This window comes from Rosa rugosa, chromosome 6 (genome assembly GCF_958449725.1).
Source record: "Rosa rugosa chromosome 6, drRosRugo1.1, whole genome shotgun sequence".
NCBI lineage: Eukaryota > Viridiplantae > Streptophyta > Magnoliopsida > Rosales > Rosaceae > Rosa > Rosa rugosa.
The window spans coordinates 25,667,229-25,737,498 of NC_084825.1; the positions used below are offsets into that span (position 1 = coordinate 25,667,229).

The following is a 70,270-nucleotide window of genomic DNA, read 5'->3' on the forward strand; positions in this document are numbered from 1 at the left end:
GCCGTAACGCGTATGTTAATTTGACTCTTTTTATATATTTATTATTTTATTTATTTATATATTTATATTATTTTTAGATTTTGTTTAAACAAAGAATTTCTTCCTCAAATTGGAATTAGGAGTTGTAGATAAAAGGAATATACTTATACGTATATGAATTCATGTTTATTAAGGATTACAAGGATTTTTTTTTCTATAGTTGTTTTTTTTTTTAAATTTTATTTTATTTTTTTATCAAATACAATTAAAAAAGTTGTTTGTCTATTCAACTCGCTGTGCTAGGGTTTTCGAAGAAAGAGTGTAGCATCCATCCGACGGCGCGTCCATGGACGTTGTCGTCAGACGAGATCTATTGTTGGGTGAGCGCGGCTCTCTTGATGGGAGTGGTTTCACTCTTGATCGATGGCGTCAATGTCTGGTGGTTGGTGAGATCGGAGTCTCTGGGAGGTTGTGGCTCCATTTTTGCAGGCTGAAGTCTCAAGTCAGAGGGGAGTCAGAGAGCCTGGTTGTCGTTGCTAGTTTGGGAGGTAAGGGGGAGGCGGGACCAGTGGTAGTCGTTCGAAACTTGTTTGGCCAGGTTTGGTGTTTGCGGGTCAGGTTGTCTTGGATTGGGGCTGTGGGTATTGTCCCCGGATTTGGTTTGGATAGGGTGGCCGGAATAGCTTGGCCTTGGGACAATCAGGTTGGAGGAGTGCTGACAGTGGTGACCGTCGGCTGGTAGGAGAATGATGCAGGCGAGGGCAATATGAGGCAGGTTGTGGAGTTCTGATGCTGGAGGCGGTCTATTGCAGGGGTGCCCTGTGGCTGGCGTTGGCTTTTGCAGGTGGTTGTGACTTAAGGCAGTTGATGGCAAAGTTGGGCTGGGCTTGACTGGTTGGTTGTGGTCTCATTGCCACTTGGGCTTGGGCATGGGCTCACTTTTGGGCCCTACCCAATGTGTTATTTTAATTCATATTTTTATTTTGGATAAATTTCAGTTTAGTACCCTGTGGTTTGGGGGTAACATCATGTCAGTCCCTGCTCTTTCAATTTGATCAACAACACCCCTGTGCTTTCAATTTCAATCAGCCGTGCCCAAATTTTATTGTTCCGTCCAATTTGAACGTTAACTTTGACTGGATTGACAAAGTAAAATTTGGACGGAACAGTAAAATTTGGGCACGGCTGATTGAAATTGAAAGCACAGGGGTGTTGCTGATCAAATTGAAAGAGCAGGGACTGACATGATGTTACCCCCAAACCACAGGGTACTAAACTGAAATTAATCCTTTTATTTTTTTATGTTGATTAGTTTTACTGTGCTTTTTGCTAGCAATAAGTCCATACATTTATCGTGTAGGGCTAGTCGGGCTATATGCATGTGTCTGCTCTAGATAGTCGCTATCACCTAGTGGCAGGGTGAAGCTAAATGTTGTCAGATTTATTCTCCAGCGGCAACATAGTGAGTAAGCTGTGCATTTGTAATTATGCTATGGTGTAATCGAGTTACATATCGAGTTATTTTTCCGTTATGTTACCGCTATGTCAAAGCAAATAGAATAGCCAATAGAGCACTCTTTGCTAGTTGATGCCTAGTTGAATACACTTATTTAAGTAGAGACTCTTGATATCATTTCAGGATGTTCTCTAGATGCTTATTGTAATCAGGGGTTTAGGCTCAATGTCCCCTCCTTGTATTCAATAGTTTTATTAATCAAGATTTTTTTTTTTTTGAATCAATCAATCAATGATTGTTATATTCATCACAAGCCAGAATAAGCCGTTACATATCCTTCCGCTGCCATTTAAGGGCATAGGCAGACAATAAGATAGTGGTAGTACCCACAGTGGTACATAGAAATAGACCTACTCATTATACAATTAAATACGTAGAGATAGCGGGAATCCTCCTTTGGTACTACTCCAGAGGCGCTAGAGGTACATAGAGTGCACAACGGTGCTTAGCTTCCTAACTACAAGGAATTTATTGTAATTTAGACTTAACTAAAATACATAGAAAATGACTTAGGGTTAAAACAACCCCAGCCTAAATTAGAAGGCCCAATAAGGCAGGCCCAAAGAGAAGAGCCCAACTCAAGACCCAGCAAAACCGGGTTGACCCAAGCCCAGTCCACCATTCCATCACGTCTACAGCTGCATGTGCAGCGCTGCCCATGAGTACCACCCCGAAACCAGCAGCGCCGCCCATAAGTCCCGCCGCAAAAACTAGCCTCGATCACTAAGAGCCGCATCGCCAATCTCTTCCACAAGCCAGCACCGCCCCGAGCCCCCCGAGCCACTGCCAATGCACTAGCCCCGAGACCCACAAGCCACCCCGTAGTCCAGATGCTCCCAGATCCTTGTCGCCGCCGGATCGCGCCATCCCTGCACAGAAACCACCACAGACATCCAGAAAAGCCTTCCAAACCTGCCATCAAAACCAACCTGCCAAACCCTAAGCCAAACAAACATCTCTCGACCTCAGCCCAGGGCGTTGAAGTGCCCGTCCGGCAGCCAGCATAGAGACAACGCAGCAGAGCCGGCGCTATCCATGGCCGCCGCCGGACAGGGAACGAGTTGGCTGCGTTTGTGCTCTCTCGCGGCGCTAGGGCTAGAGAGAGTTTTTTAAAAGGAATTATGTATTTAGACTTTATTAATCAAGACTTGAGGTCAGCCGCACAGCCCTTTATTCAAAATAAATAAATAAATAAATTCAAAGAACTAGTTTTAGTTTCAGCGTGGACAGTTAACTCACATTCCTCATCCACATTTCTTTTCTTTTGTTTTTATTTTTCCTTTTGGTCTTTTACTCTTTTTACCAAATTGTCCAAGGAATATGATTTTTTTTTCTCTTGAAGCTATTTAATAAATCAAGGGCAATTGTAGGGTTTTTGAAAATTTAACTTTAACAGTTGTTTGCTTAATTAATGCTGATAGTCAGGTGAGACTATTTCCACCATATAGTTTTCTTAGTTCACCTTATATCTAACTTTTGTTATCAAAATTTCCGATATTACTCTTGTTTGTTAAATAAATAAAAAAAGAAAACAAAAACCAGAATGTTCTCGTCTGCCGTTGCAAAGAAACCATATCGAACCTCTGTCAAACCAAGCAGCGCCGCTTCTTCTTCTTCTAAATAGATCTCTATTTAGTGTTATGTGATAGCTAACAAAGAACTCTAGTAGCTTTATGACATTCTTAACAAAATTTTCAGTAGCCTCTCTCATCCAAACAACCAAATCTTTAGCATCTACTTCTTTCTCCACATTTTTCTTTCTGCAAATCTTGTGCGTAAATCAACAATATCTCATTTAGCTACTTTAATAGAGATAATTTTGACTTTTAGAAAGCTTAATTAAGAGTAAATTCATAATGGTTTTTTAGCTGAGGTTGAAAAAGTGTTGCATCAAATGAAAAGATCTCCTCTTCTCGCTGTGCATGTCAATCAGGCTCGTCATAGTTGGATTCACCATGCTTGCAGGACACTAAATTGATGGACCAAAAGAAGAGAGAGAGCGAGAAGAAAAAAAGAAAGAAAAAAAAGAAAAAAAGAAGAAGAAGAAGAATGGGATAGAGGCTAGTTTGCCATAAAGGCAGAGGTGCTAGTCATAGCAAGGGGCCGGTGGTTGTTGCAATTTTTCATTTTTTTTTATTTGTAAGGTTAAAATTGAAATATTTCAGTGATATTTATTTATTTATTTATTTATTTTTGTAGGGTGAACAAAGTAGACTGTAGGATGCATGGTAATACCTGCACTCTTTATAATACCTGCACTCTTTATAGTCCAAACTTCGAACTCTTCTGCTTATTATTCAAGACAAAAAAGAATTTTAAAATGGTCTACCTAACTTCACTTTGGTGTTTCAAAAAAAAAAAGAAAAAAAAAGACAATTTAAACGTAGAATTTGTGTATATTCCCAACATTTTTATACTTAAAATTCTCATCTATGATCTATCTATCTGTTATCTGTACTATAAAAGTGAAGCGCTCAAACTTCAGCAAAATATCGATTGCAAGAAGTACCCTTTAGTCTAGAAAATAAATACTCATAACAAAAGAGTAGTTCTAAATATAAGTTTTTTTTTTAATTGAGATCTCCATATTTGCTCACTTAACCTCTTATGCTCTTTACATCCTATATTTACTTTTTGAAAAGTAAAATTTGCTAAATAAACATCTTCTAAATACCTAACTTAATCCTACTCATATAAAGAAATTTCAAAAAAAAAAAAAAAAAAGTTCTCGAGCATTAAAGAGCTTTTTTTTTTTTTGAGAGAAAGGAGGTCATAACTTTATTGAACTTTTGAAAATTACATGGAAATAGCTTCAGCTGCTAATGCAGCTAGTAAAAAAGAAGGAGAAGAAAAATAAAAGAACTCGTGCAACTCAGTGCAAGCTCTTGTTGCCATAAGGTGTGCAACCTTATTTGCACTTCTGTTAATATGAATCAACTGCATATTGGATTGACTTTCCAACACCAGTCCAAGATCCTCATATAGCCTACCCAAGACAGAGGTATTAATTCCAACCCTCATAGACAATTGCCTCTGCATGATTTGACAATCTGTTTCCAAGAAAGCTGGAACGAAATTATTATCAACTGCAAATTGGACTGCCATAGAACAAGCTAACACTTCTGCATGTTCAGGAGACAAAAGGCCAAACAGCGGTCGACCTCCCCCAGCAAGCATCAAACCCTGATGATCCCTAATAACAAAACCAATGCCTCCATTCTTTGTTATGTGATTAAAAGACCCGTCGATATTGATCTTACACCATCCCTCAGGTGGAGCAGACCAACGCTCGACCCTTACTGTACGTACAACCCCCACCTTCATGTTGTAAAATCTGAAGGCACTCAACCTAGTCAAGCACTTGATTAGCACATCACTAGCAGGCAGACTGTTATTTTCCCAAACTCTACAATTTCGTTCCTTCCATACTCCCCAAAGCAGATAGACCAAGTCGCCCAAGTCCTTCAAAGCTAGCTCAAAAACGCAATAACTGAACCAATCTAATAATGTGGAATTGGCAATACGAGGACTAAAACACACCTGAGTCAAAACTCCATTAGATTGCACCAGTTGCTTAGTGTAAGGGCAATCTCTACAGATATGCAATGTTGTCTCCAAAGCAGAAGAGCACAGTACACAAACTTGGGAGTCCAGTTCTACCCTTTTCGATGCTAGCCTCTCCATTGAGGGTAGTATATTATGACAAACTCTCCAGATATGCACCTTGGCAGAGTTAGGTATAGTAATTTTCCATAACTTTTTCCAAAAATTCACACCAACAGACAATTGGAATGGGCTTCTAGAATTAGAAGACGAGAAATCAAACCTGTAAGCTGTTTTCACAGTAAACTTGCCATCTTTCTCCAACCGCCACACAACTCTATCTGGAACAACCCTTCTGCGAAAAGGGAGACGCAAAATAGCTTCTGCCTCAGCTAAAGGAAATAGACGTCTAATCAAGGGAACATTCCATAGCCTTGTATTAGTAATGAGATCTCGGACCTGTCCAACCTCTTCAATTGCACCATTGTTCCCCAAAGGTTTAAACTCTGGCACCCCTGGCAGCCAACAGTCAGCCCATATATTAGTGGTATTTCCATCACCAATCTGCCAATAAGAACCTTGCCGTAACAGTTCTCTTGTGGAAAATAAGCTTCTCCATGAAAAGGAAGGGGTCGCATGAGGAGTAGCTAACCAAAAAGAAGTATCCGGAAAATATTTGGCCTTGAAAATTCGAGCAACCAAACAATTAGGATTGTTCACCACCCGCCAAGCCTGTTTGGCCAGCATTGCAGAATTAAAATTGGACAAACTTCGGAAGCCTAACCCTCCTTCCTCCTTAGGATTACACAGTGCCTTCCAAGTTTTCCAATGAATCTTCCTCTTATCAAGAGAGCTTCCCCACCAAAACCGAGCACACATCTGTTCTAAGTCATCACAAAAATTCTTGGTTAATTGAAAAACACTCATCGCATGAGTAGGCAGCGCCTGAGCCACAACCTTGATGAGTATATCCTTTCTAGCTCCACTCAACAATTTACCTTGCCAATTAGCTAGTCTTTTTGCCAAGTTATCCTTAATATATTGAAAAGTAGAGGTTTTCTTCCTCCCAACATAAGTTGGCAGCCCCAAGTACTTCTCGTGAGACTCCACCTCCTCAACCCCCAGAAGGCTAGATATCTCTTCCTTCATGTAGTCAGAAACGTTCTTACTAAAAACCACCGAACTCTTGTCAAAATTAACCAGCTGACCAGAAGCCCTGCCATAAGTCTCAATGACATCTTGAATTTGATAACAATCATCTAAGGATGCATTTGCATAGAGCATGCTATCATCCGCAAAAAGTAAATGATTAACAGCAGGAGCACCATCACATACCTCAATCCCAGGCAGAAAACCGAGCTCCTGTTTTTGTTGAAGCAAAGCGGAAAAACCTTCAGCCCCAAGCAAAAATAAGTAAGGTGATAAAGGATCACCCTGCCTCAACCCTCTACTAGGAACAAGAAGTCCCCGAGGTTTACCTCTCACCAAAAAAGAATATCTCACAGAGCATACACACTGCATCACCATGTCAATCCAACTGGAAGTGAATCCAAATCTCTCCATGACCTTTCTAAGGAAAAGCCATTCCATTCGATCATATGCCTTGCTAAGATCGAGCTTCAAAGCCATAACACCCTCACTGCCTCCCCTCTTGTTGTGCACATAATGGGCCACTTCATTAGCCACAAGGATATTATCTGTGATCAATCGCCCCGGTACAAAGGCACTTTGGAAAGGAGAAATTAAAGTTGGCAAAATCACCTTCAATCTGTTAGCAATAACTTTCGAACAAATCTTGTAAATAACGTTGCATAAGGCAATAGGCCTCAATTCTGACACATATTCCGGATGAGGCACCTTGGGGATGAGACATATATGAGTAAAATTAATTTGCTTCAGTAGCTGACCTGAATGCACAAAATTTTGAACTGCTTCAGTAACTTCCAGTCCAATCGTTTCCCAATAGTGCTGGAAAAATAGAGGAGGCATCCCATCAGGACCCGGAGACTTGGTAGGATACATTTGGAATAGAGCAGATTTTACTTCCTCATAAGAGTATTGAGCACACAATTGCTCATTCATTGTTGGAGTAACACATGGTTGAATAGCATTTAGAGTTGTCTCCATAGCTTCCACATCTATATCCGAGGCAGTAAACATAGAGTCAAAGTAATCTGTTATCACTTTCTCCATCCCCTCGTCATCTTCACACCACTCACCGTCTGCATTATACAGACCACAGATGGTATTCTTCCTTCTTCTGTTGGCCGTTTTCCGGTGAAAAAAACCGGTATTCCGGTCCCCTTCTTTTAGCCAAGCCACTTTAGATCTCTGCTGCCAAAAACTCTCTTCATGGGCAAGGAGAGTTTGTAGCCGTGTGAACAACTGCTTTTTCTCCAACTGTACCGCTTCAGATAGCTGTACATCAAGCAGCTCTTTGAGTCTTGCTCTAATCCCGAGCATTTGTTGCTGCCTTCCTTTGAAGGCCTGTTTTTGCCATTTATCCAACTCCAAACGTGTTCGTGTGAGCTTCTTAGTAATTTGAAACATCGATGAGCCAACAATGTCAGTGCACCAAGCCTCTTTTACCACCCCATCACACTCTCCATGCTGTAGCCAGTAAGCCTCAAACTTAAAGCGACGGTGATGTCGCTGTTTTGGCAAAGGAGCTGTACTGGCTTGTAACAGAATCGGAACATGGTCCGAGTCGCTTGGTGGTAAATGCTTTAGACGAGCATCACTGAAAATGTCACACCAAGAAGGCGTGCAGACTACTCTGTCCAATCTAAGCTGCGTCTCCGAATTCCACCAAGTAGATTGAGGGCCAGAAAACCCTAAGTCCAACAAGTCACCATAGCCTAGGGCATCCCGGAACCCGCGCATTTGCTGTTCTGATCGGACTGGCCCCTCTATTTTCTCACTGCTGTTGAGGATTTCATTAAAGTCCCCAATGACAGCCTAAGGTAATGAGTCAAGGTCCCTTAAGTCCCTTAGCAATTGCCATGATCGATCCCTATCTGCAGTGCGCGAATAGCCGTAGAAACCCGTCAACCTCCAATTAGGGTTTCCGGCTCCACGTCAATGATAAGGTCAATATGATGTGCAGAAGACGTACCAGCAGTCGCCTTCACTTCGTCACTCCAGAACATTTCCAGTCCTCCCGACTGTCCATCACTTAACACCTCACAAGAATTAGGAAACCCTAATGCGGCTTGAAGTGCCTTGAAGTCATTCAAACGATTGATCTTGGTTTCACAAAGGAAAATAATTTGGGGACGATTCTGATTGATCAGATCCTTCAGCGCCCTTGTTGTCGTGTCATTGTAGATCCCTCTGCAATTCCAACTAAGAATCTCCACATCCATGGCAGGAGAGAATTTTGCTTCCTAGAAATCTAGAAAGTAAACCCTAGCAGAGCAATACTAGGTCGGTTGATTCTGCAATTCAATTGTTCTGAGCATTAAAGAGCTTTAATAAGCCAATAATTTTAAAGTTACCAAAAAAAAATTGAGATAATTATTGAAAAATGATTGAAGCCTCTAAATAATTAATAAAAAAAATCATAAATAATGTTTCATGCTTAACTAAGCGTTTTCTCTAGTCATTTTTTTGACTTTGTCAAGGGGAACCCAAAGGCTTCCTAGGCCCAAGATAAACCCCTTCAGCGCATGTGAAATGCTCCAACTGTGCATTGCAGCACAGTGCCTGGCCACTTTGACAGCTTCGAGATTCGAACCTAGGTTGGGGAGCACACCCAACTAGGCAAGAACCACTAGGCCACTTGCAGTGGTTACGTTTTCTCTAGTCATATAACTCGATAAAAAAATACTCTAGCCTTTTGGCGGGTGGCTCGCTGCTTCTCCCTTCTGGAGAGGTCGCATCTCCACTTCTGGAGAGGTCGCATCTCCACTTCTGGTGGGATATGCCAGTTCACTCATAATTTATTTCTCTCGGCCTCACTCATACACCTCTAGGGTTGGTCGATTCGAGTGCCATCACTCAAATGTTGGGGAACAGCCCCGAGACCCTTAAATCCCATCGAGACAAGCTCGGGACCACAATCTCTGCGTTTAGCCATGTCCAATCATATCTCCTAAAGCAGCCTGTTAGTATTGGCTGAGAAAATCCTATAAGTCTCACTTGAGGAACTTGGTATCGAGTTCACCTTCTCCTCGCTAGAGATAATGATCAGATCTATAGGTTGATCTGGCTTTGGATATGCCATGATACATAACACTACACTAAGGTTAGTATCAGTACTAAACTCCGACATCTATCCTAACTGATTTGGTGTCAAAATGCAACTTACGCATGACAAGGACACGGTCATCAAAGTGTTGGGAAATATTTAAACCTGAAAATTTCGTACCACTGAGATCTTGGGCCAACTCAAATCCAATGGTTTATGGGTCACAAAAGTCGATCACTTGCTAAACTAAAAATAAAATTGGAAAATGGCTAAGTGAGACACCAAGTCTCACACATACATGGCTTAGGTCTCTCTAAGCCTGAAAAATAGCCAAGAACATACCAAAATAAATTGGTAGGCTCAAGGCTTTATGGTACTTATAATGAAAAATTTAAGCAAATATTTGAGGGAATCGGTTTTTAATTTTGTAAATTAAAAATTAGGAAATTAAAATTTGTAAAAAGTAAAATGCTAGAAATTTAAAGGTTTGGAAAACAATTGTCATGCCCCTGATTTTTAAACACAAATAAAAATCGATATATAATCCCATAATTATACATGCATGATCGTTCGGTCATCAATATCAATTACCTTGAAACTTTTTCCCTTTAAACTAAATGCATATTAATGCCCTGAACCCACTATGTCAATTAGGCCTGGGATCTGGAACCGTAAAACCGGCTAAACCGCACCGAACCGCACCGAAAAATCCGGTTCGGTTCGGTTCTTCAAAATATTAACATGCGTGTTTTTCGGTTCGGTTCTTTATATGACAATAACGGTTCGGTTCCGGTTTTCATTTTTCATACTTGTGCGGAACCGAACTACTAATAGGTTTATATTATTATGATATTATCCACTAGCTCACTACTCAATATCCTATCTTTTTATCCACTCAGGACCTTCTTCTGTTTTGTCTGCTTCACTCAGTCTTGTCCCCTCCAAATAATCTATTAAAAAAATGAATCCACTTCTGTTTTGTCTGCTCCACTCTCTCTCTCTCTCTCCTCCCTCTCCTTTCTCGATGAAAACCCACATATTCACCTATTGTTTATTAATCTCTTCTTTTCCTCTCCACTTTTTGAGAAAACTATTCGTTTTCTCTCTCTCTTCTTCGTTCTCTACAAAGAACTGCAGCTTCTTCTTCAACTCTCTTCTTCAAATCCAATGGCGCCGCCGGTGGTTCTCCTTGGCAACAGGCGATTCGGCATCTGAGGTCCGAGCTGCAGTGGTTCCAAGGTTCAAGCTGCAGTTCGGTCTGGGTCGAAGGAGGATCTGAGGGTCGAAGTTGCAGTTCGGTCACTGATAGGATCTCTAATTCTTCAATCTCCTCTCTCAATCTCAAGCTTCTTTTGGCTTGATTTCTAATTCTGATTATGTTTGGGTTTGCTTGATCTCTTTCAGATAAGCATCAAAGGGTTAGCGCTGGGAAATTGTGGCCTACCGGCCTAGAAAAGAGACGGTTCCCAACAAGTATTAGATTGTTTTAGGAACCGAGAAAAAGGCACAAACCGAACCGATTAGAAACGGTTCGGTTCTAGTTCGGTTTTGAAAATTTTTCTTTAAACCCGAACCGTTTTTGGTATGTAGTTTTCGGTGTCGGTTTCTAAGTTTTTTAACAGGAACCGACCCGGTCCCAGGCCTAATGTCAATATTGACCCGCTCCGTAGAGTCATATATTACATAAGCTTACGAATTAAATTGTCAACAACAAAATAAAACGTAAATGCTCCTCAGAGCTAACTACACAACGGAAGTCTTTATCAACGGTAGAGTCACAAAAATGGCTTCCTACTGAAAAGCTGCAAAAGCGCTACCTCAGCTTCAACCACGATTATCCTAAACTACACAACGGAAGTCTTTATCAACGGTAGAGTCACAAAAATGGCTTCCTATCGAAAAGCTGCAAAGGCGCTACCTCAGCTTCAACCACGATTATCCTAAACTGTAGGATTAACCCCTACACCGTTTGAATGGTGCGCTGGGTTGGCACACAACAAACCTGGTAAGCTTTTGCAAGCCCGTATGAGTAACTCAAAACCACCACAAATCAACTCACACCAAAACGAAGGAAAACAACTCACTCCTTGATTCCTTAAACACCACCTAAAGAAAGCAACTCACGCCTTGTTTTCTTTCAATTCACGAAATAAGGAAAGCAACTCACACCTTGATTTCCCATTCAAATCACGAAATAAGGAAAACAACTCACAACTTGATTTCCCATTCAAATCACAAAATAAGGAAAGCAACTCACACATTGATTTCCTTAAAAGCACGTAACATAGAAAGCAACTCACTCCTTGATTTCTATCAAATCGTTAATAAGGAAAACAACTCACACCTTGTCCCCTTAAAAACCGTTAATAAGGAAGCAACTCACACCTTGTTCCCTAAAACACGTAACATATAGAAAGCAACTCTAATCCTCCGCCACCAATGGCATCCTCCCCCAACCACACCCTCAGCGGTGATTCAAACACCCACGCCTCCAAAACGCCCAAACTCTCCTTCATCACCCCCTCCGAAATCGCAGCCGAATTCTCCCAACATAGTCTGGATCAACAACGGTAACTTCGGGTCCTGCCCCGACTCTATCATCCAGGCCCAGCGCCGCTGGCAGCTCAAGTACCTCTCCCAGCCCGATCACTTCTACTTCAATGACCTAAAAAAATGACATCCTCCACTCCCGAACCATCATCAAGGACCTCATCTACGAGGTCTCCATCGTCGACAAAGCCACCACTGCCGCTGCCATCGTCCTTCAATAGGCCGCTTGGGGCTTCTCCAAGAGAAAATTTGAGAAGGGCGACGCTGTCATCATGCTCCATTACGCTTACCACGCCGTCAAGAAGTCCATTGAGGCATATATCACTCGCACCGACGGGTATGTCATTGAGGTACCCTTGCCATTTCCTTTGAATTCTAATGATGAGATTGTAACCGAGTTTAAGGAAGCTTTGGAAAAAGGGAAGGCGAATGGGACGAGGGTTAGGCTAGTTGTGATTGATCATATTACTATTGGCCTTGTGTGGTTATACCTGTTAAGGAGTTGGTTAAGATTTGTAGGGAGGAGGGGGTTGATTAGGTTTTCATCGATGCAGCTCACAACATTGGGTATATAGGTATTGTGGGATTTTCCCTGTGAGAAGGTCCCACAAAATTGCCAAATCGAACCTCAGCTGGCTACGTCAGCACCTTAACAGAGGAAATTGATGGAATGGATCGATTTGCTGAAATTGGAGAGTGCGAGAACTTTTATGATTAAATTAGAAGTGCAGAGACTGAACTGATGAGCCCTTGAAAGTCCGGGGTAATAAGCAGAATTTAATCCTATCCGAAACTAGCTAATGCAAAATAAAGGTAGTCGTTTGACTTCTTTCGGTAACTCCAAAATAAATATGACCAGGTAAGTAGATAGCTGTCGGTGGAGCAAAGCTCGCTTAAGTACCACTTATCTCAAAACTTCAGACATAATACTTGCTTTGAATGAGCCTAGTTGAAGAAAAACTAAATCAATGGCATTAAGTACAAAATACATGGCAATTGCTTATTACATCTTTGGAAAATAAAGACTTTATTCAAAATCACTAGTCTCTTGATCTTGGCCTGATTTGAAGTGTTTAACCCTTAGTTCGAGATCATCTTCCTAATCTTATTGTTTCGCATAGTGAGCTTCTCTTGCTTCACAATATGCTTTGTAGGCGGTGACAATACTCTCACGAGCTCTACAAATATGTGCCAAAGGACCGAATGCTCCACATTGAAAACAAATATCTCTATGGTCAGGCTCCCTTGATCGAGGTGCTTTGAAAGCATCATTAGGATGGCTCTTAGTGTTGGTGGTGCCACCAACATGGCCAGAGGCATTGCCTCCCTCTCTCTTTCCAATTTGACCTCTTCGGTTCGGTGTCCCCCTATTTTGCCGGTTACCTTCTTTATTAGAGCAAGAATATAGACCAGAATGTCCAGAATTGTCCCTAAATTTAGGGTTTGCTCTGTCGCACCCTCCCTTAAGGGCGCGACAATAATTGGACTCTAGAATAGACTTGGTTCCCACGGGTCTCGAATTATAGTTTTTCACAAGGATGTTGTCGTGCTTCTCAGCTACGTTCATGGCTCCAATTAGCTCATGAAACCTTGTGATACATCCTACAATTACATCAATACGATAGTTCTTAGCAACCATCAATGCAGAAATGGGGAAGGTAGAGAAAGTCCTCTCGATCATCATCGCATATGTGATCTCTTTGCTACAAAATTCCATTAAGCATTTAATGCGAAGTGCTTCTGAGTTGCAATCAAGAATTGTCTTAAAATTACAGAAGTGGAGGTTATGCCATCTCACTTCTAGGTCAGGAAGTAAGGAGTGAGTAAGGAGTCACGGACGTTGCCAAAGCTTTCTTTGAGTGAGACCCATAGCCTTCTGGGATCTTCTTCATTCAGATACTCGTATTGGAGCGAATCATCCATATGACGAGTCATTAAGATGATGGTTTTCGCCTTATTTGCCTCCAAGGCTGCTCTATTTGCTTCCAAAGCTTGAGCTTGCTTAACAGTTAGCACGACCTGACTAGGCTCAAGAATTGTTTCCAGGATTCCTCGGCTCCTCGGCCTTGAGATGCTGGCGGTCATCACAAACCCATTTGTGATATCCAGAGCTAGTTGTCTCCAATGGAGCAAATCCAATTTGCTCAGGTTATTCATCCTGAAAAGGAACAAGAAAATGGGTTAGTTTCTAACCAAAAAGGCTATTAAGAAAACAAAAGAAATTTCTGAGCGTAATTGCTCCTAAGAAATTAGAAATTTTTTAGCGTAATCGCTCCCAAGAAATTCGATTCCAAGAGATATTAGATTAGATCAAAACAATGATGTGTATGTGGTCAATCGTGTCTTCTCAACAAACTCTAAGTTTGGGGGTCTCAACAAACTCAAAGCTTGGAGATAGCACAAACCCCCACAGTTCTACTTAGGTCTCCCCATAAAAGAAGAAGTGGTGTTAGGGGGGTGTGGGGGGTGCCAGAACAAGAGAAGTTGACCAGGAGAAAAGAAAAGAATTGAAAGCAGGAACTTTTATAAAAATTTACCTCTTTTTAAGATCGCTGTAAACTTGGCTGAAAAAAAAGGTCACCGGTGGTGTCTGATACTTGCTGGGAGCGAGGCTCACCGAAGGGTCTGCAGGCGAGGGTGCGCGCTGGCGAGGCTAACAGAGTGGTCTGTAGGTGCGGGCACATGCGAGGTTGTGCGAGCTTTGTGGAGGTGAGGTTAACAGAGGGGCCAGCGAGGGGCGCGCGCGGAGGCAGGCATATGGGTGCTCTGGAGAGGCTATCCAAGGGAAGCTAACATGGCCGGTTCACGATTTCTAATGACCGGTTCGGGGATTTTCTGACCAGTGTCGGTGGTTCCACCGCCAATTCTGGACTCTTAGGATCGAGGGCTTCAAGGTGTGTGGCAGAAGAAGCTAGGGTTTGAAGGTTACGATTTTAGAATTTCAGAGTGAGAGATTCGTACTGATAATGTGTTTTAGAAAATTAGAAATTCGGGGAGAATGAGTTGTGCTTTCATTGATAATAGGGGGCTTCTTTATATAGATGATTATAATCAGAGAATATGAGTCTTACATGGAAATTAGATGTTCTTAAACAAAAATATTTTAATTTTTAATCATAAAATTCCAGTAACAACCACTGTCCGGTCTGAAAGGCCCATCAACATTGATCTTCACCCTTGGAATTTGCCATTTAGTTAATGGTCCAAGTCGTCGTTTAATAAGTAATTAACAGACAAAGACCGAAGGAAGAAAAGAAGTCTTTCTTATCTATTTAATATTTATTTCCTTACTGATAGAAAATAAATTAATATCCATCAATGTATCAGATCGGAACTGCAGTAAATATTTCATAGAATGATCGAGCATGGAAGCTACAGTTGCCCCAAGTGCAATCGTTCTCAGCGAAGATAACTACGAAGAATGGAGTGTTTGGGTTAAAACCTACTTGGTGGCTCATGATCTTTGGGACATTGTCGAAACCGGCGGTGACCTCCCTGAACCAAGTCAACCCGAATCTAAGGATCTGAGGAAGAAGAACGCCCAAGCTCTGCACGCAATTCACATTTCTTGCGGACTGGACGCTTTTTCTCTGATCAAGAATGTCACCACCGCCAAAGATGCTTGGGACACCTTGTTGACTGCAAAGCAACAGCAAAATTCATCAAGATATCAAGGTTTTCTATATGATACAGGTACCGCCGTACATATCGATCTGTTTGTCGAAATAAGTTCCAATTTTTATCGTATTTTCCCTCAAATTTACATCTAACCCGCTCTATTGATTACTAATTATTTTTAAAAAATAGACCATCAAATTGATCGGACCATCATGCATAGTTTTATTTATTTTTTGACTGATTTAATCTTGCATAGAAACTTAAAAACACATGCTGCATGAACTTTTTGAGTTTTACTTTGATTACATTTCATTCCTAGAGAAAACTATTCTACATATCAGAAACACAATATAAAGAATCACCCATACAACTTTAACAGCACAAAATTGCAGAAAGATACATAACTTGGAACAGAAACTCGTTAAAACTATTAATATATTTTAGATTTTAAATGACTACAATGATTTTTGAAGATTTCTCAGTTTTATGCTTATTGGAAATAAACCTGTGCATGATATAATAGATCAGTAACAGAAACTGTAAGAACCCTATCAGTATTTTTAGTTAGTTGTCCAGAAATTTTTATATGGTGTAATATAGAACTAGTTCCCTCCCAAATTTATTTATAAATCTGAGTTTGATGCCAACAAGATTATTTCATAAAGGTCACCTTGACAGGATTTGGGTCTGATACCAGCAACTTCAATGAGTATAAACCTTTCTTTAAAGCTGTGGAGGAAGGTCGTTGGGAAGCAGCGCAAGAGTCACTTAAAATGCATCCTGATGCAATCAGAGCAAGAATTCCATATTCAGGCAGGACAGCTCTTCACATTGCAACTGATGCTGGACACCCGCATATAGTGGAACAGTTGGTGCACTTGATGCCAGAAGAGTACTTGGAAATAAGAGGAGATGATGGCATGACAGCTCTAGCTGCAGCTGCAAATAAAGGATTCACTCGGATGGCTAAATGCATGGTTTGGAAGAACAAGAGAATTCTCAGCATTGGCGACGCTTCAAATAGAATTCCACTTGTCCTAGCTTATCGCATGGGCCATCTGAATATGGCTCGCTATCTATATTGTGTCACTCCACGGGAAGATTTAATGCCAGAGACAGGACCAAATGGCGCTACAATTGTTTCCGAATGTTTCATTGAAAAAAAATATGGTAAGAGTGAGTCATAGCAGAGTTTTAAACGGTTTTATTTTATAATATGTTACATATATGCACAACTTTTGTTTTGTTTTCACTATGATCCAGATATTGCCTGGGCTTTAATTCAGCGTTTCCCTCGCTTGGCCATATCTAGAGACCATTATGATATAACCCCTTTATATGCATTGTCCGGTGTGCCATCAGCATTCCTGAGTGGAATGCAGCTCAGATTCTGGCAGCGATGGATCTATGACTGTGAGTACCACAATCTTTTTTCTCTGCTATCACGTAGCAAGTTTTGTAGTATAATTTTGTCTCAGATCTTATGGATTGATCTATACTTATGCTACAAATTTTTTTTGATTGTCAGTCAGTCGTACTACGTATTACAGTAAAGTATCTATAGAGAATATATTGTTTGAGTAAACTTACAAGTACCATGCATATGTGGTTTCGAGTAACCCTAGCTGGAAAAGCGTAGCTTGGCTTGTCTTTCATTTTTAATACCTGAGCTTCTTAGCATGCACCAATACTTGTTGCAACTTGCAAAATGTTTTAAGCCCTATAATTCTTAGATGCATGGTCTCTAAAGTGTTGATTGATCTTCCTAACAAACCGATTGCTAAAGTTGCAAGATAAATTGTTGACTGAGCTCCTTTTCTCCTCTGCATACATAGGTATAAAGATACAACCTGCTCCTTTGGCAGCCAATGATATTTATATGAATGTTGGTAATATGGAAAATAACGAAGGTAATCGAAGAGATTTCCGATCAGGTATGCGCTTCCTAACCTATTCACACAAAAACTTTATTGTTTGGGTTCTGGGTGTCAACATAAAATAAAAGTACTTTTACACGATACAAGACTGCAATTGCTTCTTATGTTTTTTAGACTACAGAAAAGAGTACTGATTCTCATTTGTTTTTTTTTTCTTTGTTTTCCTTTTACTCAACTTAAAACGGTAGCAAACTTTATCACTGATCAAATATAACCAATATTACAATTTGACGGCACTACTTGCCCCTTGTAATAGTCCATTCCCGGTTAGAGTGGGTATCCAATACTGCTACATATAGTACCATCTAATCACAAGAAAGGAAAACAAAAATAACAAGATCACCATGGGGATACACAATAGGGATCTATGGGCCTATAATAACGAGATCAAATGTTTGGAATTGAGGCACTCCCCACCTGAAAAAACAGAGTGTGATCTGGTGGATTGAAGACCAGCGTGGAAGATGACACTAACTCTGTAAGAGCAGAAAAAACACTGAGATTAACTAACATTGGGGAGCTAATCTCAACTAATCATCTTTTAATATACTAAATTCTTCATTCATCTTACAATTACCAATGGAGAATCCAATATGCTTGAGGGATATATGTCTTCTACTGGTTATCTAGCTCAGGCACAAGAAGAAATTATAAACTAATTTTTGATAAAAGAACAGAACAGAAAAGAAAAGAAAAAAATTGAAACTCTATGTTAACGCTGGGTGTCACATGAAATGGTTACAAGGTAGCTCGTATATATATCATCTATTTATCTTACTCGTAATGAACTGTTGCCAACTTATGCACTAAGTTGATTGCTATTGCGGTTTCAGGTATCTGTCATATCCTACTTAAGAATCTTCTCAGGATATTGGGTACGTAATCTTGTTTCTCTCATTTGTTATAACTATCAAATCTACCAGACCATATTTACCATTATATTTTTCTCACTGTATTCTTAGGAATAAGCCACCTACGGAAAATGAAACTGATTCATAAACGATCTAGCGAGTTTCTGGTTCACATGTGCAAGACGATAGAACATTTAGATAGGAGTGAAATGCAAACTGCCGGTGTAAATAAAGCTATTTTCCAAGCCGTTGAACGAGGGATTTCTGAGTTCATTACTCATATATTGATGACAAAACCAGAACTTCTGCGGAGCACTAATGAAAAGAACAGGAGCATATTTCATGTGGCAGTTGAGTATCGCCAAGAAAAAATTTATAACCTTATACATGGACTCCGTACGAAAGATGTATTTGCAACTCATGTGGATACATCGAACAATAATATGCTACATATGGCAGCAATGTTGTCCCCTTTTGAGCAGCTTAATGGTATCACGGGTGCAGCTCTGAAAATGCAGAGAGAACTCCAATGGTTCAAGGTTAGAATCTTTAAAACTGCATGAAAGAGACTCTTTTTTAAGTATGTGGCATATACTAGTATGGTCAAATTTACATGTATTCCCAATACTTGGTTTCAAAATTCTATATATTATCTTAATTCAGTTTCTATAAAATCTAGATTGCAAGGAAATTACAAATAATTTTCTGTTCATTTTTTAAAGAACAAGAAAAAAGAAACTGGATTTTGGTGGTCTACTTCAAAATGTGTGTCAATTTCTGGAAACACGTGTGTTGGTTTAACAGACATGTTGCTATGAATTATAGATATTTTTGAGAAATGTGTGTTAATTTTGTCTTTATGAAATGCAGGAGGTGGAGAGGATTGTACCTTCCCAATATCGGGAAAAACTGAATCACACTGATTGTAAGAGACCACGCGATCTATTTACCATCCACCACAAGAAGTTAGTGGAGGAGGGAGAAAAGTGGATGAAAGATACCGCACGGTCTTGTTCTGTCGTTGGTGCTCTTATTGTAACCATTATGTTTGCTGCAGCGTTCACAGTTCCGGGAGGCAATAATCAAGATTCAGGCATTCCCATATTCATCGATGACAAGATATTTAGTCTTTTTATAATCTCAGATGCTATATCACTCTTTTCTTCCACGACTGCATCATTGATGTTCTTGGAGATCATGACATCACGCTATGCAGAAGAAGATTTCCTCAAGTCTTTGCCAACAAAGATGTTAATAGGCCTTTTCAGCCTATTTCTCTCTATCGCTACCATGATGCTAGCATTTTGTGCTGCGCTTCTCATTATGCTTAAAGGAAAGCCGTGGACTGTCTTTCCAGTTATTTCTCTTGCTAGTGTTCCGGTCAGCTTATTTGTTTGCATGAAATTTCCCCTCTTTGTTGAGATCTTCAATAATACGTATCGATCAAGATCAAGAGTATTCAATAGGGATGTCAAACCTTGGTTATGAAATAGTTCTTGATGATGTGGAGGGGAATATATATCATCGGTTTTTCTTCTAAGATGTATGTGCTCATCAATTCATCTAGTCCAAAAAATTTAAAGATGTGAAACTGTTTCACTTTTTTTCTTCCATCTTTCTTTCATGAAAAAAATGGTGTTTTCAAGAGCTTCATGGTTATGTACTTGTGAAGTAGTAATTTAGCCATTAATCTTTTGGCCAAATTGATCATACTTTTTTTCTATTCACAAAATGTAAGATTTAGATGGAAGGAAGAATATCAAAGAGAGCAAAGAGAAGGAGGGACATAATGCCAAAACTCTTTTAGCAAAATGGGAAGGCAAGAAGCCAAATGAAAAAACAACAGTCCTAGCAAAGGATGGAGTAGGCCTAAATCAAAGGTTCAGCTTCACTGTAGGCATCTTATTCCAGAGTGTAACAGACCTGTTTCTCGGTAAACATGTATGAGAAGAATGGAATTTTAGTTCTTGGTCTGGTGTGTTTAACATGCAAGTCTCCTCCTTTAACCGAAACTCTGGAGAAGTTTTTATTACCTCATTTTGAATACAAAAGCTGGAGAGTGCCTGCAGTAGTCTATTCCGATTCTTACTCTCGTTCTTTGATCAATTGGCCGGATCACATTTGAAATCACATTAGCCGAAGTCAATGCTTTGGAGAGTGCTTGTAAACTAGGTATCTGCCAATTGGAGATTGAAAGTAGAAAACTGAGTGTAGTTGATGGTAAGGATGAAAATATGGGACTAGGATCGGAAATTTATGACTGAGAAAGAACAAGTGGTTTTAGTGGCCGGGTATCAGGAGTTTGATAGTAACAGGGAGTATTATTGGACTCACGTACGTTACCACAGTAACAACAAATTTGTTATCACATTTGTAAATGTGTGTATGACATACTAGTATGTATTTTAGAACTTCCCGAAATAATCTTGAATGATTAGAAAAGCATTACTGTCTGGCATGCACAAGGCACATAAGCTCCCAAACAAAAGCCAACAAACACCGGATACAATTTTCTTCTTAAATAATGTTTAGTATCGTATATATATACTATAAAATCCGGCTGCTGCAGCATGATTAATTTGACACTCGATCAACTCCTCAAGTCTAACCAAAACCATATAGTTCGTAACGCCATCATCTTCTCCATGAAATCTAACGCCCCTCCTAGTTCTTTTCACCGGCCACCTTATCTTACATCAAAAGATTCACAACACATCACCATCAACTTTCCAAATCCCCATCTTTGATCTCATCCATGATATTCACAACCCTTTGCAAGCAGTAGAAGTTGCAGACTCCCCTCTGCAGATCAATATATGCAATGCCAAGCCCTTCAATCCCACGTTCTTCCTATATATCCCCAACTCTGCCACACTGATATGCTCCCTCCTCCGGCTCGCTCTGTGTGTTCAGCTCCCATATCGAAAGTACTAACTTCGAAGCTCTCGTGGGGGCAAAAAATACAAAGATTTATCGGGAGGAGGAGTGACTTGGACTTGACACAAGAGAGTCTGGAGCACCACAACCGGAGACAGGAGACTCTCGATCGTGAGCTTCAAAAGAGGGTACAGGAAATTAGTTTTCATGAGGCCTTCAATTCCGAGCTTGAGACCAGATATAGTCCATACTACATTCGAGGACTCACATATCCGGCAGCTCTTGTAACTCCTAGTACTGGACCAGGCGAAAGCCAACCATGGCTAAATGCATGGTTTGGAAGAACAAGAAACTACTAAGCATTGGTGATGCTTCCAATAGAATTCCAGTAGTCTTGGCTTATCGCAATGGTTGTTTGGATATGACTCGCTATCTATATAGTGTCACTCCAAGGGAAGATCTAATGCCGGAGACGGGCCCAAATGGCTCTACAATCATTTCGCAATGTTTTATTGATCAAAAATATGGTAATTAAGTGTTTCAAATATAACAATTATAGCAGGAATTTGAACTCTTTTTTGCCCATACAGGTCATAACTCTTCTTCTGTTTTCACTCTGGTACAGATATTGCATGGGGTTTAATACAGCGTTTCCCACGTTTGATCATTTCTAGAGACCACTATGGGGTAACACCTTTATATGCATTGTCTGGTGTGCCATCGCTCAATTTCTGGCAACGATGGATCTATGAGTGTGAGTACCAGAGCTCTTTTCTCCATCTTGCTATCAAGTCGTACTTAATAGGGTAAATAGACAGTCATGTCTTTTACTTTGAGCTTCTTGCATTGTTGCAAATAGTTCAAGTTGGGACTCTATAATTTTTAGATGGCCTCCTAGGAGGCTATGAGGAGCTGTTTTCTAAACATTCTAGCTCCCTTATAAGTGTTGATTAAGCCTCTTTTCTTATTTTCATAGGTATAAAGATACAACCTGCTCCTTTGGCTGGCAATGATATTTATATAAATGTTGTTAATATGGAAAATGATGAAGGTATTCAAAGAGATTTTCACTCAGGTATGCTCCCTCTGTATCTTTTTTCTTTCTTTACTGGTAATGAAGCAGAAAGTAATCTATAAGTAGATCGATTACAGCATACTCCTTAAGGCGATGGAGAATATATTTGAACGCGACAAATTTAAGTTCATCTTCTCGGTATACATGAAATATTTCGTTTTTCAAACAATAGATTTCTAGTTAGAAAACTTGTATACCAGCAATAAAAGAGTGTAGACATCCTTATTGAGTCATCTTTAGTGTGCTTCTGAGGAACTGGGGAAGAGCTTTCGGGCGAAGGAGTAATCTCACAGGACACTGTTTTCTAGCTATCAGCTGAAGCTGCTCTATATTTTTACTATATATTGTCTGCTTCACATAGTTTTAATTTGAAGATCTTCTGCTAACATTTTGTTGATTTGCATTGCAGTTTCAGGTGTTTTTCATATGCTACTTACAAATTTTCTCAGGATATTTGGTAATGCTACATGCACGTTTCTTTGTTTTGTTATAACCATTAACTCTACTAAACCATATTTCACATTGTTTTGAATGTCTTCTTAGGAATAAATTACCACATACACAAAATGAAACTGAGTCATGTCCGATCTTCTGTGTTTTTGGATCTCATGTGCGACATGATAACAGATTTAGATAGGACTAAAATGCAAAAGGCCTGTGTATATGAAGCTATTTTCCAAGCAGTCGAACAAGGGATTCCCGAGTTCCTTATTCGTATATTCAAGACAAAACCAGAACTTGTGTGGAGCACAAATGAAAAAGGAAGGAGTATTTTTCATTATTCCATTGAACGTCGTCAAGAAAAAATTTATAGCCTTATATATGGGCTTCCTATGAAAGATGCATTTGCAACTCTTGTAGATACCTCCAACAATAACATGCTACAAATGGCAGCAATGTCTTCACCTTTTGGGCAGCTTACTCGTATCACTGGTGCAGCTCTGAAAATGCAGAGGGAACTCCAATGGTTCAAGGTCAGAATTACTACATTAAAATAATTGATCCTATTATTGGCATATGTACTTGTATGGTCAGATTTACTACATATACCCCTAAGTTTGTTGTGTTCAAACTTGTCATGTTTAGTCTTTTTTATTTCCCTTTCTTTTCCCCCTTGAGTTTCTATAAAATCATGTTACTTAGGAAAGGATATACACTTTTCGGTTGGTTAAAATACTTGTTAGTTCCAAAAATTACTGGAATTCAGTGGTCTACATCATGATGACGGTGTATATTATTTGCAACCTTGTATCAAACATTCTACCCAAATTTGTTTACCAGATGAAGTCAAAATGTTTTATATAGTTTCATTTGGGACTTTGAACCTCGGTAAGCATTTTATTTATGAATGTTGGTAGGACAAAATGAAGTGGCCAATGACTTTCTGGAGACATGTCTCTTAATTTTGTATTTATGAAATGCAGGAGGTAGAAACTACTGTGCCACCCCAATATCTGGAAAGTACAAATCTGACAGATTACAAGAGACCACGCAATTTATTTTTCGTGCACCACAAGAAGTCGGTGGAGGAGGGAGAAAAGTGGACGAAAGACACTGCAGGTTCTTGTTCTGTTGTAGGTGCACTTATTGTAACCATAATGTTTGCCGCCGCTTTCACAGTTCCTGGAGGAAATAATGGAGTTACAGGCTTTCCCATATTCGTTGAAGACAAGTTATTTAGTCTATTTATAATTTCAGATGCTGTATCACTGTTTTCTTCTACAACTTCGTCATTGTTGTTTTTGGAAATCCTTAGATCACGGTATGCAGAAGAGGACTTCATCGTATCCTTGCCAAGAAAGATTTTAATAGGCCTTATGGCACTGTTTCTCTCTATTGCAATTTGCAACCATGATGCTAGCATTTTGCGCTGCCCTTATCGTTGTGCTTCGAGGAAAACCGTGGACTGTGTTTCCAGTTATTTCTCTTGCTATTGTTCCAGTGAGCTTATTTTCTTACATGAAAGTTCCACTCTTTGTTGAGATTTTCAATAATACATATGGCTCAAGAGTATTCAATAGGAAAGTCCAACCCTGGTATGAAATTAAATGACGATGATGTGAGATGAACAGATGAACATGCATCACATTAATTGTCTTTTCGCTTCTAACATGTATAGGATTTAAACCTTTTTTATCTGTCATTCTTGTGTAAGGTCTTGTTATTATTCTTCTTATGACATGGATGGAGCAGCGTATATGCTGTCATTTTCTTCAACTTTTCCTTTATGCAGAGGAAAGTTTCCTGAGCTTATATTAGCTATTTGTTCCTATTGATTCTTGGTTTTCTTGATTGCCTTTGGTTTCTCAACTGCATTTTGGAGGCCATGTTGGACTCGGTATAATCTTATAGTTTAGATTCTCGGGTTTATAAGCTATGCCTTGAGCTTGGTATTAGGCATCTCGACAGCCTAAGCTCATGATGCATCTTGACAGCATATGATCTGGCCAGCCCCTCCCCATGAGCAAATCAACCCCTGAAGTTGATACCTGACTCTGTTATATTGCAATTACAGTGGTAGTATCAAGTGAATGCTTACTCTTGAACATGAAGAACAGCAGATAATCTTGGCCTAGGAAATGACGACCCCAGCATTTCCATATTAGCATCTTCATTTTACGCGGCATGATATTGTAGAAAGTCCTAACAGGGCTGTTACAATAATTCAAAGAAAGATTAGTCCCAGCAGGGTTTTCATGAGAACGTACCATGGCAGTATTAATTTTTCTAACAGGGAAGATTAAGCAAAACCAAAAGGAAAACCTACCCGCTGGAATTGATGATAGTACACCTTAGATGGCACCAGGAGGAGTTTTTTGAAATCTTGCATGATTAAAAAAGCATTACTGTCTGGCATGTACAAGGCACATAAGCTCCCAAACAAAAGCCAACAAACACCAGATACAATTTTCTTCTTTAATAATGTTTAGCATCGTATATACTATAAAATCCGGCTGCTGCAGCATGATTAATGCAAACACTCGATCAACTCCCCAAGTCTAACCAAAACCCTATAGTTCATAACGCCATCATCTTCTCCATGAAATCTAACGCCCTCCTAGTTCCTTTCACCACCTTATCTTACATCAAAAGATTCACAACACATCACTATCAACTTACCAAATCCCCATCTTTGATCTCATCCATGATATTCACAACCCTTTGCAAGCTGTAGAAGTTGCAGACTCCCCTCTGCAGATCCATATATGCAATGCCAAACCCTTCAATCCCACGTTCTTCTTCCTATCCCCAACTCTCCCACACTGATATGCTCCCTCCTGCGGCTCGCACTGTGTGTTCAGCTCCCATTTCGAAGGCACTAACTTCGAAGCTCTCATGGGGGCAGAAGATACAAAGATTTATCGGGAGGAGGAGTGACTCGGACTTGACACAAGAGAGTCTGGAGCACCACAACCGGAGACAGGAGAGTTTTGATCGTGAGCTTCAGAACAGCGTACAGGAAATTAGTCTTCATGAGGCCTTCAATGCCGAGCTTGAGACCAGATATAGTCCATACTACATTCGAGGACTCACATATCCGGCAGCTCTTGTACCTCCTAGTCCTGGACCAGGCGAAAGCCAACCATCTTCTGGTGCTACTTGGACCTCTATCTCAACTTTCTTGTTTAAAATGAGGGAGTGGAGCTCTTGCCGTGTCAGCTCTAAGAAAGGTCAGCTTTACAGCAAGAAGCTTAAGGCTCAAGCAACCTACACTGCAGTGAAATCTAGGCGTCCTCAACCAATAACACCTAATGAACTGTCAGCTAATTCAGAAACATCGAATATGGTGGTAACCGAAGACATCATCAGCACTGTTGAAAACAAAGAGAAGCCATTGAGGGAGAGAGTACTTGAAGCAGCAGCTACAGCTGCTACACCAACAAATACCGAAAGGGAGTACATATGGGCAGACAAGTACCAGCCCCAGTGCTTAGAAGATTTCATATGTAATAGAGACAAAGCAACTCAGCTACAGGTTTTGGTATGCATCAACACCCTTCTTGATCAATTGATTGATTCATCTTGTTTGTTTATTTATACTCCTAAAACTGGTCGAGATTCAGTCTAACAATATAGCATGCATGTTACATATCATATGTTTTTTCTTGTTCTTTTTTGTCTGATTACATATGATATATATGGTAGATAAATACTTGATGATTGTATCACAGGCCAGAGGTGGAGGGTGTGGGCATTTCATATTCGAAGGACCTCCAGGCGTGGGGAAGAGAACTATGATCTGGGCTATGCTGAGAGAGGCTTTTGGACGTGACACTATACATGTATGTTATGACAGTTCTTTTGAAGATCAACTACATATATTCTGTTTATCAAACAGACAGTTTTTTTTTGTTGATATCAGTTCTTCTGTTCCCTTTGAAATTATCAGGCTAGAGAGGAATCCAAGGCATTCGACTTGAAGGTAGTTCTCAAATTACTTTGGAATCATCTCACCCCATGCTCAAAAGTTCCTCTTGTTAATTACAACAAATGAAATCAAACTTTTCAACATGTCATCAGTACTTGTACCCAAAAAAAACAAACATATCAGTACTAAAGACAAATCATATGAACCAGTGTGTGTAGGGACCTTCTAGTGAGGGATTCCTTTTTTTAGTCTTTTCTAGGGCATTAGACCAACTTTTCAATCACATTTCGGCATCTCAACCGTTCAGTTTTTAGGTCCTAATGTGTAGATCACTTTTGAAAATTTTCAGCCAAATTGATTATCGTTAAGGCATTCAAAATGACGATTTAAAATTATAAGTATGAACGGTTCAAGTTTGACAGATTTGGTTCGTCCATTGATTTAATCTAGTTTGATATCTTAACGATCACCGAATTGGCTGAAAATTTGCAGTTCTGATCTACACATTAGAATCTAAAAACTGAACGGTTGAGATGTCGAAATGTGATAGAAAAGTTGGTCTAATATCCTATCCCTAGAAAAGACCAAAAGAAGGGATCCCTTAGTGGAATGGCCCTCTACACACACACACACAGATACATAGAGGGCCATTCCACTAAGGGATCTCTTTTTTTGGCAATTTTAAGGGATACCTTGTGGACCCACTTTTCTATCGTATTTCAATATCTCGACCGTTCAGTTTTTAGGTCATAATGTATAGATCATTTCTGCAAATTTTCATCCAAATTGATGATCGTTAAGGTATCGAAGTAGATTAAATCGATGGACAAACCAAATTTGTCTAATCTAAACTATTCATGTTTATAATTGTAAATCGCAGTTACGAATGCCTTACGATAATCAATTTGGCTGAAAATTTACAAAAGTGATCTACTTATATAGACCTAAGAATTGAACGGTCGAGATCCCAATATGTGATCGAAAAATTGGTCTTATAAGCGATCCTTTAAAATAACCAAACAAAGAGATCTTTCAGTAGAATGGTCCTATATATCTATACACACACACACATAGAGAGAGAGAGATTAGGGAAAAAAAAAACTACAAAAGCAGAAACAACTAGAGACACCAATTAATTATACATAATTTATCCTCGGCACAAAAAGTATACATGATTGTTCCTTAATCGGACTATGTCCATAACAGACTAGGATAGGAATGTAGTAAGTAGGATACGAACATAACAACTGAGGAATATTTTGGATTCATCATTTCCTCTAAAAAAAATAATCTCTTTTTTTCTCTGAACCTCGTTTTCAATAGAACAGAACTCCAAATACAAAATGACTTCACAAGCACTCAAAATCTTTCAAAACTTAATTTCAACTCTCAGAAATGTACCTTTAGCTAGTCTAGTGTGCCACAAAACTAGAGAGAAAATACCAAAAAGGGATCAAATTAATAATAACTAATTTGAACCAAATGTAGCTCACAACTATGACCAAGAATTGCGGAAGAAAAAATAGTGCTGGATCTTTGACATATGCAACCACATCACCATTCTTGCAAATTTCTGCGTGATTCCGTTTAAGTTAGACACATTAACAATTTGTGTCATCCTAGTTTGCTGGTATCTCTTTCAGTCGGAGTATTTATGAAAAATCTCTCTGAAAATGGTTGCCATGACAAAACGCCCCTCCAACCTGAAATGGCATCGTGTTCTTGCTTTTGGCCGACGTTGGTATAAGTTCTGGAACTATATAAATAGAAAAGAGATGATTGTACTTTTCTATTTACATTTAGGAATGATTGCTGCTGTTCTTATTGTTGTTTAATCTTACTTGAAAAAGCATAAGTTCTCCACACCAATTTGTATCCCCTAGTGATTATGATCTAGCATTCAACCCTCCATTTGAGCACCAGATTTACCTGAGCTAAGTGTACAACAAGCTGCAACCTCGTACTTTTTAGCCACAGTGTCATCATGCATAACGTTCAATACACTGACCTTCTTTTCTGGAATAATTTTTATAGGGTGAAGTGGTAGGTAGTATTAATGTACAAGTGAAGCAATCCCCTCAACATGTAGAAGTAAATCTCTCTGAACTGAAAGGTTATGAGAAGCATGTGATTGTTGAACTCATGAAGGAAACACAGTACAACATATCTAACAAATCAGCTTTGCCGTGCAGCCTTGACAACTGCCGAGGTATATATTCGAATTAAATTTGGATCAATTGTACAAAGCACACAAATTAGTTTACTTATTAGGATGACAAAGTTTCATTTGTGTTTCTACAGCACTGATCTTATATGAGGCAGACAAGCTATCCACAGATGCCCTACTTTATATTAAGTGGCTATTAGAAAGGTATAAAGGGTGTAATAAGGTCTTCTTCTGCTGTTCTGATGTGGCAAAGCTTCAGGCCATCAAGACAATTTGTACTGTCGTTGAGCTTTTGCCGCCTTCAAAGAATGAGGTGGGGACTTGTACTAGTACTAATCCTAAGAATTGAAGTGTGTACAAAATGGCATAATACAAGTTTCACTTTAAGTCCTCTAAGTAATAGTTTGTTTCTAAGCATTTTCTCCGCATTTTCAGATTGTTGAAGTTTTAAAATTTATAGCCAAAAAAGAAGGCATAGATTTGCCACATCAACTGGCTGAAAGGTTCGCTGAAAATTCCAAAAACAGTCTCCGTCTAGCAATTCGTTCATTCGAGGCCACTTGGAAAAAAGGGTGAGAGATTACTAATTATGTAAATTTTACATACATATGCAACTTGATCTTTGAAGTTGTTTAGTTTTACTATATATCCCCTTCTTACTCACTTATTTGTGATTTGATGTGCTCTTGAATGACGTATGTGCAGTTCTTATCCCTTCAAAGAAGATCAAGTAATTTTGACAGGATGGGAGGATGAAATTGCAGATATTGGCAAGAATATGATCGAAGAGCAAAGCCCAAAACAGTATGTTCATCTGAAATTTTGAAATTGTGTTTGTTTAATTTTAAGTGGAACTAAACCCTCTGCCAAATTACCCACAGACTAGGGAACTGGTGAAGTAGTAGTGGTGCAATGTGTGCCGATAAATTATATAGAACTTTCCTCTCATTAATATACATGTAGCTATCAGTTATGTGATGAATAGGGGATGAAGTTCTATAAAATTGCCACACATTAAAATTCTTCGTGTTGGATTCGGTCAAATAAACTATTTTAATTTCAAACAGGGATTCAATTTGTTAAGAAGAAAACTGAAATGAAATCGATCCATGTCCCTTGACAGGCTATACTTTATCCGTGGAAAGCTTCAAAATCTGATATCACATGGTGTATCTCCTGAATTCATTTTCAAAGTAAGCTTTTATTTGGCTCTTCTGAGGAGCAAACTGGCAATAAATACCAAAATTTTCTTACCCAAAAAACAATGGTGACTACATTGTGCAGTCCCTAGTAGCAGAGCTGAAGAAGTATTTGGACGAGAACATGCAGGTTCAAGTTGAAAGCATGTATGATGAATACAGTGTATGAAAACCAAATTACTCCAAACTTTGTTTTGGTAAATTTTAATTTTTCGTTCTAAATGAATTATGCATGTCATGCTGATGATGTTATCAAATTCTGTTCTATACATCCAGAGGAATGACGAAACTATGTTTGAGAGTGACAAAGCACTGACACTTACTCGACATCAAGAAATGGGTAAAAGGCTCAATGATCCATCCAGGAAGAATATACAACGGTTCTTGAGGATTGAAGGTAAAACACCTGCACATGAGTCTGAGAAAATTAACATAGATTCTGAAACTCAAACACTGATGTGCTTTGGTCCATGTCAAATTCGTCATCGAGATATGAGTTGAGATGTGATACAGTCCTAACCCACATCTTGACTTGCATATCAATCTTATCTAAGTCAGAATCTTTTCTGCACGAATCGTCTTTGATGTTTCTGATCTTCTGGTTTAACACAAGTTTATTCTCATTTTCTGCAGAGTTTATAGCCAAATTTATGAGCTGCTACAAGGGTTGTACGAATACCAGGACTTATCATCATGATACTCCACCATAGGGAGACACTTCTTGTTGGCCAGCTAGCCAACGACAACTCCCCATTGAACTATTATGTCTTAATACTTCCTTGGGGAGAATGCTCTCTTCTTTTTGTATACTGTTTCTGCTGCTGAGAACTATTGGTTTTTTTGTTGCAAACTTGTGTGCTAATGGCTTGAACTACGTACACGAGTACTGCTATGGAACTTAATAAGGTGTGGTACCATGAGTAAAATGTTTATCTGAACATTTCGACTGTAAAAATGGTGTCCTACTTTGCCCATGATGTAAAAAGAACGACAGGCAAACTTAATATTAAGCGATGTAAATTACCAAATACTGGTACCTCTATATAGTATTACGCATTTCTTGTTTTCAGAGGAAAGTCTGACACAACTCTGTGGAACTTGCAGCTCAAGGTAACCCATGAAGTCTAAATTTCTTAACCAAGATATATCACTGGCAAAATTGGCCACTGAATGTGTGTTTGATACGATTCTTGTGTATATAAACACTAAATGGGACAGGTTTAACAGATATTCCGAGGTATCATAGTTTTTTTAGTAGCCATTAGCAACAACAATTATGGGATCACCTCAATTTGAATGTATGAATAATAATTAATATTGAGAGGCAATATATCTCGAAACAAGAAGGTCCATTTTCACAAACCTGAAAGCATTTTTTTGACGCTCTAGCTGCATCAGAAGCTTTAAATCTCTTTGTAGTTTGGAGGCCTTTGTATCAGTGTCCTCCTGCTCTTTCTGTTCTCTATCTTCTCTTTCTTGTTTTGCATAATGCAAAATGCAAAAGTCACAGCAAGTCAAATAAATATAATTCAAATACAAATTGCGAGCAGGACTTGAGGCCATGAGAAATTATGAGATTTGAGAGATTTGGAGTGAATAATAGAGACAGATGAGATAGTTGGGTGACTTGGAAACAGAATTCACTGATGAGAGTTAAAAGGGTACAAAAGATCACTTATAATAATGGGTTGGGGATTCTTTCTTGATCCAAACACACTTTGCTAGTTTATTACTTTGGGTTTCTTACTTCACCGCACGACTAGGCCTTCAGTAGAGACAGCTGAAGAAGGGGACGTTTTGACTTGTCGCTTTGGTTCCTACACAAATAAAATTTGAGCATAGAGATTGACCATTACTTGATGTTTTGTACTCTAATTATTTACGTCCATTCGGCCTTAGGTGTTGCAACTGTAATGCACACAAAACATCTATACTAAAAACCAAGTTGAACATTGTGTTGAACATTATTGTATTGCAACAACTACCAAATTCAGATATACCAACGTTTTAACGATGTTTTGACATTGTCAAAGATCAAAGTCGAATGTCTTGTATGGGTGCTCTATCACTCCTGCTAGAAGTCTCTTAACGTTCCAATTTGATCAGTTCATATGATTTTATTTCCAAAATAGAGCATAACAAACTTTCGTATACTATAGAGCCCAAACAAAATCAAAATTTGAATTGAATTCATATGCGATAACTGTACAAGGAATTGAGACAAATGATACAAAACTGCTGCATAACCTCTTGTACATTATTGAACTGCTAATCTCTGGAGATGGTCCAAGAAGACTTCAAAACTAACATCGTCTGTAAAGATAACATCCCCTCCCGGAAGTGGACCTTCATTGTTATAAGTAGCTGAAGGATTCAACTTTGCCAAGAGAAAACGGGCCTGCACAAGGACAAAATGGAAGTGCGTGAGTTATAACAAACTATACTTCTAAATGCATGTATGAGCTATAGTTATAATTATCACTTCAACAACCCAGCATGGCAGCATCAAACCAGAAACCTATTACTATTAATCATCAAGTGATCACAAGTATTGCAAAATGAATAGATAGGTCTCTTATTGTCAATCCAAAAATCGAATTAATGTCAATTTATAAAGAATTACTGAAATCCCGCAAGATACATGGTCGAAAAAGATGATGCAATGCAATATAGTGGGACACTCATTTATTACAAACGAGTGGCCATGCAGCAATGGCAAGTCTGCAAGCGAGATCTAACTTCCAGCATTAACTGACACCCAACCTAAGCATCAATTGTACAACAGAAGTATAGCTGTTCGTAGGCATCAAACAGACTGAGATAAGAGACAGCATCACGTTTACCTGTGAACCATGCTGATCACAAACCACAAGGCGAGGTACTGGAAATCTCTCCTTGATTATTGTATCTGAATCATCACGAGGAGCTTGTAACAACTGAGCAAATGCCTGCAAGCACAAATTTGTTTTAGCGGGGCTGGTATGTTTTTCAAGAAAGAGGTTAACTAGTATCAACATTCTACTATAGCCAGAACCTAAAAGCAGCAAATTCTCGTCAATGGTCCTGACATAATTGATTTAAAAATAAATAAACAAAATAAAAAACTGAATTTTGCTCACATGCAAACCATCATGCCATAATTTAAGACAAGACCAGCAAAATATACTACCCTGCAAAATGAGACCTTATTTACAGGAGGAGTTTAGAAAGAAAGGATCACCAGGAATAGGATGCTAAACCAAAAATCCTAGAGCGAAAAGAAAACTTCAGTCTAAGAATGGGTATAGTCCTGTGCACATATACGTTGCTAATGAAAAACAAGTGACAGTAGGTCACATTTCACAAATTTTGGTAGGCAGTGATGGGGTTTTGGTTTCTTTCACCCAGGTAAAACTAGAAGAGTGATAGATACTAGGATGCTGAAACAAAACTTAAAACTCTGGAGCGAAAAGAAAAATCAATTTAGTCCTGTGCACATGTTACTGATGAAAACATGTAACAAGTAGGCAACATTTATAAATTTTAATAGACAGTGATGGGGTTTTGTTTCTTTCACTCCAGAAAGCACCAAAGTATCGTTATAGAATTTAAATGGTTATATGTCAAAGTTAAACATTGTTACAGAAACACCTACAGGAATTTTCTTTTGGCAGGAAAATAATAAACCTGTCTATATACAGTTTTGTCTAGTATCTAAAGGCAGGGCCATGTCTAAAATCAGAGTAGATTCAGTACCAGCTGTAAACACATACTCTGTCAATTTTCTATCCAGCATATTTCTAATTCTTTGTATAAAATAAGCGAACAAATGGTTCTGACGTGAAATAGAAAAGAAAATAAAGCATTTTTTTTTTAATTCTTCCGATAAAATTATTATAAAAAGATGGTTACGAAAGTTTCAAGACAAAAGAAAACAAAGCAAACGAGTCTTTCAGCTGCTGAATACGTAGCATTCCACACATTGCAATAATTGTAAAGTCTATCCATCATTTAGATTTGCAACATATATCCAAGATAAAGAAATGCATTTGCTGTTCTGATCAAATTTACTTCAATGGGTTCACTGGAAAAAGATTACCTGATGTTCAGGCAAATCCTGATATCCTGCTTTTCGCCACTGAGCAATAGTTGAACCATGAAAAATGACAACAGTAAAGTAAGCGTCTAAAAGAAGAATCCTGTCAGCAGCAATGGCAGCAACATCAAGAAGTGCAGGTTCAGGGCCCGAATGAAATGAGTATGAAATCAATGAAGGCTGAATCATCACAACTGAATTGGTAACATTTTCCCTGTTCAAAATCATTCTGAAGTATGCTGTTTCGTCTGGGCTGTTGTTGAAAACCTGTAAGAAATTTTATCCAACTTAAACCACAAGATCTATACAAAAGGATAATAATGATAATAAGACATTTAGAAGACACCAAGACTCATGAAAGAACTATATATATACCTGAACAAATTGAGAACGCCGTAAATGAAACATAAATTGAGGGAAAATTGAAAACCGCGGAGATAAGCTGAAAGAAGACGGGCTGTCCTTCTGGTAATCTCCAAACCGAGAACACATATGTATCAATGATTTATCCAACCATCTTATAGGATCAAATTCTGCCTGTATCACCAAGAACAACATTTCATGAAATGGCACAAGATCTGAAAGTCATATTTGAGAAACTAAAATGTAAAATCTAAACTGCTGTAAATTCACTTTTTCATGGCAGCAACACAAATATTTTGACAAATAAACAGATCTTTTGGTAATTTTAGCGGTATCACACACTAAATATGTACATGTTAATAATGTACTTCAGCACTATGCTTTTGTTTTTTGGCACTATTGCTTGTCTCTGTTCAGTTCCTTCGCCAGTCAACTTGTGTCTCATATGAGTTTGGAGAACTACTTCAAACAAGAGCTGTAATTTCTAGCATTAAAAATAACTCGTTTCTCTGGTTGAAAAAATAAACAAAATAAAATCCTTTTGGCATGTTAACCTTGGCTTGAACAGTTCTAACCCTTGTTTCTGTCTCTGTGAGAAAGGGAATAGTACGGTAAGAAAATCAGTATCATCACCATCTCAAATCGAAAAGTTTGGAACAAATACGGCTTGTATTCCAGAAATTTGTGTTCAAAGACCTGAGATTCTGGGTGTACAGAACCATGTAAAATATAGATTACCTCAGTTTCCATTTTGAAAGAAACTAGGCGTGCCATGACTACAGCAGCGGCTTCTTGATCAAATCCGGCAATCAAGTCCTGTAGTACAATACAGTAGCTTCAGATTTCCATTAAAAATCATAGAACCAATACTTGATAGAAGTAAAACTGAATCCACAAAGCAGGAATAGCTACAATGTAAACCCAGAATTCAATAAACTATAAACTAAAAAGCAAGAAAACTATGACATCCAAATCAGATGTTTATCCAATGATTTAAACGAATGAGAGAGAGGGGCATGCTGTTTGAAGTATGACAGGGAGCAGAATGCCCATGCTCTACGGAATATGATTTTAGTTCAAAAGGAAAAGATATATATATATATATATATATACTGAAAACTATATCAGATATTTACCTTGCACTAATGTTATGGTTACAGATCCTTAACGCAAGCCCCTTTTTTTTTCTTTTTAATAATACAGAAGCCCACTTCATAGGTAATAGTTTGTGTAATTAAATAAACAATGCGTTACATATGGAGGACAGCAAGACTTGCCTGTATGCTTCCAGTTCCAGCAATCCATCTTCTTGAAAGGGTTGTAACACGAAGTCTCATCTGACCACTATTATGCTGATAACTGAAGCAAAATATTTTACAATAAGTAAACATATTTCCTTCCTATCCTAGGCACAACAGGCTAATAATTAATTGAGAATTTGTGAGCTGGGAGTTCATACTATGTTAGAAACTGGAAGTAGAATTGATTGCTAGTTGGTTGAACAGTAGCATCTGGGATTTCCTTCTTAACAATTTCAAATATTAGACATAAAGATGTAGCTTTGTCAAGCCCACACATCTTCCACGCACTTGTACTACCCTGGCCAACGACTGTATCGGAGACTAAAGGACCTTTCTGCACATGGTGACAAATATGAAGGGAAAAAACTAGCGTTAACGAGAGATAACTGAAACGCTGTAGAGTATACCTTTTCAAGGGATGCACAAGGACCAATTATGCCCTGAACCTTAACGTCCTTTGAGCAGTTTATCTCAAATATGCCACTGCATAGAAGATCAAAAAGAAAAATGCTGGTCAAGATTTAGCACAAGTTTAACAAACAGAAACAAGAAAAATTAATTTCCACAAAAGCAATCTATCCACAAGTCCAGTGGGAGTCCGGTGCAACACAAGACCTTTCAAGGAGCATGATATGGAAACTTACTAGTTTTCACCTCAAGGATTATGTTATAACTATAAGTACAGAATTGCTTTCAGACAGATAAAAGCAATAAATTCTGCTGTAAACAAAGGACGAAAGAAACTGAATTGTAAAGCAATTCGTATGATCCTACATTCATTAGTCTTACACTACGTCAACAACAGACACTACGTCAACAGGGGACCCGAAGGTATCTAACATAATAGTATCTGTATCATCAGTCACTAACACATTAAAGACAATGCAAGTTATTAATGCCAAAGCATAATGCTAACTGAAGGGAAAATGTACATATGAAGGCCTATAACAAGCAGATAGCACCATATACAAATTTTAAGAAATGGTAAAACCACACTACTTGCAGTGCATATGTAATTACATTTTGTATTCATCTATAATTTCTTTTAAAGGCAAAGTAGGTTTTTTAAGAATATGCAGGTTTCAAGCATTTTCTCATGTGGAGCTCCTGTTTTAGCAGAACAGCCTTTACTGTAATTGTGTAGGAGTCTCCTTTTCTAACCTCCTCTGAGCGATGTGATCTTGTTGTATGAGTCGCCCTTTTTATTTTTTTCTGAATAAAACTGACTCATCAAATAAGTTTCCAGAGAGAAGACTCAGTTCTTGATCAATGTAAAAAAGCAACAGGATGAACAGAGACAAATTCATAAGCCCAAAACAATTAAGTAAGGCTATTGGAATCCATGACAAAACTTGATAGAAAACAGAAGGAATTTTTTTTTACAAGATTGACACAGGAAAGCATACTTTGATGATAAACCAAGCTCATGATCACCCGACTGGAAAACACGTATAAGTGAGTCTTTAAACACTGAATGCCCAAAACTCTCTGCAAGCACAACCAATCCTCCAGTTCTTTCAACTGCAATTTTAAGTTCAGCAATCCCCACCTGAAAGATAGGGAAAACAAAAAAACAGCATGGAAAACAAACATAAGATAACTTTAACCAACATAAGAAAAATCATCAGTAGAATCCAAGCCACAAGATCAAGAAGCTACATAATATATTTACTTGCAGAATCACTACACTCCAATTCACAGCATCCTCCCCCACTATCCCAATCAACACAATACAATCCCCCCCCCAGGAAAAAAAAAATTAGGTGGAACTAGTTTCCCTACTAAAATTACATATAATCAGTTACCAATTCTCATATTTCAAACAGTTCACGAAAGTGGGGTAGTTTGAGATTGACAACGTGGATACAAAATAAATGGGTTGTGCAGAATCCGAGTTGGTGTGAGTAAGGGTCGAGTCAATGTCCTAGGAAAGATAATACACTGGGACCCATTTATGATCAGTACATGTTGTTAACCAGATAGAAGGTGTCAAAAATTGAGTCTATGGGTAGTTTTTAGTGTAACTATTCTTTTACTATGTAGTTAATAGATCTAGGTTTCTCTCTCCCCATTCTCAACCCTTATCATGTGATTTAGAAAGCTTAAGTAAAAACACCGCATAATGCACAGGTATGAACTATTGCACAGATATACGAAAAATATGTGCGAAATTAGAGGCCTAATGATAGTCTGTCAAAAAACGATGTATTATGAACAAAAAGGGAGGCTCAAAGTATGGACCATCAGACAGCAACCCCCAAACGTGAAAAACATTCCACTTCCTTCCCCTATAACTTAAAAAAAAAAAAAAAAAAAAAAAAATTCCTCTTAGAGTCTTAGGTGATACCATCCATATTAATGCATACAGACATCTGGATACAATTCAACAAAAAATTTTGACTTTCCAATCCAAAAGCTTAATTCTTCTAAATAGGCAAGAAGACCACAATTACGACTCCCAAAAAAGTGAGCAAGACATTTATGACAGTTAATATTATATAGAAGAAACAGTAGACAGGAAAAAAAAAAGTTTTAAACACCATGGTCAAGCACAAAAGTAAGAAGAGTCAAGTACATGTCCTTGATGTAAAGAAGGGGACAGTTGACATTTTGTTACGTAAGAAACAGAATTTTATTGATTAGAAGGATAATTTTCAAAGAAGTGGACAAGAAATCCACTCAGAAGTACTCCAAGATACAGCAGAAAAAATACCAACAAAGAAGTAAGAATAACCAAGCACAAGAACAACATAATTAACAGATTGCATTCCAATATAAAAGAATAGCAATACAAGGAGCTATGCCATAAACTGAATATGTTGAAGTTATAAACAGATGCCCAGAAGCATACACTATCCCAAAAGACGTAAAACACTATCCCAAAATGCACCTTTCACACAACAAAGTCACTTAATTGGCTGGAATGTCCCAGCTCAAATTACATTGACTAAACACCCTTTTCCAAAAAAGCTAAAGCACTGGGACAGTGCAAAAACAGATAACTCACACTCAGATTCTTTTTTGCACTGTATATACCATTGAGGGGAGAGACAAGCATAATTCACAAGTATTTACATTCACATGTGCAATAATCTAAACTAAACACCTGAACATTAGGAGGGGACTTAAGTCTTGCAAATTCTATATTAGGGAACTAACCATCAACTGTTTAGAGTAAGATTCGGAAGAAAATTCGCCCAAACCCTCCAACATCCACCTTCTCTACCTTGTCTATATGAGACCAGCACAATGTCCTTAATCTGAGAAGAGGACAAAAGCTCCCTAACTTCCAGATCATTCAGATAACCCAAAATACTCAAATGAAGAATAGACTGCTAGTACACATCCGCAATGATAAATATTTATGAGACAACTATAATTTATATATACAAGAATATAAACCAAACAGCTATGTCCCCCACCCATCTTTCTACCCAGAACCTTTATTTTCTCAATTTTCCACCACAAATGGCAAAAGGCAGAAAATGAATTAATTCGTTGTAGGATAGCTCCATAGGCTTCGTTTAAACCCGGGATCAGAATGTTATCCATTGGCTTTAGCCCATATCTACTTCTAATGACAGCATACCAAAGGGACTCCTTTTTTTTTTATTTCCTGATAATCACTTCCTAAGAAGTCATTTCTCTTCTTCAAATTCCCCACTCCCTAACCAACTTCTCCTTTGTATGAGAAACCACCTCCCAATTTACTAAGTGATCCTTTCTTCCTTCTTCTACGCCTCCCAACAAAAAACTTGTGACTAATCTGTCTGACCTATTAGCTCCTCCACTTGGGAGTCGGAGAAGAGAGAGAGTAGGTATGCAAACTACTCAGAAAGACTATACTTGACATTGCTTTTATCAAGATTGAAAGGGATCTCTTTACTATAGTATATAATACAAAAATGTATGCATATATACTCATATCGAAGGGAAGGGAACAGTACTTATGACAATCCAGAGTTCCTAAGCTATAAAAACCCCAGTATCGCACATCCATTACCACTATCTAATAATCAGCATATCTCATAGTTTATAAACAATAAAAACAGTACAGACAAAGAAAAAGTTGTACATTACCTGGTCAAGTGCGCAAGCAAAAAGATCAAGTACATGTCCTTGATGTACAAGCTGCTTTGAAAGTCCCTCGTAGAACTTCACGGCTTTATGAAAATAAAGGGCTGAATCTTTATCCAGGTCCTTATGAGAACGAATTGGTTCAGATAGGCTTTTTGACACAATCTACAAAAGACACACAATGACCGACTCAGTACCACTTCAATAACTGATAAAAGAGTAAACATTCAGGACAAAAGTTCAATAAAAACGGTTCTAATCTAATCATTAAAGAATGATATCATAAGAGAACCACCAACTGCAGAGAGTGGAGGGAGGGAAGGATGAATTGGGAAGAGTAGTTTGATAAGGTGAACTCACAGAGGGGCCTGAAAGCCAAAAAGAGCATGGAGCACTACATTTATTTTCCAATGTATTTGAGGCCTAAAGTTGTACCAAACACTTATTACCATAAATTCATTCATCAACTGTCTATTTTCCACCATTTCTAAGCAATTCATAACATCCCTTTTAATTTCCTTAATTACTTTCTAACCAAGACCAGTATAAGGAGTGCAATAACAAAACTATAAGGAAATCCTCACTCGACAAAAGAACTAATGCTTCTATATATAAATTCTCTTCCAATAACTCTAGTAATTTCATCTAGCAGGAAACACAGTAAACCATACATAACAACTAAAAGTCTCTACCTAATCTTATATGTACTATATTCGGGTTAAAGCAAGTATTGATTACTAACAGTGATATTGTTAGAAAAAAGCATTAGTATCAATCTATGTCTAAGTTTCTATAACAAGAAAAAAAGATAACAAGCAGTTAGGAATTCTTACAGCACCCTGGCCTTCGGTTGATGGTCCACCCATGAATGCCATAATTCTGGCTCCTGAACCAGGCACACAAGCTCCCAACAAGCTCGCAGCAACATTAAGCGCGGTGCTGGTGCACCTGGTGGCTCGCTGATCCGCCGGAACCTGCCAAGGATCTCTCTGCAACTCCTCCAACACTGAATTGAGCGCAAATTCGCACTCAGATGCCGGCAATAGAAACCTGGCAATGCTCTCGGAGGACAACCCGTCCCTGGGGCCGGCAATGACTCCGGTGGCCGGCTTCGGCTTTTTGAGAAAGAAACTCATCTGCTCAAGCAGCTGATCCTTGCTGACTTCCTTGGATCCTTTGAAGACATAGGTCTTTGGAATGGTGGAGAATCCCAATTCGTGGACGTGGACGAAGCTCCCGAAGGTGATGAGCCCTACGAGGGAGTGATCGGGCAACAAGCCCAGCGCCTGGGACAGAGCCGACTTGAGAAACGAGAGCTCCTCCTCGATCATGCAGGTGTCGACGACGAAGATGAAGACGGGCGGAGTGGACGGCTTCTCGAGCGACGAGTCGTATTCGATGGTGGTGTATTGGGGGAAGAGCTCGGCGGGGAGGTTCTCGTCGGAAATGGAGGCGTAGTGGGGAGGGAAGTGGTTGCGGTTGAAGCAGAAGGGGCAGATCCAGATCTTGGCGGCGTAATCGACGGTGGAGAAGGGGTTGAGGACGGAGCGGCAGACGCGGCAGCGGAGAGGGGAGTAAGGGAGGACTGGCATGTTGGGGAAGGGCTTGATCGGAGTGTAGACGGCGGAGACGGGGACGACGCTGTTGGTGGACTCCTGCTTCGTGCCGGGGATTACGTTCCACGGCATACGAACGCCGTCCTGCGATTCTAGGTCGACGAATTCACTCATCTTTTGCTGAGAGAGTGAGAGAGAGAGAAAGAGAGGGCTCAGGGGAGGAGAAGAGGAGAGTGGTGTGCCTTTTTGATTCTCCAACTCGGGTTGGTTAGAGGAAGCTTTGTTCGAGTACACTTTGCAAAACCGTTGGCCAAGGGTAAAACGGTCAATGTCTAGCAGGACTGTTTCATACAAAACCAAAGACCGAAACAAAACCTTAATGTGATCGATCATTCTGTCCACCGATAGTAAAAGTTCACTAGCCGCTGAACCACCATCAAAACGGGTCATCTGTCCATGCGTCACCTCCGACCATGGAACATGGTCCCGTCTAGCCGCTGCCCGAGCTCCACCGCCCTTCATAATTGTCTGTGGCGGCGTATCAAAGAGGATAAACAAAACGGGTTGCAACCGAGATCTTCCTCCTCTGGCCACTTCGAGCTTCGCCACGACTTGGGTTATGTTCCTTTCTTCTTCTTTGCAGCTCTAACGTCACCAACCATGCAAGTGGCCTAGTGATTCTTGTCTAGTTAAATGTGCTCCCCAACCTAGGTTCGAACCCCGAAGCTGTCAAAGCGGCCAGACACTTTGCTGCAATACACAGAAGGGGTTTATCTTGGGCCTAGGAAGCCTTTGGGTTCATTTTGGCCAAAAGCATATTTAGACTACGTCCAATTATTTTGGCCAAAAGCATATTTAGACTACGTCCAATTATGAAAGTTATACACAAGGTAAAGACGAAGCCAAGGTCACTGGAATCACCCATTTTGGTGGTGGTTGACCCGCTAGTAAATGTAATTCCGCGTTCATCAATATAAATTTCTCATTTCTCGTTCATAATTTCGATAATCTATATCAATTTAAACAATTGAAATGTAATTCCGCGCATTAACACTCAAAAAAACTAGAGTTCACCAATAAAAATTAAAAAAAACAGACTTCAACAAACACAAATCATTGCCTTTTTTAGATTTTTTAATAAGTAATTCTATAAAGTACTTAGCCATGTTGATAATTGTTTGGTCATTTAAAATAATAAAATATTATAAACAAACACATAGTGTTAAGAAGTGACACAATGTTTATTGACACATGATCTAGCCGTCTCTGCTAGGGTTTCTCGGTGCAAGTTCGCATCGATAAAATTTCCAAAACTTCGCTAAGTAGGGTTTCAGGACAACCACCGGTACATGGTAGCTAGTTCTTTTTTAGTCTGTTTCTTTGTTTCTGGGTCTTTTTTACCCCTTACTTACCAAAAAAAAAAAAGAGCTAATATGAGCAAAAGTTCTCCGTGATTGAGCTCAAAGGACTAGACCAATTGATGTGGAATTGGCAAGATTTTTAGTACTTTTGCGGCGATTTTTTTTTTTTGAATTGTTCCCCACAATGTCTTAACCACCAGCGCATGCCCTCACTTAGTCACCATAGTACTTAACTCAATTCAGTACTATGAGCAGTAATGATTAACTTTTTTTTTTTTTTGGTAAAACGGATAATTCCATTAAAAGAGGGCAATGCCCAGAGGCCCAACAGAGGCAAAATACAACCAGAAAATAAAGTTTTACCCACCTCTACCTAGATACATACAATATCAGGTACTAGAGTGATAAAACAGAACCATACTATAACAAAAACCAGAGAGCTAAGCAGTCCCCATAGGAGGACATGGTAGTCCATCAGTCTTCAGAACTCCGAGAAGAGATAGTGGTGGCACATTTGCCCATCTTTGAAGACCCACCATCTCCTTGGCAAGCGCAGCTGCAGAATGAGCAGCTGAATTCACTTCACGAGGGATCCATTCCCAGTAGATTTCATTGAAGGGAAGACTCCTCCTTCGAATTTCTTCAATCAAAGGGTAAGTCATCCAATCTCTGCTCAAATTATAAGACTTGATGTCAGTAATGTGAGCCCCCGAAAATTTTGTTTAATTTTTAGAATGTAATTTTTCGCCAATAAGATTGTTGCAAGGTGATTTAAGTGAAGAAATCGATTTTGGAAATTGTTTTGGTGTCGAGACCACCTATTGGGCTGACAATTTAAGTTTGGGTCAATGTTCTTTCATTTGGGCCTAAGACGAAGTGAAGAATTGATCTAGGAAATTTCCGACGAAAAATGAATAAAAGAAAAGTTACGAGCTCTGTAGACCCCCGTACTTTTTCTTGTTATTTTAAGGGGCTGTGACCAGTTACCCATTTTTAGCCCAAAAAATGCCCACTTACTCCACCAAGAGTTTTTTAACCCCATTTACCCAATCTTACATCTATTGACATTTTAGCCCCTGTTAATTAAATTAAAACTCATCCATCTCTTATCAGTCTCTCTCTCCTTCCCAAACTCTCTCTCTCTCCCCCCGATCTCCACCTCCACTCTCTCTCTCTCTCTCTCTCTCTCTCTCTCTCTCTCTCTCTCCTCCCCATGATCTCCACCTCCGGTCTGTCTCTCTCTCTCTGATCGCCGCGCCGGAGATGCAGTCCAAATCTGAACACGACGATGAAGCTCCAGTCGGCGATCCAACGTTCTCGTCGCCGTTCGATTGATCGGCGATCCAGCCACTCCAACGTCCTCGTCGCAGTTCATCGGCAATGTGTCTACTGCCCCTAACGCTGCCCCTAAACCCTAAACTTAACACGAAGACATTATTTGGGGGCAGTAATGTGTCTACTGCCCCCCACTAAACCATTATTACTGCCCCCCACTAAACCATTAAAACTTGCCCCAGTTTTGTGAAGGGTTCTGACTTCGTATGAAGACATTATTTGGGGGCAGTAATGTGTCTACTGCCCCCCACTAAACCATTAAAACTTGCACCAGTTAAGTGAAGGGTTCTGACTTCGTATGAAGACATTATTTGGGGGTAGTAATGTGTCTACTGCCCCCCACTAAACCATTAAAACTTGCACCAGTTTCAAGGATTCACAGTGTATTGCACTTTATCACAAACAAATCAACAAGAGATGATTACTGTCTCCTAAGAAAGACATTATTGGGTGGCACTAATGTGTCTACTGCCCCCCAATAGACCATCAAACATTACACCGCTTCCTATGTTTCGCAGATTATACAAGTTATTCACACTCAAAACAACAGATAATGTCTAAAAACCCACATTATGAGGGTCAATATTCTGTCTACTGCCCCCCACTAGACTGACACAAACAACACAATTTTTTTCATTTATCAACTACTACAATTTAACACTACATTTACTTTGGAATAGCAGTTTTCAGTCCGTCAATAAATAAAGCAGTCATCATTGGCCCCCAATACAAAGTCTACTGGGGGGCACTAATGTTACAACTTTTATGGTTATGACTGCACAATAGCAGATAGCCATTTTCAGTCCGTCGTCGATTCCTTCAGAAGGTCAACCCCGGCCTCGCCGAGCTTCTCAGCGACGAGGACCGTCGGCTTGGCGTCGAGCCTGGCAGCGGAGAGCACGACGACGAGTTTCGGCGCGGCGATGGCTAGAGCAGGCGTCGTGGGCGACCTGCCGGAGGGATGGAGGGAGGGAGAGAGAGATCCGACGTCTTCTGGAGAGAGAGAGAGAGAGAGAGAGAGAGAGAGAGAGAGAGAGAGAGAGAGAGAGAGAGAGAGAGAGAGAGATAGAGAAATCGGTGAGGGGGGAGGAGAGAGAAATCGGTGAGGGGGAGAGAGAGAGAGAGAGAGAAACTGAGAGTAGAGAGATTGAAGGAGAGGGCAAAAAAGTCCCAAAAATTAATTGGGTAAAGGGGAAATAATCCCTTAGAGTGTTTTGGGTAAATGGGGTTTAAAAACTCTTAGTCGGGCAAGTGGGCACATTTTAAGCTAAAATTGGGTAAATGAGCATTTTCCCTTATTTTAATTTGTCGCATAACGTATGAAATTACGTATTCGTAAGGTACGAATGTATTCGAGATTAGATTAAGATTTTGAGGCCATTAAAAGGATTAAGAAATTAGAGAAAATCCAATTTGGGTCTAGGAAACTATTTTTAAAGTATCGAGGCTTAGGACAAGCCCGGAAAATTTTCCTGAATGGATTCGGTGAAGTGTCGGAGAAATAAGGATGTTTGAAGATGTATTTTCGGATTGGGCTTAAGGAAAATTAAGAGAAAAATAAAATTGAGCAGCCCAAGCCCATTTGGCCCAAAAGGAGGGCAACTTAGACTTTTCACAATTAAAATTGGGGAGAAGTATTTAAGGAACCATTCTCCAAATCCTAGCCTCAACCCTCTCATTTTTCACTTCAGCTCTCTCTCTCTACCCGAGAGCTTCTCTGTCTTCATCCTCACCGGAAATCGCCGCCGTCACCGGAATCCCAATCCCCACCAAAATTTCCAGATTTTCTTCTCTTCATCCCCTCTTTCCATTTCTCCAACCAAAATCATGAAATTTAACCATTTAATCCTCCAAAAACCTTAGAACCCGAAGCTAAATTGGGGCTTTTTGTGATTTCTTCTTTCCAAGTTCAAATCAAGGTATTATCCATCCTAATCTAGCCTCCGATCTATACATCTTTCTTATCAAATCTGAGTTTTTGATCTTGATTTGTAATTTTGTTTGCATGAACCCAATTTCCCCTAAACCAAGAGGCTAGGCTATGGGTTTGGCAAGGATTTGTGGTAAGGATCTACCCATGCAACCTTGTTTCGCAATTTTTGGTGGTGATATTGATGTTGGACGAATTTGTAGCTGAAGAAGGCCATGGAGGAGGCTTAGGCCGTGAGTTTTGAAGAAGAAAGGGTAAGAAATGGGTTTTGGACAAACCCTAGAATTTTTGGAATTTATTTGGTTGATTTTAATTTCGGTTGAATTATTTGGTTGGTGGAAAATTGTGAAAAATAGAGATTTGGAGATGGTTTAATTAGTAGGACTTTATTAGCCTAATTTTCAAAGTGTTGGAATTTTGGTGTTGAAGATTTAGTGATTGTTGTTGTGTTATTTTCTCCAAAAGAAAAAGAAAAGGAAGAAGAAAAGAAGTGGCTTTATTTTTGAAAGAAAATGAAGAAAAGAGTAAAAGTTGGATTAAATGAGTTTTACCTTGGTAAAGTGGTAAAAAGTGAAGAAGGTGAAAGTAAAGGTAAATTCGGTAAAAAGGAGGTAAAGGGTAAAAGTGAAAGTGTGGAGGTGAAAATCACAGTAAAAGTGAAAAGGTGAAAAAGGAAAAGTAAATGGGTAAATGTAAGAGTAAAACTTTATTTATAATTATTTACTTATTTATTTTTGATAAATAAGAAATAATGGTAAATAAGGGAATACTTGGTCAAAAGTCAGAAGTCAAAGTCAAAGGTCAAAAGTCAACTCTGAGAGTTGACTAAGGTTGACCGACCTCGTAAAACGTGAGGATCGACTAGACTTTAGTCGCTCGGAATGGCGATAGTTTAGCGGAGCGATAAGGACGTTTTTCCTTTTTAAGAAAGAAGTTAGTTTCCCAAATTGGTAAAGGTTAAAAGAAGTAATTAATGGCCTCATTGAAATAAAAAGGAATACTTAGAGTTGATCATGATGTTTACCTGGATAATTACTTACAAACTAAGTAATGGTTTAGGAAACACGATCGTTAAGGAAGCTTAAGCGGAAAGCACCAGAGTGTGGAATACGCCGACATATCTAGGTAGGGTGAGCTGTCCCTTCCTTGTTAGCGGCTTTTCAGTATATGTGGACTGCTATACTAAGATAGTATGTTGCCTGTAAGAACGTTTTTGGTTGTTCATTAGTCGATGCCTCGTGATACATGTGTTTTTAGAACTGATAATTGCTAATTGCGAAAACCGAGGCTAGACTTGCATGTTGAGATACTGTACCCTTGTATGTTTGTACTTGTGACCTGAAAGTGAATGGGACCTAGACGCGTTGATTCCTAGGGATCCCACGGTGTCGATAACCGTGAACCTCCGGATGGGGCTGTGCTCCTATGCTTGTCGAGGAAAGATAAGTATAGACAGTGAACCAGTCATAGGAGACTCAGAGCCAGGAAATGGACACTTTCGCTACTTGTAGTCATACGGACTACAGAGTAGTTGGCTGGTTCTCGAATTCAGGACGAACTAGGTCGGTCACCGATTTGATTTATATTGGCCGGCAGGTAAGTATCTCGGAGCTCCAAGTGTGTGAAGCATACTGCATATGTTTTATGAAAGAAAACAAATGTTTGTGGTTGCCACTTTTCTTAAAGCATTTTTCGATAAACGTGCACAATATTATGTAGTAAATATTTTCAAGTATATTATTTTTCAAACCTAGCATGGTTGGGTCGGCCCCTATTGGGCATGCGAGGACGAAAGCTCACCCCTACTATAGTGTGCAGGTTTCGAGCATGTGGTCGGGAAGCGTACAGGGGAGGCACATGGCCCGGCTTGGCGCATTTCTCTTTAGTTTTATCAAAATGAAGGTTTTGGTCCCTTATCGGATTTTGAAGTAACTTAGTTATTTATTTTCTTACTAATTTATTTGTTTATTTGTTTTCTATTCTCTCATTTACAAAATTTCGAGAGACCCGTAACCCTGGGGCGCGTCTCTCATACTTGTTTTTACTTCGTGATTTGTTATTTTCCAAATTGGGCTCCTATTGTAAGCCCAAATCTTTTAGCTCACTTTAAATTCTGCTTGCGAAAATATGTTGTTCGGTTGCTAGAATGTTTTGTGACTTTTGTCCAAGAAAGTGTTTTGTAAACCAACAACCTAAACTCAAAAGGCCTTGCGGTTTCGGGTTGATGAGCTATCGAGATGCCATTCGTGACATGTCGATTCCTCACTGGCTCGGAGTCGCGGCGCTGTGGGACCCCCCTTTCGGGTCACCACAAGTAATGACCTGTTGAGCATCCGATTCTACCATCACCCTTGATAATTTGAGATCCAATGCATGTAGCATTAATCCCGTCCAAGATGGCAAATGCTTCAGCCACTGCTGCCGACCTACAAATGCCCGATCTAGCAGAGCCACCAATGACATTACCCAGATTGTCACGTATCATGACTCCATAGCCACTTGTAGAAGACGGATCAGACCATGAGGCATCGCAATTTATTTTTGCAAACCCAGGAGGAGGAGGGATCCATTTGGTAGATGGCATGGACAACGGAGTTATAGCAGGTGGAATCGGCCTATTTACCTGCCAGAATTCATTAGCTTGATTGATCCCACTGGAGATGATGGCTTGGGGGCAGAGCGGTTTCCTCTGATATATGTACTCACACCTTGCAACCCATATCTTCCAGCAGATGAAGCTGATCAAGGTAAGCAATCTCTTCTTTTCAGATGCTGATGTGTTTTGTTTGTATAACTCCATTAGCCAATTATCAAAGGTTGTTATTCTCTGCTTGTTGATTCTTATGCCCAAAGAGGACCCGAACCATACCACCTCAACCCATGAACAAAGAAGTAGGGTGTGTTCAATTGATTCATCAAAGTCTCCACAGATAGGGCACCGAGAAGGAGAACATTTTCTTTTGTATAGGTTTAGCAGAGTAGGTGTAGCTCCAGATAGTACTCTCCAAAAAAAGTTCTTGATTTTGGGTAGAGATTCCATTTTCCAAATTAGTCTCCAAGTCTTTTTTTCTACAGTATGGGAGGAGTGATTGGTGCAAGTAGATGTCCTTAGTCGATTGGTATGCAACCAATGGTAACCCGATTTAACCGAGTATGTGCCATTCTTGTTCCAGGGCCAGATGAGCCTATCAGTGCCATGCCCATCCCCAATAGGAATAGAAAGAATCAGGTTAATCACTCTCGGTTGCAGTAAGTACAAGATTTGATCCAGAGACCAGGCTCGTAGATCCCAATCGATTAAGGAGTGAACTTTCACAGGCATAGCAGGGGGAATTCTAGCTCCAAGGGATATAGTGCCCGAGTGGGGTGGTGGAAGCCAATTGTCCTTCCAGATGTCAATAGATAGACCATTTATGACTTGCCAAGATGTTCCCTTCATGATCATGTCTTTTGCTTCCATAAGACTAGACCAACCCCACGAAGCACGGTACCCCTTAGTGGCGTATCTGAAATCAACATCAGGAAAATATCTTGCTTTGAGGACCTTAGCCCAAAGAGAGTTAGAGTCCTGTAGTAACCTCCACCAAACTTAAGCAAAGCAGTAATGATTAACTACTTCACCACGTATAGGAAATCATGCCAACTCATGTTAGTAATAGTTGTACCCAGCCTTCTTCACTTTGGCATTTGTTATTGTCTCTTATACTTTGCCTTTTGCAGTTTTGCCCTTTTGGAAGTAAATAAGCTGAAGTCTATGCCTCTTTAAGAGTCAAAAGAAAACTACTGCTAGATAAGAAAAAAATTCCACCTACAGACAATTCTTAATAACACATGATTTCTTTGTGCGCGAAGCCTTATTTGATTATTATCATGTAGCTATGCAATTTATAAAGGTGGTTTTGTTTTATTTGTAGTAGTAGACCCAGAATTGAAGGCAGGAAATACTACCGCATTGTTTGGTGAATAATTTCTGTGACTAGAAAATGACACAAATGTTACTTCACGGCGTCTAGAATTCTCAATGTTTGGTGTTATTTTGGTGCAGATCAACACTTGCTATGTTCAATGATGCTGAAAAGAAAGGCTTGATAACTCCTGGAGTGGTTAGCTAAGAGCCTCACACTACTACAAATTTCCCCAAACCCCACTGATTTGAATTAGTCTCTATTGGGACAAAGCATACTGATAATAGTGGCTAATGGCCATTAGCCACTATGCAGCTACTAATGAGATATCAGTCCCCTCTATTGCAGGTGCTAATGTGCTATTGGGACAATCCACACTGTTAAAACAACAGTGACATACCAAAATCCAATGCAGCATATAACCTTTTTCTCTCCCACTGTTATTGTATCAGTGTGTTTTCTCAATGCCACCAACATCAGTGGCAAAATTTGGTGAATATATAAAAAAAAATAACAATTTGGCCCACCAAAATGTACTGTATAATTCTAAAATATACTTCCTCAATTCATATACAACTTCAAATAAAATACAACATAAATCTCTTCATCATGTTCCTCCCCATAGCTGCATCTGCTACCTCTCCTCCAGCAACTTTTCTATAATTTCTGTCAAACAAATGAAAAGCTCAATAAAATACTCGCAACATACACAAGAATGAAACTGAGATATAAAGTAGCCAACATAGCAAATTTATTCAATTCAATTAGTATCCAAAATTTAACATCTTAACAGCACATAACCAAAATTGTCCATGCCAAGAAGGAAAATAATGAGTTCTTGTACACGAGGATTATAAAACTCCACATTGATAGCAAAACAAGATACTCAGAATAATATACCAGCCCCAAACCAAACAATCGACAACTAATAGCCACTTTCAAGCAACAGTCTAAATCACTATCCCAACACATATTTATATGCAGAAGTTAGTACCTTAAAGAAAACAAAGGTAGATGTATTCTTTTCTGCAATCATACCATATCTGCCAGTGATGTTCTGCATGCATAAAAACAACACAGCATTACTTTAAGTGGTGGTGTTCAATTACTTGCCTAAAAATAAGCTTCATATTAACCATGTCAGACACATTTTAAGCACATATGCAACAACAAATGCACTGCGCATGTTTACAAGTATTAACAACAGTCATGCAGACAAATTGAAATTGACGGCATGCAGACAAAAAGGAAAATCAAAGTTAGTAGATGGAATATTTTACCATGTCGAGCCTCGAGCACAGTTAGAAAGCAGGTTCACGGCTGCATGTTCCTCCGGCATCTTCTGTATCCTTTCTGATTCCACCTCCCTTTGTTTCTGTTGACATTTACAATTATCCAAAACTTCAAGTTCACCATAATGACATTTTTGTAAACACTTGTATTACGTGAAAGAAAAATCACCACATACCAAAAAGCAAATATTGTAGCTGAGAGTCATTATACTGTATACAAAAGATCCAGCTATTGAATCAGTAAGCCCTTCTATTGGTGCTTCATGGCCTTGAGCATCCTCAACCTGACAAATGAAATGCAGGTACTCTCTAATGAGTAAAGATGCTAACTGATTAAGATATCAAACATAAAACTTCCTGCATTGCAATCCCCTTCCCATGAAAAATAAACAAAAGAAAGAGATTTTCCTTGCACAGATACATAAATATCCTCAATGACTTGGTGTTTTTGCACAAAAGAAAGGTTGCTCAAAACAATTGTTTGTGTCATGAGTAAAAGTAAGTTCACTAACCATTTGAACAATCTTGGAAATCATTGAACTGGAGCCAGTTGAGGTTGCTTCAATTATCTCTTCATATTTAACATCAACCCCTGCAAACTATAATTAATTAATTTAACTAGATCAACAAGGTCCTCACACAAAAGCAGTACTATTATACAAACTAAAGACAAATAAACAAACAATAGGTTCTAATAACTTTTACCTTTCCAACAATTGCATTCGAAATAGATAACAAATGTAAAGTTCAATATAACAACAAAAGAGACATGAAGTTCCAGATTTTGCTATAATTCCCAAGTTCTTGATCAAGCCACCTCCTTTGTCACACATGTACCCCAGTCACATAGGAGAGGATTCTCTCTCTTGGTCTAATTTAATCTGCATTTTTTTTTTTTGTAAATCAATGAATAATGCTGAATAGCATGTCATCTAGTAGCACACTTCCTAATGTTAAAGCAATGCAAGGAACATCAACTAACCTGAATTTCCTTATATGTGAGGGAAAGGAATCTAATCTTGTATAGCACCTGAAATAAATTTGGTATGTAATTCATGCAAGGTTTCCAAGAAAACATTTTATAAATATATAAAAAGTCAAAGCAAGCTTACATCAGAAGCATTGGAACTCAACTCCATGAAGAAGATGTCTTTGTTACTAAAGAGATACCTCAGCCCAAGGTTAATATCAATAGTGGACCAACTCTGATGAAGTAGACTCAGATATGTTAAGCAAGGAGTACGCGCGCATGAAAGTAATTACCAATAGAGGCTGAGAGCTACTGTATTAGAAATACCAAATATTACCAACTATTGTTGATACAAGAACACATCAATAAAGATCACAAGTATAGTAGAATAACAATGAAACTTTGAATTTTGATACTACTGAACTGAAATAAACCAAATCAAGACAAGTCAATCAGTAACCTAATATTTCAATCATGAATTTGGGAAAATCAAACAACTCAAACAATGTTGATCCTAAAGAAGCATTCAAAAAACTAAACTAGCCCCAAAAGATTCAAATTTCACAATTCAGAACTTAATAAAACACCCAAACTGAAAATTAACAAAATCCCACCACAGAAGACTCAGAAAAGCCATAAATTGATAGATCGGGTATGTTAGCGAGCTACTGATTATGAATAGTCCTCAATCATTCACCTTAAGGCCTTAAAAGTAAAGGGGACGGTGACGCGTGTCGTGTATCCGGCGATATCGAACCTGGGAAGTTGGGGGCTTTTGTAGATCTGAGCCTTCCAGGTTCAAAACGATGTCAAACAACCAAAAGCTATAAATCAAAAATGGGGAAAGTAAGTATCTCTGCAATTACTTTACCCTAAGTATTCAGATGTCAAAACAAAATAAAAAAACTCAAAGTTAATACCTCTGCAACTCCTTCTTCATCGGTGCAGCTAGTTCCCCGATAAATTTGGTGGATCCGCAGTAGATAAAACGAATCGAAGGAAAGAAACCCGGAACGGCAGCACAGTGAGAGAGGAGAAGAAGAAAAACTTCAATGTCAAAAATATGAGGATTGAAGAGAGAGAGATTAGTTTTTGTGGTAAATAGGGAGGAGAGATGCATTGGACGCCGTGTTAGTGGGTATAAACACCGATACAGTGGGCTTGTCTTATTAAATAATCATATTTTTACTTAATTTTTACTAAATTGGTACTCATTCCCACTGATGACAGTGACAACAAAAAAACCCTCACTGATCTTTTATATCAGTGTGATACTATTCCTATGGTGACTGATGAGTTTTTCGTCCCCAAAAAAAGGGTGCTATTGGGGAAATTTGTTGTAGTGTCATAACTCTTTAATCAGACAAATTTGTCTTCATTTTATACATTACAGCTTCAGGTTTGTGTAACTGCTACGTCAAATTCATTTACAGACAACTCTGATAGAGCCAACATCAGGAAACATGGGAATCAGTACGGCTTTTATGGCCGTATGGCCGCATTGAAAAGGTACAAGATGGTTTTGACCATGCTGCCTTTGGGGCAGAGTTGATTCTCACTGACCTTACAAAAGGGATGGGAGGAACTGTTAAGAAGGCTTATGACCTTTTGGAATCCACTCCAAATGTCCTTATGCTCCAACAATTCTCAAATCCTGCAATACTCAGATACCAGATTATACAAATTTGCTTATAGCTAGTGCTTTCTGACACCTGATTTAATTAATTATTTGAAGCTGCTTGAATGCCACCCTACATGACAGTAATGAATCCTACCAAAAGTGTGAAAGTAAAATTGATGGTTTTGATTTTTGAATATTTTTTTCTTTTTCATTCATTTATGATACATAAACATAATTAAGGACACACCTGTTCTCCATTTTTCAAAGATGGAAGAGTTTCTTATGTAAACTAAGAAAGAGTTTTGATAAACCTTCTGGACACCATTTGTCCAAATAATGTATTCTTGGGTTATGATTCATTTAGGATTATTGGGATAATTGACTTGAATGGAAATTCTCATTTGACTTATTGAATATTTCCTATCTGTTGTCTGTTTTAAACAAATTAAACTCTTAGATTCCTTAAACTCCATGTGGTATGGTGCTACGACGAGATAAGGAATAAGAAAGATGTTAGAGATGGAAGATATGAATTTTGTCAAATGTCAATTACTGAAGCAAAGAGGAAAGTAGTTCAAAATGTTTGCAAATCCTAATGAAACTATATATGACAATTACGATCACAGTGGAACCTGCTAGACATTTATATGCACATAAGAAACCCACCAAGAAGATCAACGTCGAGGTGAGTTTAAATACTGATGCTTTGCCAAGCAGTTCAACTCTTGGAACTGAATTGAGTGGTGGGGTGTTAACGCTGACCAACGAAGCAAAATTAAGAGGAAATGTGGAGTTGATGTTGATCATGAAGAAGAAGAAGTCTGCTAGTATGAGTTGCACCATACAAATTGATGTGTCTGGGAAGACTGTCAAGAGTTTACAATGCAAGTGATAGATGTATCGATCAGACCAGCTAGATCTTGGTTTGTTATTTTTTTCATTCTTTATTTTTCTTTGTGAAGCTTGGATTTGTTGTAGGGCAAATTCTACAATGTGTTAACATATGACATGCATACAATTGCCTTAAAAGTGGTAAAATGAGTCCTTAAAATAGTAATATTAGTCCTCAAAGTGGTAACATGAGTTCTTAAAGTGGTAAATTTTCTTAGTTACCACATGAGTCCTCAAAATAGTAATATTAGTCCTCAAAGTGGTAACATGAGTCCTTAAAGTGGTAAAAATAGTTGATGTATGAGAAATGTTAACATACCATAGCTTTAGAGCTTCATCTATATATAATGCTAAATATTCATATTTATCTATTAGTTTAGTTTGATCCTCTCCTTGCATTTGAGCTCCTATCATATCAAGCGAAAGATAAGAAAATTAAGAAAGAGCAAAACCAACATAAGAGGCAGCTGAGAAATGAAATAGTTGGATAGGAATTAGGAAGAGAGCTAGAACTTGTAATCTAAGAGTTTTGAAATGTTCCATCTTGCTCTTACCATTCAAAAATCCAACAGTAACGTTAAGAGAAGAATCAATGAAAGGAAATACATATACAGAGGAAAATCACTGGTACTTATTACTATGGAAATACCTCCACATGTTTCTAGAAGTACAGTTGGGGATGCAATCAACTAATCAAGGTTGGCAGTTGAGATCATATGACAGGAGGAAGCCTGCAATCCATAAATGTGTGAGGGGAAATGAGGGAGATAATGTTCAAGAATCAATAACATAGGAGCATAAGAATGTTGTATTCCAAATTTTCCACAGCATGCATATGAATAAGCACATATACCATTTACTCTCAACAGAATGCATGTTTAGGCAATTGCAGATTTCACCATGTGATCTCTATAGCTATGTCACTTAAATTCTCATATAAAATTATATTAATTGGTCAAAGCATTGTTAGCTAGCCATGTAAGATTATTTGGACTTATCAATGTCAACTTAAAGAACAAGCAACTTGCTACTCTTGATGCAGAACAAGCAATCAGACTTAATTGTCATTGATATTTCAATTAGGATTCCCAGTTCATTGAGGGAACTTACATGATTAATCATACCTCTCTGCATTAGGTTATGTACATGAATCAGGAATGTTGTTCCTATTGCTAATCGGTATAGGAAACCTTTATGGGAAGGTACCTAGACTCGTTGGCCTATATAAGGAACCACTTGGTCCCTGCTCTAGCTATCAACACCAACAAGAGAATACATCGCTCTGCCCATTAGAGAACTCTCATCAAGGATAGCTCAGAGGAGAAGAAACCAAGTGCACTACATTAAGGAAGAGCAATTGGTCATCATGCATCTGCAATGGCTGCAGCTCCAGGTATGTTTGTGTTCTTAAGTAGAGTACAAGCAGCATGCATATACACATATACTGTTATGATTTGATCTACAAGCCAATATTAAGTGATAACGGATATCCTATGTTTGGTTCAGGACACTAGTTACTAACAGTAAATAAGTGGCAATCTGCATATATTAACAAGGGTGCTTCTGTTCAAACCCTATACTGTTCTCATTTATCCTAAAAATGGTTTAGTTTGGTTGAAATATCCTTCCTATTGCAGTAAATCACTATACTGTATGATGACAGCACTAAATAATAGATTGACATTGTCACTTTATGTGACAAGCTATTCTTAATAGACTCGTTGTCTCCAACATATTATTAAGCATAATCTTCAAGCACGTCAAAAGAGAAGCCAATTTCTTGGCAGATGCAATTGCATATTAATTCAGGACATAACTCTAGTGCAGTCCATGTTGGCAAACTTCTTCTTCATTATATATGAGCATCAATTCAACCTTTATGGTCAGTTTAGTTTGGCTGGTCAGAGTAAGGATCCCATTGTTTAATTCAGTCCCAATATTGGAACTGTTTGGTGATCCACTGGAATTCAAACTCACCACAACATTTATTCTTTTGGTAGAACGCATTCCTGTTTTTCTCTTAGGAACAAGCACTTGCCCCACAGCCACACCTTGGTACATGCATGAATGTTACAGTTCCTGCATCAAATTTGTATGGACCCAATTTGTGTTCTTGACCCTGATTTGGGTTGTGAAACTTGTATCAAATCAAGGTCTTGCAGGGAAAGAGTTATGGCTTTGGATGCTGATTTCCCCCTATTGATTGTTGTCATATGAGAGCTGTTACTTAGTTGGTATATACTATTGATTTAACTAGCTTTAGGAAAAGTATGGGGATAGGAGAACATGTGCAGTTGCACCTCTCCCTAGGTGAATGCATCAGGAGAAGTATGGAATGTGCATGAGTTGTCTAGAGCATGCTTGTCTGGAGATCGTGACTTGCACCTCTCCCTATATATATGTGTAATCTGTGTACATTGCATTATATAATTAGAAACTCTTCTTTAATCATTTCCACATGGTATCAGAGCAGGACCAATTTCCTGTCTGATTCTTTCTTCTGTATTGTGTCTAAAAATGTCTGGAGAAGATAGCTCCATTTCTTCTTCCTCTACACCAAAAAGTTATGAGAGTGATTCAAACCCAAATCAACGTTTGTGTTCAGTTTTACTCAATGAGTTCAACTATATATCTTGGTCAAGAGCGATCATTCTTGCTCTTGGTGGAAGATCCAAGCTCGGCTACATTAATGGTGACATTCAAATCCCACCACCTCTATCTACTGATTATGAAGCATGGCTCAGCAAAGATCAGCTAGTCATGTCATGGCTCCTAAATTCTATGGAGCCATCTGTTGCTGTGATCTTTAACTATTCTGAGTATTCTCAGCATATATGGAAATCTGTGAAAGAAATGTATGGCAACCAAAATAATTGTGCCAGAGTTTTTCAACTTCAGAGAGACATCACCAGTCTCAAGCAAGGAGCAACCTCTTTTGTTCATCATCTTGGCATCATGAAAAACATGTGAAATGAGGTAAATATCTATAGGCCTCACACCACAGATGCAGCTATTCTACAAAAAAGGGCTGAAGAAGATAAAGTGTTCCAGCTCCTAGCCAGTTTAGGACCTGAGTATGAAGATCTTCGCAGCCACATACTCATGACTCCTGAACTACCAACCTTGACCAGCATCTGCTCTACCATTCAGCGTGAAGAGACTCGGAGAAAATTCATGAATGAAGACTCAAAGACATCTGTCTCTGAAGCTAGAGCTTTTGCAAGTGATCATAAGCCAGCTGAGAAGAAACCTTACAGAGGTAAACGCCCCGATCTTCACTGTACTTACTGCGATCATCCTGGGCATCTCAGAGAGAGGTGCTGGATACTGCATCCAGAACTCAAACCCAAGTTTGATAAGCAAGCCAGAGATACCAGGTTCTTTCCAAAAAATCATGGTCACAACGCAAATCATGTTGCTTCTGCCACTGAGGGATTACTAAACTTCACTGCAAATCCAGCTGCACTGATAAATGAATTTGCAGCCTACATCAAATTGAAGCAAGGAAATGAACAAGAGGCTGTTACTGAAGACTCAACAGCCTTACTTGGAAAATTCGCTGGTTTTCTAGCAGAGGCAGATGGAATAATTTAGCATGATGTGCCAGGTATCTTAAAAGCTTTCTCTATAGCTTTACATGTAAGTAGTATGAATGATTTTTGGATAATAGATTCAGGTGCCACTGATCACATGACAAACCAAAACTCTAAGCTTCAAAACTTTGAAAAATTGTCAACTCCTTCTCATGTCTCTGTTGCTAATGGTAGAGGTGTGCCAGTTTTAGGAAAAGGGGAAATAAATATTCTTTCAGAAACCATAAAATCCACAGCCTTGTATGTACCATCTTTTCCCTTCAAATTAATGTCAGTTGGAAGGATTACCAATTCTCTAAGATGCCTTGCCATTTTTTATCCTGACAAGGTTGTTTTCCAGGATCTAGCCACCAAGGAGCAGATTGGTGAAGGTTTTTACCTTAATGGACTATACTACCTCCCAAAGGATGTTAGAGTTACCAAAGTCTCCCAAGCTAATCTTAGTCTAGCTCAAGAACATCAGCTATGGCACCAGCGTTTGGCTCATCCCTCATAACATGTTTTGTCTTCTGTATTTCCAAATTTGTGTAAAGAACCTTTTCAATGTGAAATATGTCATCTAGCTAAGTCTACTAGACTTGCTTTTGGTTCATCTGTATCTCGAGCTAGGAAACCTTTTGAAATTGTACACTCTGATATTTGGGCACCGGCACCTCTAGATTCCTTTGATGGTTATAAGTACTTTGTTACCTTTGTTGATGATTTTTCTCATGTCACTTGGTTATATCTTCTGAAGCTCAAGAGTGATTTTGTGTCTGCCTTCAAAGATTTCTATAATCTTGTCACAACTATGTTCTCAACTAAAATCCACACTCTCAGATCAGATAATGGTACCGAATTTATGTCTAAAATCATGTCACAACTTCTAAGCACAAATGGGATCTTACATCAGACAAGTTGTGTAGGAACACCACAACAAAATGGTGTTACTGAGAGAAAAAACAGGGACCTCCTTGAAAAGACAAGATCCATAATGTTTCAAATGAATGTTCCCAAAAGATTTTGGTCACAAGGAGTCCTCACTGCTGCTTACCTTATAAACCGATTGCCAAGTAGAGTCCTTAATTTCAAATCACCCTATGAAATTTTGAAAGGAAGAAAACTTGACATTACACACCTCAAAGTTTTTGGTTGTGTCTGTTTCATGCATGTGCAATATGCTCACAGGGATAAGTTAGATCCCAAGGCTGTAAAGTGCATTTTCTTGGGATATTCAACTACACAAAAGGGATATAAGTGTTTTAATCCAAACACTAATAAGCTGTCTGTATCGAGGGATGTTCGATTTATTGAGAACACTTCTTTTTTTAGTGCTCCTGATTCCTCTCCTCAGGGGGAGTTCTTTCATGATTTCTTTTCTCTGCCAATTTCTGGATCAACCTCACAGGATAGCAGAACCTCTCAGTTGGAATTACCAAGAGATGATGTTCACATGCAACAAATAGGAACAGATCTCACTGCTCCAAATGTACCAAATACATCACCTGAGCTAGAAACTCACTTTTCTCCTGCTCAGGACAATGGTGACTACCAAAATGATGTCCTTGATGACCCAGAAGAACTTATTCCAGAACCAGGACGAGCTATCCCCATTCCAAGAAGATATCCTACTTGAACTAGGAGGCCTCCTCTCAGGCTGCAAGACTACAAAGTGCACACCACTAAGTATGCCCTGGAGAACTTTGTATCTTACAACAAGATCTCAAAAGCTCATGCTGCTTTTCTCTCTGAAATCTCAAATGCATCAGAACCTAAAAGCTATCAAGAAGCCACACAACAAAGTGTCTGGTCTACAGCTATGAAAGAAGAGCTGAGAGCTTTGGATGAAAATCAAACTTGGAGTGTGGTTAAACTTCCTGAAGGAAAAAGAGTGGTAGGAAGCAAATGGATTTTCAAAACAAAGTTCAAGTCAAATGGAGAAATCGAAAGACACAAAGCTCGGTTGGTAGCAAGAGGATTCACTCAGACTTTTGGTGTTGACTATAAGGAGACATTTGCTCCAGCTGCCAAAATGAACACAGTTCGAGTTCTCCTATCTGTTGTAGTTAATAATGCTTGGCCATTATACCAGATGGATGTAAAAAATGCTTTTCTTCATGGGGATCTTGAAGAAGAGGTCTATATGCAACTTCCTCCAGGTCATCCTCACGAAGGTGATCCCAGTTTGGTGTGTAGACTTCACAAATCCTTATATGGATTGAAACAGTCTCCTCGAGCATGGTACTCTAAGCTCAGTTCTGTTCTGGAAGCAAACGGTTTTAGAAGAAGCAGCGCAGACTCATCTATGTTTGTTCGAAGTGGTAGCTCTGGGAGATTAGTGGTGCTTGTCTATGTTGATGATCTTATTATTACAGGAGAGAATGAAGATATGAGATCAACACTCTTAAGAAATCCTTGCATCATAAATTTGCCATTAAGGATTTAGGAGTGTTGAAATACTTCCTTGGTATTGAAGTGGCCACATCTTACAAGGGGCTATTTCTAAACCAGAGAAAGTATTTAATGGATCTTTTGGAAGAAGCTGAGATAATGGACAGCAAGCCTCGTGCCACACCCCTTGACAGCAAATTGAAACTAAAACTGGAAGGTGATAAACTCTGTAATATAGGTGAGTACCAAAGACTTGTTGGGAAGTTGATCTACCTCACAATTATAAGACCAGACATTACTTTTGCAGTAAGTCTGGTCAGTCAATTTATGCATGCACCCACTGAAGCACATCTGCAGATTGTCAAAAGGATTCTCAGATATCTCAAGGGTTCCATTGGAAGAGGAATACTAATGCAAAATAATCAACATACAAAGATAATGGGGTTCTCTGATGCAGATTGGGCTGGAAATGCCTGTGATCGGAAGTCTACCACTGGTTATTGCACTTTTGTTGGTGGAAATTTAGTGTCGTGGAAGAGCAAGAAACAGACTGTAATTGCTCGATCGAGTGCAGAAGCTGAATATAGGGCCATGGCCTCTACTGCTTGTGAGTTGATTTGGTTGAAATATCTTCTATCTGATTTAGGCATCCATCATGATCAACCTATTCCTATGTTTTGCGACAATCAAGCAGCAATGCACATTGCTGCCAATCCAGTTTTTCATGAGCGCACCAAGCATATCGAGGTTGATTGCCACTATGTTAGATCTCAAGTTCAAAACAAGGTGATTGATACTGTTTTCACTCGAAGCCATGATCAACTTGCAGATATCTTCACAAAATCTCTTACTTCTGACCAGTTTCTCAGGTTGCTTTCCAAGCTTGGAACCATCAATCTTCTGGATCCAGCTTGAGGGGGAGTATTGATTGTTGTCATATGAGAGCTGTTACTTAGTTGGTATATACTATTGATTTAACTAGCTTTAGGAAAAGTGTGGTATACTATTGATTTAAGGGTCTCTTCCTGTATACCCAAAAAACTTCTGTATTTTGCCCAAGTGCCCAACACTCTTGTATTACACTATTACTTTTAGGAAAAGACTACTAGGGATAGGTCTTTTCAGAATAATGCCTTTTGTATCCTATGTTGACCAGTGGCTTTAGTAATAGTATTCAACCAAAAAGAACCTTGCTTCAATCGACAAAAACAAAAACAAGACTAGCCTTCAACATGCCTAAGTTTTTCACCTAACGGCTTCCTGCCTAACGGTTACTTTAACAGGCGGGATCACTGCTGCTTGTCCTAATTTTTGGTTTTTAAAACTGATTTTTTCGGGTGAATAGTACAATTAAAACCTTGGATTTCTACAGGATGCATGCATCTAGATAGTGAAACATAATGAAACATAGTGACAACTATAATTAAGGAAATGTAATGACAACTATATTTGTTGAAGAAGTGGGTGAGCAACCACCTGAACTTATTTATTCAAATGTACATACATGTTAAACATTCAGAGCCTCATTCTCAGGTAAACAGCAAAAAGCTGTTTAGCTATCCATAAGAATGAGAACAGATACTTACTTGTAACGAAAGCACGCTACTTCACACTAGACAGGAAGGGAAGCACACTGCTATACTATTTGAGAGAAGACTCTTCTGCTCAATTTTTCTGATTCTGTTTTTCTCTCTAATTTTCGAATGCCTTAACAACTGAAACTAAGGCTCCATATATAGGGAGCGGAACTCAAATTAGAATTCAAAACATAAAAATGTATAGAACAACTCCGTGACTTTTCTGCTTTCCTGAGTGCTCTTTTTGGTAGAGGTCGGATGGGGAAGGCATAAAGATAGTAGGTGACATGTCCTTTTCTTTTCTTTTGAAAAAGCAAAAGTAGCTTTTGATAAAGTCAAAAGTTCTATAGTTGCACTTTCGGTGCTTATTCTTCACCTGTAGCTTCACATGTTCTCATCAGTCTCTGAGTTGTGGCAAAAGACAAAGGAGTTGTTGTCTGCCTGGGCCATTCTAACAGTTGATGCATTATCTTCGACATCTGTATCAACATACATCTTGTAGTGTTTGTCAGTTTCAAGTCTTTCCACCCACTGTAAGCATGCCAGTGTCGAATCTATCTCTTTTCTGGTAAGAGATAGGAACAGGTCACTGCTGACTATGTCAGGATGATTGTAAGCAGTGATAATAGTTTTTTCTCCTGCTGCCAGGAAGGTATTGTTGATATCTTCAGAGATGATCTTTTTGATATATTCTAGAGCCATGGCTTTCATCCATGGGATGCTTGAGTTTGGCTGGCCATTGTATCCAACACAGGCAGGCTGAAGATATTTTCTTTGAATAATTCTCACATAATGATATGGAGAAATATACTCAACCTCACCATTTGCCTTCTGGATCCATTCTGGAGGAGTGGATCTGAACTTCAGACGAAGCATGCAGTCATTTTTTCTAATATTTTTGACTGTGTTGACAATGATAGGGGGCAAGCCTTTGAGATCATCATTAGTTTTGGTCCACAGATTATGGACAAAACCATTTTCAACAAGCCAGAGCTTGTGTTCTTGAGGATGTTCACTCTGAACATTAAATAAGTATCTTTCAACATATGGTCCTGCAATAATGAAGAGAGTTGGAGGAATACGGTCCTCAGAATTATGACTTCCTATCAGACTATGGAATTCATGCCAGTCTGATTCTTTGAGTGCTATGATAGGGACCCTAGCACTTTCTGGATCTTCTAGGAAGTGAATTTTTTCTTTTCTAACAGCACTCTGCTGTGTATGAAGTTCTTCAAACTGTGGTCTGGCATTTTCATAGAGTTCTTCAGCAAGTGCAAAGAGAGCTGGGAACATTAGACCACTGCTTCTTTCCTGAAAAGCAAATAGAAGATTATCCAGAATTGCTTTCTGGTGGTAAGCTATTCTCCTGCCAGTTCTGAACACAGGAGCATCAAATGTTTGAAGTTCATAATTAAAGACATTTATTACTCCAGTTGGAGTAGGTTTGCTTTTTGGCAAAGCAACAGCCGTTAACGGTCTTGATGAGCCTTTACCGTCTGCCGTTTTAGACGGGCTAGCCAATCCTTTACCCTGGGATTGATCAGTTGTGGATAGTCCTTTTGGGCCTAGCAGGAATCTTTTGAGGATTTTTTCTTTTGGATCCTCAGCAGTTTCATGTTCTTTCCCAGTTCTTCTGCTTCTGGGATTGCGACCTTCGTCGTCATTTTTTCGGCTGAACATTGCCAGTTCTCTGGTCAAGGCGTCTGGAAGATAATTCTTGTTTCCTGCAATTAATTCAACAACATAATCATATTGGTTAAGAAATAATTGCCAGTTTGCTAATCTTCCTCTATCAGCAGCTTTATCAAGTTTGAAATTTTTGAAATTCTTTACTCTAGCACAATCGGTGCGAACAGTAAAGGGTTTTCCAAGAAAAGCTGGAGAATTTAAAATTGTTTTCTTGACAGCTAAAATTTCTTTTTCCCCTGTGGGATAATTCAGTTCTGCAGGGCTGAACTTACCGCTACAAAATTTACAGATCTTTTCAATGTCAGTTCCAGGCGTTTTTGCCAGAACAACACCAGACCAATAATTATCACTCGCATCTGTTTGGAGGATAATTTCATCATGTTCCTCTGGTTGTTGTAGAGGAGGAAGGTTTTTGCAGAGATTTTTTATCTGCTTCACAATTTTTTCATCATCTTCTGTGAAGTTCCATTTTCTTTTGGAACTTGTCTTAGGAGATAACATCGCTGTTAACCCTGAGATTTTGGGAATGAAATCTCTCCCATAATTTATGACACCAAGGAATCTCTCTAGACTCTTAGCATCAGGAATTCTATCTGGGAATTTCCAGATCTTCTCAAGGATATGAGGTTGAAGTTTTATCACTCCATTTTTTATATTTATTCCTAGGAAATCAACTTCATCAAGGGTAAAGAAGATTTTCTTTTCCCCTAGGATAATTCCATGCTGAACTATCAGCTTTACAACCTCGTGGAGGTGTTTCATGTGTTCTTCTCTGTTTTTGGAGAAGACCAGAATGTCATCTATGTAGACGACGCAGAACTCCGCAACATGTTTGAAGATGTTGTCCATCTTTCTCTGGAAGATTGAGGGAGCTTGTTTTAGACCAAAAGACATTACTAACCATTCGTAATGTCCTTGTGGTGTTCCGAATGCAGTGAGAGGTACACTCTCAGGATGCATCTTGACCTGCCAAAAACCCGACTTTGCATCGAATTTTGAAAAGACTTTAGCTCCTCTGAGCTGGTTGATCAGTACTCTTACTTGAGCAATTTGATAACCGTCTTTGACAGTCTTCTTGTTGACATCTCTGTAGTCAATCACCATTCTAGCTTTTCCTCTTAGATTTTCTGCATGATTTCTCACGTAGAATGCTGGAGCATGATGAGGGCTAGTGGAAGGCTGAATTAATCTCTTGTTCAGGAGATCTTCAATATCTTTTCTGAATTCTTTTTTATCTTCCTCTTTGTACTAAGGAATGGCTTTGACATGACAGATAGCATTCATGTCATGCAATCTCAATTCACAGACCACTGGGTCTTTTTCCCAAAACTTCTGAGGATCTACATCGATATTCTGTTCGAGTAGTTTCTTGATTTTTTCAAGAGTGGGAATTTTCTGAGACTCAAGCTTATTTTGAAAGTGCTTGAGGTTATGCTCGTGGATGAAACTAGCTTCTTCTTCTTCACTAGTTTCTTCTTCTTCTTCTTCAGAAGACGACTCTTCAACAAGTAATTCTTCTTGTTGTTTGATTTGGAGTATGAGTTCAAATTTGGGTTTGTAGGGGGTAAGATCACCACTATTCTGTTGTGATCTCTGATATTGGGTAGTAAAGTGAGGACCTACTACACTTTTGGCTTGAGTAAGCCTATCTGCCCAGAACACCCGTTCTCCTTTTCTGAAGCCTATCGCGTCTTCATCCTGGATAAATCTTTGTTAGAGGATAAAATCATTACCCAACAAGAAATCTGATCCTTGGCCTTCAGATTGCCAAACGTTGTGGATGATAAATGTCCCTCCACCAATGGTGATATGAACATTTTTTGCTACTTTGTTCATTGTAAGGTGGCTTCCGTCAAAGGTTACACCAGTAGCAGTTCTTTTCTTATCTTCTTTCCAGAGTTCTTCTGGAATTGCAAATCTTTTTGCAACAGTAAATCCTGATCCATTATCTACAAAGGTATGTAGATGATATTTTTTGTGATCAGGGAATTTTAGTCCAATCTCTATGTACTTGCTGTATCTACTAGTAGAGACGACTTTTGATTGTTGAAGCTCATTTTCCTGAGCTTGTTCCTTTGGAATGAATGGTTTACATTCTTCTGGAACAATTTCTGGTGGTTCAACCAGTTCAATATCTTCATCGATTTTTTCTTCCTTTATTTTTGAGGAAGATGGTTCCATGATTTCTTGGAACAAAGTTTCTACTTTTTTCCCTTTTTGCTCAGAGAAATATTCTTCATATTCTTGTTCAACCAATTGGCTGACAAGGCCATTCTTGGTTTTTCTTCTTGCTTCAGCTATGAAGCATTCTTTGTGATAAGTCTTTTTTGACTCTTCACAAAACATAGGGAGACCATCCTTTTCGTGACATAAGCAGTAGTCACAAACGAATGTACCAGGGTTCACCTGATAAGAAGACATTAAGGATTCTGTCTTACTTTCTTCCCAGTTTTTGATTTTCAAAACATTCATTTGTCTGGATTCGAAGTACTCTATCTACTTCAGAATCTGTCTCAGACTCAGATGAATCTTCTTCTTCAGACCAGGCAGAGTAAACTGTCCTGTCGTCTTCTTCATCATTAGAATAGGCTATTTCGTAGCCTTTCATGTTTGCAGTTTCTACTATATGCTCATATTCTTCAAAGAGAGCTTTAGTAGATCTTTTACCCTTTCCGGGCATTCATTGGCATAGTGCCCTTCAGCTTTACATAACCAACATATGCAAGCTTTCTTGCTTGGTTGTTTATGTTGATGAGTATTCTTCTTTTTCTTGAAGAATTTCTTCTTAGGATCTTCATTCTGTTGTTTCTTGTAATTGGAACTTTTCTTGAATTTCCAATCCTTTTTCTGATTACTCTTTTTGAAATTTTTAGAGTAATATTTTTCTTTCTTCTTTCTGTGGAATTTGGATTCATGACATCCCCAGTTGGTCGGCATATCCAGTATTCCGTAACAAAAATTTTCAACTCCTTTGAGTTGTTTCTTGGCCATCTTAGCTCTAAGATTGGCTTTGCATTGTTCTTTTAGTAATTGCCGGATTCTGTCGGCAATTCTTCCAACTGAAAATCTTTCAATTGGCTTTTCAGCTATGCTTTCTCTCACAGCTGTTCTCCATGGTTCAGGGAGTTTCCTGTGCAACAGGTTGACTAGATCAGTATTCTCTAGTTCACCAATCGTACAGTAATATTCTTGAAATTCATTCAAGTATTCTTCAAAATATCTCATGTCACAGATTTTGAGAGCATAGATATTTGATTTGGCCGTTTCTTTTGCCTTTTCACTCAGATTTGAGAGATCTCCACAGAACTGATCGTACAGGGGTACTGCAAAATCATACAGAGATTTCGAAGTTTTGATCTCTTCCAGCCATTCTTTTCCTCTGGCTGTCTCTTTGAAAGAGAAGTAATACTTCTTAGCTACTCCAGTGAGAGTAGTTTCAAAGTACATCTGAAGATCAGGAGCTTCAAATTTTCCAAGGGTAAGAGTAGAGGCCATCATCAAGCTATCTACCCATTGGTCAAGAGTTTTTCTCTTGTCTAGAGCTTTGTCTAGATCTAGCCAGATACCATAATTAGAAATCGGTACTCTGGGTATCTTGTCCTCTGGGACAAATCTTTGAGAATTTCTTTCTCCATTTCTGCCCGTAGGGGCTTTCTGTATAGGGAGTTTTAGTTTTCTCTTTTCTCTAATGATGAAAGTTTTGGAGCTTTCTCCTTCTTCCATTTCAATATCTAGGTATGGAAGGAGTTTTCTTTCCTTTCCTGGATTGAAAATTTTCATTTCTTTGATTAGTTTGTCTAATCGTTCAGGATTTTCGCAGAATTCTGCTTCTTCATAGAGATCATAGAGCTTTTGTGCTCTAAGCATATTAACTGGTCTGTTTAGATCAGCTTCTAGTTCTTCTTCAGTGATGGACTCTGATGGTTCTTCAGAGTTTTTTGTACCACTAACACTAGCTTCTCTGTAGCTTCTTCTGAGAAGATTTTTGTTTATCCTGAGGTTTTCAGGACAGACATCACTTTTTCTATGATTGTCAATATTTAGACTGATTTCTCCAGTCTTTCTACTTTCATAAATTTTAGCTTTTGCACTTTCTGCTGGTAGCTTCGGACCAGATAATTTCCATTCAATAGGGAAAGTTACTTCATTCCAAGTAACCTTATGAATTTGTTGTGAATGGTTCTTCTGACTGGTGAGGAATCCAGTAGTAAGACTAGGGATATTTGATATCCTTGTCTTTGGCTCTACTGTGGTACTCATCAGTTTGTAGTATATTCTGTATACTATTGCGAGTTCTTGCATATCATTTTTCATAGATATGCCATCTGTCTTGACTCTCAGTCTTAGACAGTGAGCTGCATCTTTCAAGCTGGTAGAGAAATTTGGGAAGCAGTTGAAATATGCCACTTGATTGCATAAAGATGCTTCAAGGGTTCCCAATAGACTAGCTTGAAAATCTGTTAGTCTATTGTCTTGCAAGACACATAGAACTGAACAGTTTATTCCTTCGCGAACAAGTAATTTTATGCCAACTTGGACTGCTCCGATGTGCATAAATTGATACTTTTTTGTTCTTGCTCTGGCAACTTCTTCAGGAGTGATCAGTAGTAGATCTGTTTCTCCTGTTGTGGAGGGGGTTGTAAATTCCAGTAATTTGAAATAATGGCTATCCATCAGGTCAAATGTTCCCCTTTTGTAGATTTGTTTGAAATCTAGCTTTGGAATTGAGGCGTTTTTTTACCTCAAGCTCGATTTCGTTGTATTCGAACTCTTCAGCATTTAGGAGTTGTACTCCTTTCTTTTTCCCGAAGATGCTCGTCATATTGACATCTCGAGTTTCTTTCAGGTTTTCATACCAAATACTAGTAGAACTAGTTGAGGGATCCAGAAAAATCATGTTTGGAACATGATTCTTTTCCGGTCTTTCTAATGGTTTGAATCCATTAGCCTTTTTTGTTTTTACTGTAGGCACTTTCTTGTCCTTCAGTATAGTTTTCATAGAATCCAGCGTTTTTTGCTGTTCATTGATTTTTCTACTAACACTTGTTAGCTTTTCTTCTTCCATTTTTGGAAGTTCCTTGATATAATCTAGTTTGTTTTCCAATTTTTCCAATTGGTGGATTATAACAGGTATTTTTTCTAGATGATCTTGATATCTAGATATTTCTTTCTGCAGGTTCTGATATTTTTCATCAGAAGATTTTAATAGAGAATTCAGTCTCTCTATTATCAAATCAGACATTGTCCCCATTGGGGATTCCCCTGCTGAGTCTTTTACAAGCTCTGATACCAGTGATTTGCGGATCTAACCAATGCTCAAATAATCAAGAGGTTTTTGTTCCTCTTCCAGAATATATAAGAGATTATCAATATCTTGTTCCAATTTGTAGATTCTGGTTTGAAGTCTATAGATGATATCCCAATAGTGGGGGGTTTCTCTATTAAGACTTTCTCTATAGTTTATCAATTTTCTCAATTTTTTTCTTTCCTTTTGCAATTCTTTGCTAGTATTTTTACAGATAGCATTCAACTCAAGTCTGTCTGTTAACGATCGAAATTATAAGTAGTAATTTGTACTGTTTACCTTTGAAAAATAGAGGATGACTGTTAACATCTGCATATATATTTAAATAAATAAAACTCTGATGTGCCCACCACGTTTCAACAAAACTTTAAATATGCAAACTATGAAGTAGATCAACAGGCAAACTGAAAAGGAAAGCAACGAGGGGTACTACTGGTAGGGAAATTGACAAGACGGGTAGGTAGGAATAAAAGGGAGAAAGAGTTGTGTAAAGAGGGAGAAAAATAAGACACTGGGTGGGGTGTATGAGAAGTATTTTTCTAGATTAGGGGTGTATGAGCATTAACCCTTGATTTAACTAGCTTTAGGAAAAGTGTGGGGATAGGAGAACATGTGCAGCTGCACCTCTCCCTAGGTGAATGCATCAGGAGAAGTATGGAATGTGCATGAGTTGTCTGGAGCATGCCTGTCTGGAGATCGTGACCTGCACCTCTCCCTATATATATGTGTAATATTTGTACATTGCATTATATAATTAGAAACTCTTCTTTAATCATTTCCACACCCCCAATCTCACTTAGGGGTCTTGACTTTAACAGCACAGTAAGACCAAAAACAGCCATGACGATTTGAAAAACAATGGAGATACCATTGGTCCAATGTACATAAACAATTTGATTCTCTTTTGGCGTTTGAGCTCATCTTCGGATACCAGAGATTATCACTTCTCTGATTCGTAGAAAGCTTTCAAAGAAAAACTATTGTTTTGGTTTGGCTCTCTAAAGTATCAGTTGAGTATTGTTTGCTGTACGGTATATATAGTGTAGAGAAAATGGTTGGTGTAAGCTTCCTTCAAAATGGAACCATATGTTCGATTTCTTGACTCCTGTTCTTCTAGATATTGGTTACTTATTATAGTCTTCTAGACATACCGCTTTTTTAATTTTGGTAGAGAAAGTGACTGAAAATG

At 38.8% G+C, this 70,270-nt stretch overlaps 5 protein-coding genes, 2 long non-coding RNA genes and 1 pseudogene across 13 annotated transcripts; 5 read left to right on the forward strand and 3 right to left on the reverse strand.

Annotated features, from left to right (window-relative positions):
- Positions 1–4,291: 4,291 nt before the first annotated feature.
- LOC133716477 (uncharacterized) lies at positions 4,292–7,921 on the reverse strand. Its single transcript, XM_062143184.1, has one exon. The coding sequence runs from the start codon at positions 7,919–7,921 to the stop codon at positions 4,292–4,294; it is 3,630 nt and encodes a 1,209-aa protein (XP_061999168.1).
- Positions 7,922–11,666: 3,745 nt separating this feature from the next.
- LOC133716478 (probable L-cysteine desulfhydrase, chloroplastic) lies at positions 11,667–12,375 on the forward strand (annotated as a pseudogene).
- A 2,689-nt stretch (positions 12,376–15,064) lies between these two features.
- Positions 15,065–19,794, forward strand: LOC133713360 (uncharacterized). The gene is made up of 7 exons (XM_062139358.1): positions 15,065–15,470; positions 16,074–16,565; positions 16,659–16,808; positions 17,231–17,329; positions 18,166–18,207; positions 18,295–18,722; positions 19,054–19,794. The coding sequence occupies exons 1-7, from the start codon at positions 15,143–15,145 to the stop codon at positions 19,669–19,671; spliced, it is 2,157 nt and encodes a 718-aa protein (XP_061995342.1). The 5' UTR covers positions 15,065–15,142; the 3' UTR covers positions 19,672–19,794.
- Positions 19,795–20,792: 998 nt separating this feature from the next.
- On the forward strand, positions 20,793–24,352 carry LOC133717417 (ankyrin repeat-containing protein ITN1-like). 2 transcript variants are annotated; one of them, XM_062144127.1, is made up of 6 exons: positions 20,793–21,587; positions 21,686–21,814; positions 22,037–22,135; positions 22,545–22,592; positions 22,763–23,109; positions 23,560–24,352. In XM_062144127.1, exons 1-6 carry the CDS (start codon positions 21,380–21,382, stop codon positions 24,115–24,117), a joined length of 1,389 nt encoding a protein of 462 aa, XP_062000111.1. In that variant the 5' UTR covers positions 20,793–21,379; the 3' UTR covers positions 24,118–24,352. The 2 variants fall into 2 exon arrangements, with proteins under 2 accessions (XP_062000111.1, XP_062000110.1); XM_062144126.1 differs by having other exon boundaries at positions 20,794–21,587; positions 22,679–23,109.
- Positions 24,353–25,188: 836 nt separating this feature from the next.
- On the forward strand, positions 25,189–30,919 carry LOC133717190 (replication factor C subunit 3-like). 2 transcript variants are annotated; one of them, XM_062143857.1, is made up of 11 exons: positions 25,191–26,117; positions 26,308–26,418; positions 26,526–26,558; positions 28,539–28,713; positions 28,806–28,984; positions 29,107–29,243; positions 29,377–29,475; positions 29,795–29,864; positions 29,956–30,033; positions 30,147–30,267; positions 30,504–30,919. In XM_062143857.1, exons 1-11 carry the CDS (start codon positions 25,347–25,349, stop codon positions 30,578–30,580), a joined length of 1,851 nt encoding a protein of 616 aa, XP_061999841.1. In that variant the 5' UTR covers positions 25,191–25,346; the 3' UTR covers positions 30,581–30,919. The 2 variants fall into 2 exon arrangements, with proteins under 2 accessions (XP_061999843.1, XP_061999841.1); XM_062143859.1 differs by lacking the exon at positions 26,526–26,558 and having other exon boundaries at positions 25,189–26,117.
- Positions 30,920–31,955: 1,036 nt separating this feature from the next.
- Positions 31,956–41,509, reverse strand: LOC133715281 (protein transport protein SEC23 C). The gene is made up of 11 exons (XM_062141718.1): positions 40,520–41,509; positions 39,690–39,851; positions 37,016–37,158; positions 36,017–36,092; positions 35,768–35,943; positions 35,586–35,667; positions 35,047–35,124; positions 34,321–34,482; positions 33,949–34,212; positions 32,714–32,818; positions 31,956–32,268 (listed from the first exon to the last, which is right to left on the reverse strand). Exons 1-11 carry the CDS (start codon positions 41,414–41,416, stop codon positions 32,128–32,130), a joined length of 2,286 nt encoding a protein of 761 aa, XP_061997702.1. The 5' UTR covers positions 41,417–41,509; the 3' UTR covers positions 31,956–32,127.
- A 4,120-nt stretch (positions 41,510–45,629) lies between these two features.
- Positions 45,630–50,441, forward strand: LOC133717525 (uncharacterized). The gene is made up of 4 exons (XR_009849697.1): positions 45,630–45,857; positions 45,970–46,122; positions 47,680–48,615; positions 49,914–50,441. It is a non-coding gene; the product is annotated as an uncharacterized LOC133717525 (long non-coding RNA).
- On the reverse strand, positions 50,302–53,158 carry LOC133717524 (uncharacterized). Of its 5 annotated transcripts, none has more exons than XR_009849694.1 (10): positions 52,956–53,158; positions 52,733–52,859; positions 52,178–52,270; positions 52,048–52,095; positions 51,771–51,946; positions 51,578–51,657; positions 51,242–51,349; positions 51,054–51,148; positions 50,768–50,830; positions 50,302–50,439 (listed from the first exon to the last, which is right to left on the reverse strand). It is a non-coding gene; the product is annotated as an uncharacterized LOC133717524 (long non-coding RNA). The 5 variants fall into 5 exon arrangements; XR_009849696.1 differs by having other exon boundaries at positions 51,578–51,664; XR_009849692.1 differs by having other exon boundaries at positions 51,578–51,946.
- Between the last annotated feature and the right edge of the window lie 17,112 nt (positions 53,159–70,270).

Coding starts and splice junctions, on each gene's coding strand:
- LOC133716477 (XM_062143184.1), bottom strand. CDS start 7,921: ATGCGCGGGTTCCGGGATGCCCTAGGCTATGGTGACTTGTTGGACTTA.
- LOC133713360 (XM_062139358.1), top strand. CDS start 15,143: ATGGAAGCTACAGTTGCCCCAAGTGCAATCGTTCTCAGCGAAGATAAC. Junction 15,471..16,073: donor AGGTTTTCTATATGATACAG/GTACCGCCGTAC, acceptor TCACCTTGACAG/GATTTGGGTCTGATACCAGC. Junction 18,208..18,294: donor GAATCTTCTCAGGATATTGG/GTACGTAATCTT, acceptor CTGTATTCTTAG/GAATAAGCCACCTACGGAAA.
- LOC133717417 (XM_062144126.1), top strand. CDS start 21,380: ATGGCTAAATGCATGGTTTGGAAGAACAAGAAACTACTAAGCATTGGT. Junction 22,136..22,544: donor TCAAAGAGATTTTCACTCAG/GTATGCTCCCTC, acceptor TTTGCATTGCAG/TTTCAGGTGTTTTTCATATG. Junction 22,593..22,678: donor AAATTTTCTCAGGATATTTG/GTAATGCTACAT, acceptor ATGTCTTCTTAG/GAATAAATTACCACATACAC.
- LOC133717190 (XM_062143857.1), top strand. CDS start 25,347: ATGCCAAACCCTTCAATCCCACGTTCTTCTTCCTATCCCCAACTCTCC. Junction 28,985..29,106: donor TGCCGCCTTCAAAGAATGAG/GTGGGGACTTGT, acceptor CCGCATTTTCAG/ATTGTTGAAGTTTTAAAATT. Junction 29,476..29,794: donor GAAGAGCAAAGCCCAAAACA/GTATGTTCATCT, acceptor GTCCCTTGACAG/GCTATACTTTATCCGTGGAA.
- LOC133715281 (XM_062141718.1), bottom strand. CDS start 41,416: ATGAGTGAATTCGTCGACCTAGAATCGCAGGACGGCGTTCGTATGCCG. Junction 39,852..40,519: donor CAACCGAAGGCCAGGGTGCT/GTAAGAATTCCT, acceptor TGTCTTTTGTAG/ATTGTGTCAAAAAGCCTATC. Junction 35,125..35,585: donor CTGGAACTGGAAGCATACAG/GCAAGTCTTGCT, acceptor ATTGTACTACAG/GACTTGATTGCCGGATTTGA.